At 50.7% G+C, this 70927-nt stretch overlaps 3 protein-coding genes, 1 long non-coding RNA gene and 1 pseudogene across 5 annotated transcripts; 2 read left to right on the plus strand and 3 right to left on the minus strand.

Annotated features, from left to right (window-relative positions):
- Nucleotides 1–2115: 2115 nt before the first annotated feature.
- On the minus strand, nt 2116–2883 carry LOC308052562 (olfactory receptor 14J1-like; the record flags this gene model as incomplete). Its single annotated transcript, XM_080364634.1, has 1 exon — nt 2116–2883. The coding sequence occupies one exon, from the start codon at nt 2881–2883 to the stop codon at nt 2116–2118; it is 768 nt and encodes a 255-aa protein (XP_080220760.1).
- Nucleotides 2884–18869: 15986 nt separating this feature from the next.
- On the plus strand, nt 18870–19826 carry LOC308052563 (olfactory receptor 14J1-like; the record flags this gene model as incomplete). Its single annotated transcript, XM_080364635.1, has 1 exon — nt 18870–19826. The coding sequence occupies one exon, from the start codon at nt 18870–18872 to the stop codon at nt 19824–19826; it is 957 nt and encodes a 318-aa protein (XP_080220761.1).
- A 5827-nt stretch (nt 19827–25653) lies between these two features.
- Nucleotides 25654–26622, minus strand: LOC308052588. The gene is made up of 2 exons (XR_013923566.1): nt 25739–26622; nt 25654–25699 (listed from the first exon to the last, which is right to left on the minus strand). It is a non-coding gene; the product is annotated as an uncharacterized lncRNA (long non-coding RNA).
- A 21824-nt stretch (nt 26623–48446) lies between these two features.
- Nucleotides 48447–60837, plus strand: LOC308052564 (olfactory receptor 14A16-like; annotated as a pseudogene). Its single transcript has 2 exons — nt 48447–48679; nt 60116–60837. The product of its transcript is annotated as an olfactory receptor 14A16-like (transcript).
- An 8028-nt stretch (nt 60838–68865) lies between these two features.
- On the minus strand, nt 68866–69798 carry LOC308052565 (olfactory receptor 14A16-like; the record flags this gene model as incomplete). Its single annotated transcript, XM_080364636.1, has 1 exon — nt 68866–69798. One exon carries the CDS (start codon nt 69796–69798, stop codon nt 68866–68868), a length of 933 nt encoding a protein of 310 aa, XP_080220762.1.
- Between the last annotated feature and the right edge of the window lie 1129 nt (nt 69799–70927).

Below are 70927 nucleotides of genomic sequence, written 5' to 3' on the forward strand. Positions count from 1 at the left end.
CACGGCCTGTATGAGGTGGAGGAGATGGGGTCTGAAATGAGGGTCAAGGGGCAGTTTCTCCTGGTTGTTCATGCAGCAACAAGCTGGGCTGGAAATTTGGAGAGAGGAACTCTTCCCAAGGGCCTCCAATGGGCTTGGGGATTTTCTAGATGCATTCAAGGACCTTTACGTCCTTGTTGTAAAAATATGTGGGGCCCAGAACTGCACACAGCACTCAAGGTGAGGCCACACTAATGCTGAATACAGCAGCATAGTCACCTCTTTTGACCACATGGCCATAGTGTGTTTGATGAACCCCAGGATGCCATTTACTGTCTTGACTGCTGGGGGACAGTGTTTCCTCCTATTGACCCTCTGTCCAAGCATCACGCCAGTTCCCTTTCTGCAGGGCTGCTCTCCAGCCGCTCTCTCCCAATCTACACTTGCACTCAGTGTTACTCTATCCCAGGTGAACAATCCAACTCTTGGACTTGTTCAATTTCATGCCCAGTGCTGGGTCCTGAACTTGGGTCACAACAACCCCAGGCAGCACTATGGGCTCAGGGAAGAGCGGCTGGAAATCTGCCCAATGGAAAAGGCCCTGGGGGTATTGATGGACAGTGACTGAACATGAGCCAGCGTGTGCCTGGGTGGCCAAGAAGGCCACCAGCATCTCAGCATGCATCAGGAATAGTGTGGCCAGCAGGACCAGGCAAGTGATCATCCCTCTGTTCTTGGCACTGGTGAGGCAGCACCTCAAATCCTGTGTTCAGTTTTGGGCTCCTCACTACAAGAAAGACCTTGGGGTGCTGGAGTGAGTTCAGAGAAGGGCAACAAAGCTGGTGAGGGGTCTGGAGAACAAGTCAGACGGGAAGCAGTGGAGGTAACTGGGGCTGTTTAGCCTGGAGAAAAGAAGGCTGAGGGGAGACCTTATTGCTGTCTACAGCTACCTGAAAGAAGGTTGGAACATGGAAGGTGTTGGTCTGTTCTCCAGTGTAGCAAGTAGTAGAAGGAGAGGAAACGGCCTCAAGTTGCACCTAGGAATATTCAGTTTGGATATTAGGAAAAATTTCTTCATGGAAGAGTTTGTGAGGCATTGGAACAGCCTGCCCAAGGAGTGGTTGAGTGACCATCCCTGAAGGTGTTTAAAAGACATATAGATGAGGTTCTTAGGGACATGGTTTAGTGCCAGAGTTAGGTTAATAATTGGACTCAATGATCTTGAGAGTCTCTCCCAACTTACATTTTTCTAAGATCTCCTTGGGATGAGAAACTTGATGGGGCAGCTCACCCAGATGGAGTACTGGGATGGATGGATGGACAGATGGGTAGAGAGATAGATGGATTGGGACAGAGAGGGGGATCAGCCTATCAGCCTAAGGGCTGGGGCCAGCCATGGCATGATGGAAGCAAGGCCAGCCCCCCTTTGTCCCCTGCTCTTATTTCCTCCTGTGCCAGCCCCTCTCACCAGCACACGACTGCTGGACAGGAGCTCTTCATGCTGCTCCTGCTACCGCAGTGACAGAACAGCCTGCCCTGAGCTGGGGAATGCAGAAACAGGGTTCCATGGGTCATTCATTTTCCTGTTGAAGCACAGAGCACAGGGAGCAGGCTGTGGTGCCTGGAAACCACAGCGAGACAGTCCAAGGCAGATCAGGGAAGGTCCTTCACCATCTCCAGGAACACTGGGCACCCACAGATGGACACTCAAACGAGCACCATGATGTAACATGGTGCCCCATGCCCTCCCCTGAGCCATGAAAAACACAACTACAGCAGCATGGACTTACGGGGGAAATTTATTTAGGCTGACCACAGCCTTGGAAGAAGAGCCCAAGCTCCAAATACTGAGACTGAGGAAATCCCCTGTTGTGGGGTGTTTCAAAAAGATGGCTGCAATTTCAGAAATACAGTGATTTCAAAATGAGTCCACACCTGTATTACAGAGATGTGACACAGGACACGAGCTGTACCAGGGCCCCAGAAACAGGTAGACAGGCCTCTGAGTCACTGCTCTGGAGAAGGGCCGTGGGTGAAGAAAATCCTTGTCAAACATGGTTATCACAGATGAAATGCTCAATGCACAGGAGGTTCCTGAGATGAACTGGAAATCACTTCTAAAGAGACATGAGTAACTTATTGTTGCTGAAAGAAAAATGACTGAATCAGCTTCTTCAGTGCCACTTTCAGCTCCTGGTTCCTAATGCTGTAGATGAGGGGGTTCACTGCTGGAGGCACCACCGAGTAAAGAACAGACACCACCAGGTCCAGGAATGGGGAGGAGTTGGAAGGGGGTTTCATGTGGGCAAATATGACAGTGCTGATGAACAGGGAGAGCACGGCCAGGTGAGGGAGGCAGGTGGAAAAGGCTTTGTGCCGTCCCTGCTCAGAGGGGATCCTCAGCACGGCCCTCAAGATCTGCACATACAACATCATAATGAACACAAAACATCCCTCAAAAAAAGAAGTGCTAAACATGATAAGCCCAAGATTCCTGAGGTAGGAGTGTGAGCAGGAGAGCTTGAGGATGTGGGGGATTTCACAGAAGAACTGGCCCAGGGCATTGCCCTTGCACAGGGGCAGTGAAAATGTATTGGCTGTGTGCAGCAGAGCATGGAGAAACCCAGTGGCCCAGGGAGCTGCTGCCATGTGGACAAAAGCTCTGCTGCCCAGGAGGGTCCCGTAGTGCAGGGGTTTGCAGATGGCAACATAGCGGTCGTACGACATGATGGTGAGAAGATAAATCTCTGCTGAAAGTAAAAAGGCAAACAGAAAGATCTGTGCAACACACCCTGCATAGGAAATGGCCCTGGTGTCCCACAGAGCGTTGGCCATAGATTTGGGGACAATGGTGGAGATGCAGTCCAGGTCGAGGAGGGCGAGGTTGAGCAGTAAGAAATACATGGGGGTGTGGAGGTGCTGGTCCCAGGCTATGGTGGTGATGATGAGGCCGTTGCCCAGGAGGGCAGCCAGGTAGATGCCCAGGAAGAGCCAGAAGTGCAAGAGCTGCAGCTCCCGTGTGTCTGTGAACAGGAGGAGGAGGAACTGGGTGATGGAGCTGCTGTTGGACATTTGCTTTTCCTGAGCACGGAGTGCTGTCATGAGGAAAAAAAAAAAAAGACAGTGAGAATCCAGGGCAGAGTTCTCTGACAAAAATCAAACGAACTCCCTTAGACCCTTTCCTGTCACACACAGACACTCTTGTTTTTTTCTAGGAGTACCTTTTTCAGCACTATGACTGCAGCCCTGCTTGGAGCTGGAAAATGTGCAACCAAGAGCAGGGCCCCTGCCCATGGGCCGTCCATAAGTCAGCCCAGCTCTGCAGAAGTGGGGCCAGGGAATGGTGGGGACTGTCCTGGTTCTGCTAACACAGAAGGGCTGTCAGCACTTGCTTTCCCAGTGATAGGGAACAGAGATGGTGAAGGCAGTTTAGGAGTTCCAGGTTTTTTTACATATCCCCCCATATTCACTGCAGAGTGTTGTTGGGTGTCAGAAACCCTCAGCATTTCTGCAGCACTCAGGGAGAACAGAGCGAGTCCTACGAGACCAGAGGGTGCCTGTGGGTCAGTGCAGAGTGAGGGCAGCTGCTCTGTCCCTCTGCCCTGCTCCAGCTGCCCTGGGCTGGCACCTTTCTGAGATGGGGGCTGATCACACTCCCACGTTACACTGAAAACGCATTAGGCACTGCTGATAGCAGAGGGACCCACCTCAGACCATGACAGGTCTCATCCTTTCCTAAGGTCTCAGCACCCAACGTTTAGCCCAGGACACACACAGCTCATTCCCCAGCCCCACAGACTGCATTGCCCACAGCCCACAGGTCAGAGCAAAGCTGGGACACGTGTGCCCATGGACACACCTGCAGGAAGGGACCCACAAGATCAGGCTGTGACTCTGCAGCTGAAACTGCCATCCCCAGAGAGCCTGACAACAAGAACAAGATCCCAAGAGCAGTGACCCAGAGCAGGGGAGCAAGAAGGAAAATGCGGTGAGGGTGGGGGTGAGAGAGGCCAGGGCAGAGGCAGCCGGGCACTCAGACAGCGTCCCCCTTCCCCAGCTGTGCAGCCACCTCCCAGACACCAACAGTGCCGGGCAGCTGCTCTCAGCCCCTGTGCTCTGCAGAGGAACTGGAGCTCTGGCTGCACAGGAGCTGCTTCATGTCTTGGAGCCCCTGGCCCTGAGGGCAGAGGCTTTGCTGGGTGGGACAGGAGGCCAGGGGGCTGCTCACAGGAGGGATCTGACCTGCAGGGGGTCACAGGGACTTTTCTCTCTTCTCCCTCCCATAACCATTCCAGGTTTGGTTTTCTCTCATTTCTGATCATTTCCCTGCTGCCTGGAGATTCTGCCCCTGGGAGGTGTTTCCCTGTCCATGTCTGTTCCCTGTCAGTGCTCACAGACCATCCCACCCTCTGTGCCCTCCCTCTGGCCCTGCAGATCCTGCCTGTTCACAGGCACTGCCTGGGGGCATCTTCCTGTCTGCAGACTGGAAAACAGGACAGGTCAGATTAAGTGTAATGTGTCCAGCAAAGGTGATGCTGTTTCTGCAGAGGCAGAGGAGAGGCAAGGCATGCCAGGATTCTCTTGAAGACCTACTGCAGTTCATGTGTTTCAAGTATTTCTTTAATTAGCAATTAAGAACAGCCTTAATCACCACCCATTCCCCAGAGTAGGAGACTGAAAACACAGACTCAGGGAGGTTCCTTATCTTTGTAGTACTCTTTGTCTTCTTCTTCTTCTTGAAACCTCCTCTTGTCAATATTCTGGAATGAGCTGGAGCTGTGAGCAGCCCCGACCCACGGAGAACCCAGCAGCAAAAGGACCCTGCCCTGCTGGGGTCGCTCCTTCCCCCCACAGCTTCTCCCCTCAGTGCAGAAGGCAATCCCTGCTCTGCAGCACATCCTCCCCTCTGATCAGAGAACCTCTGAGAGCTGTACTTACATCTCTCGCAGGCTCTGCAACGTGACAGCTTTCTGAGATCCTACCATGATTTGCAGATGGAATGCCCTGCAGCCACAGGCTTCATATCTGAGAGGATTTCATTTCCAGTGAACTCTCAGCATCCTCCCAGCCCAGACTGCGTTTCTCTCTCTGTACCTGGCTCCTGTGCCCTCGGTGCTGCAGGCAGAGCCCTCAGCCCTGCTGCGTGTGCAGAGGAGCTGCTCCTGGGCAGAGCTGTCTCTCTGCAGTGCTGCCGCTGCCATGACCTCCCTGTGTCCCAGCAGCCCAGCTCAGCAGCACAGTAGCAGCCCTTGATGTCCCTTTCTCTGTCCCCTCTGGGCTCTTCCAGATGTCCCTGAGGCTCCAGGGGCACATCCTTTGAGACAACCTCAAGCAATCAGTAATGTTAATTGTGTCTTCTCTGCAGAGATACTTCTTGCCACCATTGTATTCTTGCTAGTAAACAATAAAGTGGTATGAGAATATTCCAGGTGTGGTCTCCCCAGGACAGAGCAGAGGGGCAGGAGAACCTCTCTGACCTACTGACCATCCCCTTCTAAGCCACCCCAGGTACCATTGGCTTCCTGGCCAGAAGGGCCCAGTGCTGGCTCATGGTCATCCTGCCGTACCCAGGACCCCCAGGTCCCTTTCCCCTACACTGCTCTCCAACAGGTCATTCCCCAACTTACACTGGAACCTGCGTTTCTTCCTACCCAGATTCAAGACTCTACACTTGCCCTTTCTATATTTAATTACACTTTCCCACCCAGCTCTCCAGCTTGTCCAGGTCTCTGATGGCAGCAGAGCTTCCAGTGTCACCCACTCCTCCCAGCTTGGTGTCACCAGCAAACTTGCTGACAGTCACTCTATTCCCTCATCCAAGTCACTGATGAATTTATTGAATAGTACTGGCCCCAGCACTGCCCCCTGAAGCACTGCACTAGATCCAGGCCTCAACTGGGCTCTGCCTCACTGACCATGACTCTCTGGCTTCTTCCCTTCAGCCAGTTCAAGGTCCACCTCACTACCCGCTCATCCAGACCCACTCCCCCAGTTTAGCTGTGAGGATGCTGTGGGACACTGTGTCAAAGGCTTTACTGAAGTCAAGGTAGACTACATCCACTGTTTTGTCATCATGTATCCACCTCGTTATGTCTTTGTAACAGTCAATGAGGTTGGTCAAGCACGACTTCCCCTTGGTAAAGCCAAGTTGACTATCCCTAATGACCCTCTGATCCCTGATATGCCTTGAGATGACACCAAGGAGAAGTCGTTCCATCAGTTTCCCAGGGATGGAGGTGATGCTGACCGGTCTAGAGTTCCCCGGGTCCTCCTTCTTGCCCTTTTTGAAGACTGCAGTGACATTTGCTTCCCTCCAGTCCTCAGGCACCTCTCCCATTTGCCACAACTTAGCAAAGATGATGGAGAGCGGCCCAGCCATGACCTCAGCCAGCTCCCTCAGCACCCGCGGGTGCATCCCATCCAAATCCATGGATTTATGGATTTACCTTCAAGCAGCCTTGCCCATGGGATTTTCCCCAGCAATTGCCTGAACAGGCCAAAGTTGGCCCTGCTGAAATCCAGGGGTGCAATTCTGCTTGCTATCCTGCTCCTGCCACACGAGATCCTGAACTCCACCATCTCATGGTCGCTGCAGCCAAGGCAGCCCTCAACCTTTACCGCCTCAACCAGCCCCTCCTTGTCAGTGAGGATGAGGTCCAGCAGCTCCTCTCCTGGTCGGCTCCTCCACCCTTTCATCAGGAAGTTCCCATGGATGCACTTGCTGAACCTCCTGGGCTGTGTCTGGCTGAGTCGTCCTTCCAGAAACATCAGGGGAGTTCAAACCGCCATGATAACCAGGGCCCGTGACTGAGGCCGCTCTCAGCTGCTGGAGAGGCCTCGGCAACGTCCTCCCCCTGAGCTGGTGGGTTGTGATGGACACCCACAGCAGTACCACCCTAATGCTCCCAGTGCTCCCAGTAACCCTGCACTGACCCCTCCAGTGCTCCCAGTAACCCTCCCACTGACACTTCCAGTACTCCCAGTAACCCTCCCACTGAGCCCTCCAGTGCCCCCAGTAACCCTCCCACTAAACCCTCCAGTGCTCCCAGTAATGCTCTCACTCACCCCTCCAGTGTCCCCAGTAACCCCCAATAACCCCTCCATTGCTCCCAGTAACCTCCAATAACCCCTCCAGTGTTCCCAGTACCCCTCCAGTGCTCTCAGTAATGCTCTCACTCACCCCTCCAGTGTCCCCAGTAACCCTCACTAACCCATTCAGGGCTCCCTGTAATGCTCCCACTAACCCCTTTAGTGCTCCCAGTACCCCTCAAGCTCTCCCAGTAACCCCCACTAACCCCTCCAGTGCTCCCAGTAACCCTCCCACTAACTGCTCCAGTGCCCCCACTAACCCCCACTAACCCCTCCACTGTTCCCAGTAACCCCCCCACTAACGCCACCAGTGCTCTCAATAACCCTCCCATTAACCCCTCCAGTACTCCCAGTAACCCCCACTAACCCCTCCAGTGTTCCCAGTAACCCCCCCACTAACCCCATCAGTGCTCTCAATAACCCTCCCATTAACCCCTCCAGTACTCCCAGTAACCCCCACTAACCCCTCCAGTGTTCCCAGTAACCCCCCCACTAACCCCACCAGTGCTCTCAATAACCCTCCCATTAACCCCTCCAGTACTCCCAGTAACCCCCACTCACCACTCCAGTGTTCCAGTAACCCCCCCACTAACCCCACCAGTGCTCTCAATAACCCTCCCATTAACCCCTCCAGTGCTCCCAGTAACCCCCACTAACCACTCCAGTGTTCACAGTAACCCCCCCACTAACCCCACCAGTGCTCTCAATAACCCTCCCACTAACCCCTCCAGTGCTCCCAGTAACCCTCCCATTAACCCCTCCAGTGCTCACAGTAGCCCCCAACTAACCCCTCCAGTGCTCCTAGTAGCCCCTATTGTTCCTAGTAATCCTCCAAGAACTCCCAGTTAACCCCCAGTGCTCCCACTGTCCTTGTGCTCCCAGCAGCCCCCACAGTGCTCCCAGTAACCATGTTGTTTTCCCATTAACCCCCCACTAATCGTCCTACTGTTTCCAGTAATCCTCCCAGTAAACCTCCCAGTGCTCCCAGCAGCCCCCCCAGTACTCACAGTGAGCCCCAGCAACCCCCTCATTGCTCCTAGTAATCCCCCGCTAGCCCTCCTAGTGATCCCAGTAACCACCTAGTGCTTTCATGTGAGCCCTCAACAACCCCCACTGTTCCCAGTAACCGCTCCCAGTGCTCCCAGTAACCCCCCACTAACCCCTCCAGTGCTGTCAGCAACTCCCATTGTTCCCAGTAATCCTCCAAAAATTCCCAATAAACCCTCAGTGCTCCCAATAACCCTCCCAGTGCTCCCAGCAGCCACCTAGTGCTCCCAGTAAACCCCCACCAACTGGAATGTTCCCAGTAACCTCCACAATGTTCCCAATAACCCTGCACTAATCCTTCTAAGGTTCCAAGTTACACTCCCAATAACTCTCCCAGTAAAGCCCCAGCAACCCCAATGTTCCCAGTAATCCTGCAAGAACTCCCAGTAAACCCCCAGTGCTCCCAGTAACCCTCCCAGTGTTCCCAGAAACCCCCCACTAATAAACCTACTGTTCCCAGTAACCTTCCCAGTGCTCCCAGTAACCACCTAGTGCTCCCAGTAACTCCCCAGCAACCCCTAGTGTTCTCCGACACCTCCCCAGAGCACCCAGTGGCCCCCACTAACTAACCCTTCCAGTGCTCACAGCAACCCCCATTGTTCCCAGTAATCCTGCAAGGACTCCCAGTAAACCCCCAGTATTCCCAGTAGCCCTCCCAGTAAGCACTTAGTACTCCCAGTAACACTCAGGCAACCCCACATGCTCCCAGTAACCCTCCCAGTATTCCCAGTACTCCCCCACTAATCTTTCTAGTGTACTTAGTAAACCCCACTATCCTCTCCAGTGATCCCAGCAACCCCCATTGTTCCCAGTAAACCTCCCAGTGCTCCCAGTAAACCTCCCAGTGCTCCCAATACCCCCCACCAATGTCCATCGTGGCATCCTGGGCAGCATCCTCTGGGCACTGTGGGGCAGGGGCAGGGTGGGTTGTACACAAGTGGGTCAGCTCTCCACTCGGGTGGGCAGAGCTGCTGGTTGAAGCTGCCGGCCTGGCTCGCACAAGCCAGACAAGACCTTTTCAGCATCGATGCATCCAGTCTTTCCTGGCACTGAATCCTGGAATCACAAAGTAGTTTGGGTTGGAAGTGACATTAACAGCCCGTCTGGTCCTACTCCCCTCGGCCATCAGGGACATCTTCAGCAGCTCAGGGTGCTCAGAGCCCCGTCCAGCCTGGCCTGGGGTGTCTCCGGGATGGTTCATCCAGCCCCTCTCTGGGAAGCCTGTTCTATATCAGGGTGTTTTACCACCGTCAGTGTAAACAATCTCTTCCTCATTTCATTCCTTGACTCTCCCCTCTTCTAGTTTAAACCATCACCCTTTGTCCTGTCACAACAGCCCCTGCTCAAAAGTCTGTCCCCATTGTTCTTATCGGCCCCTTTTCGGTCCAGAAAGGCTGCAATAAGGTCTCCCAGGAGCCTCTCTTCTCCAGCTGAACACCCCAACTCTTCAACAGGCAAACTCATGACATTTTAATTTTTCAATACAATAGTGTCACAAAAGCATGAGCGCATCTTTTTATATAGCATTTTATATAGCATCTATAGTCCCCCGTAGAGCCCAAATGTCACCAGTGGTACAAAGTGCCCAAAGAGCCAGTTACCGGTGGGATCCCTCAGGGACCAGCACTTGGGCCAACACTGTTGAACGTCTCTATTCTCCCCCTGTATGATGTGACGCAGTGAACCTTCAGCTCCTTAGTGCATGGTGCAAAGCTGGGCAGAGACCTTGGACAACCTCACCTGGGTCACCCTGCCCTGAGCAGGACAGTGAGACAAGATGATGTTCAAACTGGAGTTGCTCTGTGGTTCAAGGAATCTTTCCCTTGGAAACGTTTTGGAAGAAGGAAGAGGTGGAGGAATAAGAAAATAAAAAAATACAGGCGGAGAAGGAGACATAGAAGATGTCAACATAAACAGAGCAGTTCTGTGAAGAACATTTCTCTACTCAAATTTCTAGCAGAAAATCTATAACCAGCTCCCCAAACTCCTTGTTTCACTCATTGGCCCCTGGGATTTCCAGCACATTTCTTTACATCAGATTCTGCACTGAAGTTCGCACTGATTGTTACAGCTTCTTTGCAGGAATTGCTTCATGTTTCCTTAGAGAACTGGATGTAAACAGGCACCGGGAAACTTTTAATTAGAGGAAACAAAACAAAAAACACAATAGAACTTAATGATGTTTCTCAGTTCTGTGGTTAAATTAAGTAGTTTCCAGCGAGGTCCATTGCCATAATTGAAGAGTTGCCTGTAGGGAGTATGAGAGCAACTGCTGAAAGACTTGACCTGCCTGAAGCTCAAAGCAGAGTGAGAGCTGAGAGGCTCTGAATGAGCCAAGAGATAGAGGTGAAGAACCTCTGGGGAGCGATGGAAAGTGCAAATGTGCAGACAGGCTTCTGAAGAGATGAGTTCAGACACGGTGAGCTGGGTAAGGACAGCCTGGGTAAAAAGCCAAGTGACCAAGATGTGTTTGGATAAAGCCCTGAGTAATCTGGTCTGACCTTGCTGTAAGCAGGAGGTTGGTCAAGACACCTCCCGAGGTCCCATCCAGCCTGAATGACGCTGTCCTTCCTTCCCCTTCATGTTTTCAATTTAGACAAAGCTCTCAGGTTCTCTGTGACCACAAGAATAATTCACATGAAGTGCAGGGCTGCTTTACAAGTGCCCCCAAGCAGTCCTGACCACAACTTTTCCATACTTTCTCTTTCACCCAGACCCAAGGTCTTTTTTTGCTGTTCTAGTGCCTCTCCAGAAAGAACAGCCCATGTTGTTAAACCTTTAAGAGCAGGTTGTTCAAGAGGTGTCAGCATCCATGCACAGAGTCTGCACATCAGCCAGACACAAATCCATCATTATAGAAATGAAAACGAGGCACCAGCTCCTTGCACCCAGATATCAGTGTGACATGTCTGCTGAGATGCCAGGGAACACCTAAAATCTACGTGAAGGGTATGTGAGTCCTGGTTGGGTATCCTGGCTTGCCTCCTGACCCATGTGCTGCTTCAGGCTGTGAAGAGAATCAAAACCAGCCATTGGACTGGGGTAGTTTCATTTTACACGTGTCACACAGGGCAGATGAGGGAGCTCAGAACTCCAGACTCTGCAGCACGGTTGGGAGTGCAGAGGCTGGAAATGCAGGTGACAGTGTGTGTCAGTGCACACACATAAAGATTCTGGCTTCCTTTGGGCCTTTGCACTGACCTGGGATCTGTTCCTTGGCCACCTTTGTCTCAAAAAGAAACTGTTCTCCTATGCAACCTCCACATCACACCACATAAGAAATAATTAAAAGCTAGAAAAGTAATGAAAGAAGCACAATTTGGGGGTAATTCTGTCCAAGAGGTGTACTCTTTAAATGATTAAAACAAAGAAGAAGCGAGAAAAAAAGCATTGTTCTAAGAAATTATTTCAAGACACAACTACTGATGTGTAGTAGATGCTTGGAAAAGCAAGAATGACTGTTAGGACTAAAATTAAAGCGATTTAAATCATTATCCTCATCAGTGAGAATGAGGAGTTCCCTGTTACTGTTACCAGTGACAGCACCACTGTTCACAAACATCCTTCAGAGCATCTCCATTTTTCCTGGGCTCCAAAGCTCATCCTGCTCAGAGTTTGACAGGATTGCTGCAAACCCCTGTGACCAAATCTCTACAACTGTCTCTGCTCAACAGCCTTTTACCCCAGGAAGAGGAAAACTGCCAATGCAGACACCAACCCAGTGCCCAACCTGCCTGGAGAGCCAGGACAGTTGTGTCACACAACAGCCGCCTCTGAGGGAACCTGGAGGTGATGGAACTGAAATGGTTTCAAACCAAATCATAGAATCATAGAATCATAGAATCATTTAGGCTGGAAAAGACCCTTAAAAACGCAGAGTTCAACTGTAAATCAAATACCGACAAGTCCACCACTAAACCATGTCCCAAAATGCCACGTCTCCACGTCTTTTAAACACCTCCAGCAATGGAAGCTGCAATCCTGAGCTGGCAGGACACCATTGGCTGCAGTTGGACATAAGATACTGGTCATGGCTGTGAGTTCAGCCCTGGCTGGCAGAATGTCTCACACCCTCACTGAGGAGGGCAGGGGGCTGGGAGATGGGAGCATGTTTCAATTTCCAGATCCCAGCACAGAGTCCAAATCATCCTGCCCTTGGACTCTGGATCCCATTTCCTGAGATGCAAAGCTGGTGGCCTTCTGAGGATAATCATGTTAAAGGCATGAATAATCCTTCAATGTTTGTGTAGTTTCTCTAGGAATGTCAGTCACATATGCTTATATTTACATCTTTTTAAAATAATACACTGCATCAGTGGTAGCCCCTCTGGCAATGACAGTTAAATAGGCATTTGCACTATAAGGCTCCATACCCCATCCACAAGCACACATCTAAGTGGTTCAGATGAAGGGTGGTCTGGCAAACGTCACCTTTTGTGTCCCCAGGTGATGGACACTGCTCATGTGCCTCTGCAGAGAGTGGCAGGAGCTGGATCCCCTTCTCGGGACAGACTCCTTCCAGCAGAGACACAGACACAGGGGGAACTCATTGGGGCTTTACGGCATTTCACTGGGCATCAGTGTTGACATATTGGGTGCTGTCCTGTGACTGCCCTTTCTGCACAAATGATCATACAAACACAACCATTTAGTGAGATATGGTCATAAAGGGGCTGTTATGGACAAGAAAGCTTACCATGAACTCTGGAGAGAGCGAGGAAGTTCATAATAAGCACCAGGAAGAACCAAGGAGCTCGAGGCCTCTTCTGAAGAGTGGGAGGCCTGAGCAGCCATGATTGGCCATTGTAGGTGTGGGAGAGGGTCAGGGCATGTCAGGGAGAAGCAATGAGATGGCTGATGGCTTCAGTGAACCCTTCCAGCCATGTCTGAGCCCAGCAATGGAAAGCAGTTGATGTCTGCAGGTGGAGGAGGAACAGGAGGAAGATTTTCCTGGGAATACGGAAGGAAGAAAGGCCTCTCTTGGGCTAATCATGTATGGCAGTGCCATTTGCATGCTGTGGGCATGGCTGTGCCTGGGAGATGGGAAACGGCTGCTGCTAGGGTGGCTGTGCTCAGTCATGGCCCATGAGCTGACCCTGCTCTGCTCCTCTCTTACACTGCTCACATCTGGATGGTCCTCAGGAATCATCCATGAACCTGGTGGATCCATGAATCCCCTGGAGAGATGAGGTGTGGATCCAAATAGAGGATTTGAGGAAGTTTTGGAGTGGAACACTGAGGTGACTGGTGACCATTGCCAGGTGAATGAAAGAAGCTGGATGAGTTGTGAGGAGCTCACAGGCATTTCCAGCTCCACAGAAAACCAGAGCCTTGCAGTTAAAGCAACAGCACTTGACATAAATCCCACCCCCAAAACACAAAACACTCACACTGACCACAGGAAAAGCCTTGAAAAACATTGGAGAAAGATCTACCGGGTCCCAGGGGTCAGGACTCAGCCATTCCGGTGATGAACAAGCATCAAGGGCTGACATGGCATTAGAGCCACCTCCACATGGCCCTCACCACCTGGAATCAGTTTCTCCAGGTCTTTCCTTCACCAGCCTCCAGGGACAGGGACCTGCACTGGTTGTTTCCTTCACAGCTGTGTCAGTGGTGGCCCTTCATGGGATCCAAACACCCTCAGAAACTTGGGGTTTGCTTCTGCCTTTCACTTCATTAGAGGTTTGTTCGTTGTTTCAGTAGCTGCAGTTCAGGATCATGGCAGCAGAGGGCTCACTTACATCTAAAATGCTCGTACAAGCCAAAGCTGTGCGCATCATTATCCTAAAGTCTGGTGTGAATGATTAGAGAGATTTCAGGAATAGCCAAACAGAGAGCATTTCCATCATAAATAGCAATAAAACCAAATTTCTTCAATTCCCTTCCCTGCTCGCCCTTCCCTCCCTTTCCAGAACAGGTGGTATCAGCAAACTCCAGTTCATATCGATACGGAGCGTCTTCTGATAAAGACTGAATATGCAGAAAAGTGGGTGCCTAAATCACCATGTGAATGAGGAGACAGGCCAGGACACCTCAAGAGGAGTCACACTCCTCTGGACCAAGAGGTGGGCGTTCCTGGCAATCTCAGGTGCCACAGCACAGCGATACTTGTGTTCAGGGAGCTGTTCAAGTGACCCATCTCCTGTTCTGTAATTGTGTCTGAGTTTACTCAGGTCACCCCTGACTTGAGCCCCATCCACTGCTGGGTGTTCTCCAAACTCCTGCCTTCAGGAACAAAGTCCCAGGAGACCTTGCTGGTGAAGATGGAGGCAAAGACGCCATGAAGAACCTCAGTCCTCTCTGATTCTATTCTTACAAAGTTCAGCAGCAGGTCTGTGTTACCCTGGTCTTTTTCTGTAAGGAACTGCGTCAGCTCATCTTGCTGCCCTCAGCCTCCCCTCCAGGGCAGCTTTGGCATATTCTCTGCATCCATGGACAAGGTTTCTAAATTCCTCCTTTGCAGCTTCCCCTGCTTCCACCTACTGTGTGCTGCCTTTGTGCCCTGCAACTCCATTGGTTCAGACCAACACCCTCATGAGATAAATGCCTCATTTCACTGGTTCTCAGATAGATCATTCTTGTGCTTGGAGTAGCCTGTCCTGTAAGGCTGATCAGATTTCCTGAGCTCCTTTGACCTTCAGTGCTGCTTCCCATGGCGCCACATGTATCAACCCCATGGCACTACCTGAATCAGCCCCCCCAGATATGTCCAAATCTTCTCCTCTGGAGCCCACCAGCCTGTGCTCTGCTGCTGGCCTTCCTCCCTCCCCTCTGGTGCCTGGGACCCCACTGTGTTCTGGTCACAACAGCCAAGGTGGACATTGATGTTCACATCCCTCACCAGCTCTTCCTTGTTTCCCAGTTCCAGATCCAGGTGAGCATCACTCTCATTGGCCCACGATGCAGACATGTTAAGCAGTTGGCCCAAGATCCTCTGGACTGTTGGCACTTGCCACTTTGTCAGGCCAGTGAATATCAGAGCAATTACAGTTCCCCATAGGAACCTGCCCATTGACTGGAGACTTCCGCCGTGAGTTGCTGATGGGAGATCTTGTCCATTTCTTCTACATGATCATGTAGTTTGTAACACCCAACACGTTGTCACTCTCTATTGGTTTACATAACAAAGTCTTGGAACTGGGGGTAGGTGTTGATGTGCTACAGTTGTTACCTCTCTAATAAGACAATAGGAGTTTGAACAATGTCAGACAGAGCTGATTTCAGCTGCTCCAAGATGGACCCACTCCTTGCCAAATCTGAGCCACCCAGTGATGCTGGCAGCACCTCTGGGATATTGTATTTGAGTAAAGGTAAAAATTGTTGCACAACAGCAGGTGGGAGAGAGGAGGGAGGAGATGGGAGAGAAAAGCTATGCAGACACCAAGGTCATATCCCATAGGACCCAAGCAGGTCCCTCAGCAGCCCAAATCTTGCTCTCCTGAAATTCTGCTCTTGGCCTTGTTCTCATCTCCCAGGAGCCTCAGCTCCACTTTCCCATCCCTGACTGTTCCATCCTGACCAACTCTTTCTGGTTTGTAAGTGTGAAGTCCCACAGGGCACCTCACCCCACTGACTCCTCAGTCACCCGTGTCAGGAAGATGTTGTCAATGGGTTCCAAACCCTCCTGGATGGACGATTCCTTGCACATATTGGGATATCTCGGGTCTGCCACGAGGACACGGACCTGGAAACATGAGGCTTCTTTCATTTATCTGAAGGAGACCTCATCTCATTCCTCTTCCTCAGCAGTGAGTCTGTAGCCGATGTTCAGTGACCACAACACTGCCCATGTTGTTCTGCCCTCTCATGCTGACTCCTCAACGTTCAGCTGACATTGTCTGTTCCCAGGCAGAGCTCCACACGTTCCTGCTGCTCTCCCACATGAACAGAAACTCTCTCTTTGACTCCAGACCTCTGGCATTATGAGCACTAGACGCACAAGACCCCACAGTTTCTGCAGGAGATGATATTTATAGTGTCCTATAACTCCTCATGCTGTTACGTTGGGAGATACACCTCCATCAGGATAAACAATCTGCATGCAAACTTTAACAGCTTAGTAAATGGAGATTCAGTCCAGAGAGAGTCCAGACCTTGAGAAAATCTGGGATTTACCCAACAGAAAACTCTTAATTTGTTGAAGGAGAAATGGGCAGTGATGTATTAGGGGGGACAATAACCCCATTGATCAGGACAGAGCAGGACCTGACACGCTGAGCAGTGACCCTGAGGAGAAGGGCCTGGACACTACAAGGTCTCCACAGCAGCCCGTGGTGCACGCTCACCATGAACAAGGCAGCTGCACACGGGGCTGCATGAGGAGGAGCGTGAGGACCCAGACACCTGCAATTTTCATCCCATTCTGTTCAGCACTGGTGTGACCCACACACACGGGTGTGTGCCAGTGTGCGGCTTCCCAGTTTGGAGAAGCAGGGAGGAACTGCAGAGTGCAGGGCTGTGCCAAGGCAGGTTCAGCACCTTGTGCACATGGTGTGGGGTGCTGAGGAACCTGGGCTGCTTTGGCCCAGCAGCGCTGGGGAGGCTGCAGCAGTGCAGGAGTAGCCTGAGAGTGCTTGAAGGGCGGTTTCAGAGGTGGTAGAGGTTTCTTCATAGTGGGAAAGAGCTTGAGAAAGAAATAATGGCCCAAAGTGCAGCTGGGGAGGTCCAGGCTGGACATGAGTAGAAAGGAATGTGAAGGAAGGGCAGTGCTGTGGTGGAGCAGGTCAGCAGAGGGAGTCTGCATCAGCCCAAGGCTTTGTGCTTCAAGGAGCAGCTGGGGAGGATGGAGAGATCTCAGCAAAGGAAGGAAGATGCTCAGACAGGAGCAAGGTGGGGCAGCAGGGGGGATGTCTCCCGCCTGCAGGGACAGAGGTGCAGGGGATGCCTCAGCACAGGACAGGCTGTCGTGGAGATGATCATGGGATGGAAAGAGGCTGAAAGCCCCACCAGACATGAGCTCCTTCTCCCCTTGGCTATGGCTGTTGTCTGCACCTCTGATGCCTGTGAGGAGACACCTTGTCCTTGCAGCACAGGGGCCTCATGGCCTCCTTGTCCCCAGCCAGGAACCTGGGAGGTGTGGGACCATAGTCCTGCCCTTGGCGTTGCACAGCCCCACATCACACTGTCCCAGGAAGGGCCCTGGGCAACGTGGGAGGGACAGCATCTGCCTTCCCATGCTATGAGGTCAGGACTTGGCTTTTGGCTAAAGAAACACAACCAGGTTTGCTCAGCATCAGAGAAATCTTTAATTTGATTTTCCTGACCTCCACTTTTCTTCTCTAACAGAACCTGGATGTTTTTTCTCAGTAGGTTCCCTCAGTGGGACCCATTAACAGTACAAGAAACTTTGGAGTTTGAATCTAACTTTGACTTCTTGAGAAGTTTCATCACCTTCCTCCAGGGTCTGAGGTCCATGGACTCAGCACCAAACCCACCAGAGGGGTCATTAAAGCGCCTTGGGCTGCTCCTGTGCTGCTGAGCTGGGCTGAGCTCCTGGGACACAGGGAGCTCATGGCAGCGGCAGCGCTGCAGAGAGACAGCTCTGCCCAGGAGCAGCTCCTCTGCACACGCAGCAGGGCTGAGGGCTCTGCCTGCAGCACCGAGGGCACAGGAGCCAGGCAGAGAGAGGGAAACGCAGTCTGGGCTGGGAAGATGCTGAGAGGTCAGCGGAAACAAAATCTTCTCAGTTATGAAGCCTGTGGCTGCAGGGCATTGAATCTGCAAATCTTGGTAGGATCTCAGAAAGGTGTCACACTGCAGAGCCTTAGAGAGATGTAAGTACAGCTCTCAGAGGTTCTCTGATCAGAGGGGAGGATGTGCTGCAGAGCAGGGGTTGTCTTCTGCACTGTCAGTGACAAGATGTGGATGCTGTGTTCTCCCCAGGATGGCTGTGGGGTCTAAATGTCAATGTGCAGGCAGGGGTGCCCAGGGCTGTCCTGCAGAGCAGGGTCCCTGCACCCCAGGGCTGTGCTGGGCAGGGACTCTGCCACCTGCCAGGGTCAGCGCTCAGCCTGCCCGGGAGAGCCCAGCAACACTGAGCCCGGAGTGTCCTTGGCTGGGAGGGCAGAGCTAAGATCCTGTTCATGTACAATGAGGGCGGTCAGTGGTTTGCAGATCAGCCCTTGGAAACCGTACTGCTCTGCTCTCAGCGGTGTCCAGTTTCTGCTCAGGGGAACATCTGGGGCTGATCGTCCTCCAGCTCAAAGAGGTGCTGGCACAGGGCAGCCGACACCAGGACTGATGGACAGACCAGCTGTCCCCACTCTGCACTAAGGGACAGTCCCTTTGTCTGTCAGCACCCACAAAGTTTCACTTGCAGTGAAAGACATTGTTAAGGCATTTTTGCCTTAACAAACAAACAAACAATACCTTCTCAGCCATGGTGGGGCAGTTAGAATAAAATAAACAGAACAAGATCTCTACAGCTCTGCTCTGCCATTAAGTGAAATGGGAGAGACTGTGTTCAAATGGACTTTGATATCACGAGTTGATATAATCTGAGACCATCCCATTTCTCTATTTTCCTGTTGCTGTAGGGCAGGACTGAATTCAGTATAGTCCACAACAAAGATGCCTCTTGCCAATGACACCACCAGCCAACAGCAACCACAGCACGTGAAAGGGACCTGAACAGGGTAAGTCAGTCTAGGGGATTTCCATGAGAACTGGAACACATTTTGCTCAGAGAACTCTGCCCTAATTTCTCACTGCCTTTTCCTCATTGGACAGGTCCCCGTGACCAGAAACGGCCAATGTCCAACAGCAGCTCCATCACCCAGTTCTTCCTCCTGCCCTTCACAGACACACGGGAGCTGCAGCTCTTGCACTTCTGGCTCTTCCTGGGCATCTACCTGGCTGCCCTCCTGGGCAACGGCCTCATCATCACCACTATAGCCTGGGACCAGCACCTGCACACCCCCATGTACTTCTTCCTGCTCAACCTCGCCCTCCTTGACCTGGGCTCCATCTCTACCATTGTCCCCACCTCCATGGCCAACTCCCTCTGGGACACCAGGGCCATTTCATACTCAGGATGTGCTGTACAGCTCTTTTCATTTGTCTTCTTGATCACAGCAGAGTATTCTATGCTCACAGTCATGTCGTACGACCGCTACGTTGCCATCTGCAAACCCCTGCACTACGGGACACTCCTGGGCAGCAGAGCTTGTGTCCACATGGCAGCAGCTGCCTGGGCAGCTGGGTTTCTCCATGCTCTGCTGCACACAGCCAATACATTTTCACTGCCCCTGTGCAAGGGCAATGCCCTGGGCCAGTTCTTCTGTGAAATCCCCCACATCCTCAAGCTCTCCTGCTCGGGCACCTACCTCAGGGAACTTGGGCTTCTCATGTTTAATGGATCTTTAGTTTTTATGTGTTTCATTTTCATTGTGGTGTCCTATGTGCAGATCTTGAGGGCCGTGCTGAGGATCCCCTCTGAGCAGGGATGGCACAAAGCCTTTTCCACCTGCCTCCCTCACCTGGCCGTGGTCTCCCTGTTTGTCAGCACTGTCATGTTTGCCTACCTGAAGCCCCCCTACATCTCTTCCCCATCCCTGGACCTGGTGGTATCAGTTCTGTACTCGGTGGTGCTTCCTGCAGTGAACCCCCTCATCTACAGCATGAGGAACCAGGAGCTCAAGGATTCCCTGTGGAAACGGATGTCTGGATTATTTTCTGAAGCAATAAACTGCCCATCATCTTCTGCATAACAATTACAGTGTAAACTGTTGCAGGCCCACCCTGTCTTCTGTTTTTTTTGTTACCGCTTGTAGTTTTCTACATGTGATAATATAGTCATCCCCTTTCTAATTCTCTGTCTTCTTTCCTCATTGAGGAGATGTGTAAATGAGGAGCTGTGCTCTATGTGTGTTTCAACACATTAAAAGTCCCTGCAGCATGTATTTTTTCCTGAGATCCTTTCAGCAAGGCCTGTTTGGAGCTGCAGAGACAGTTCCTGTGTCCATGGGTGGAGGGGAAAAGAGTCCACCCTGTCAGCCCTGCCAGGGAGCAGCAGCGCTTGTTCTTCCAGAGCTGTTCTGCTTCCACTCCACACTCTCCTTCTCATCCCTGGTGTTGGTGCAAGGCCTGAGTGCTCTGGCAGCTTGGTCACGGTCCTGCTGTGTGTCAGTGCTGTGGGCGCAGGCAGGGACAGGCAATAGGCACTGCTGTGACAGAGCTGGCCTCATAACAGCCTTTCCACAGAGAAAGGTGATCTACTCAGGGCAATACACGATGGTTTTTATATTCAAGCATATGCTTACAATAGTGTCCCACAAATTCAAACCCCAGTGTGCAGCTGAACAACGTGTGTGTGCAGTGCTGGCACACAGCAGTGTCCTCTCACAGCCAGGCTCCTGCCAGAGACCTGCAGGACCAGCAGAGCAGGGCTGGGCTGTGCCCCTGTGCACTGGACACCCCGTGGAAGGAGCCCCAAGTCAATCACCATGGACTGGCCCCTCACAACCACCATTTCCAGCACTGGCCTCTCACCCACAGAGGTTTTTCTTCCCTCTATGAATGGACACTCAATGAATAGTTCAGCAATCCATGTTTACTTTGTACAGATGAGATGTGAGCATGCACATCATGTACGTGAGGTGACATGGACCTGAGTGAGCACAAACACCATCAACTATTCCTTTCCATTCCATTAAGGCCTGTAGCACAGGCGAGGTCCTGAGGTCACTTCATATTGGGAGGAACAACCTATGGGAAATCACCTGAATTCTGCACTGGGTTGTGCTTCCTTGAACTGAGCTCCCCGTGTCCATTCCTCATGACGTGGGACATCTCAGATGAGTGCAGAGCAGGTGACACAGCACAGGGCTGAGGTGTCTCCCGTCCTTTGGGAGTGGCCACAGAAGGCAAGAGGGACACTGTAATTCCTGCCTCTGTGTGTAATAGGGACAGACTCTGTCTCTGAGCATCCCTGGGTGAACAAGGAGTCCTGAGACCAACTCAGATATGGATGCCTGACAGAACCTGAAATTTCTGTGTGTGACTCCATTAACAAACCCCACTGGATCAGTGAGATTCATCTCAGCTGCCTTGGACAGGATTATTTCAAGTGCTCCAGTCTGCTCTGTCACCCTTTCTTGTGATTCCAGATTGTGATCTCAAAAGTGCCATAGAAACCAGAATGGTTCTGGGGTCCTTAGAAATCTCAGACCTCAAACCCATCTTCAAGAAGAGCAGGAATAGGAACTGGGATAACTACAGGCTGGCCACCCTTCCTCCCTCCCTGGGAAGGGGATGGGATACGTCCTCCTGCAGCCATTTCCAGGAATGTGAAGGACAAGGAAGGGATTGCTGAACCCAAAGGGACAGGGGAAAGAACGGCATGTTGTGCACAGGGCGTTTGCAAGGCTCAGACATGGTCTCCTTCTGGCCAGAGTGGTGCTGATGGGGCTCAAGAAGTGGATGCTGGGTGGGAAGTTGGCTGAACCATCAAGCACAAATATCACCAGTGGTACAAAGTCCTGTGTGCAGCCAGTTACTGGTGTCATCCCTCAGTGACCAGCACTTGGACAACACTGTTGAGCATCTTTATTCTCCCCTTCTATGATGCAACAGAGTGAATCTTTAGTGCCTTTGAGGATGATGCAAACCTGGGTGGAGGCCTTGAGCAGCCTCACCTGGTTGAACCTGCCCTGAGCAGGAGAGTGAGACAAGATGAGTGAGACAAGGGCTCTCTGCAAACTTGAGTTATTCTGTGATTTGACAGAATTTTTGCCTTGGACAGGTTTCTGGAGAGAGAATAGGTGGAAGAATAGGAAAAAAAAAAAAAAAAAAGGTAAAAGAGGACATATGTGCTGTGTTAACAGAAGTACAGCAGTTCCAGTGAGGAGTGCTTTTCACTATCATTGTTAGTAGGAAATATATTTGAATAATTTGAACAAGGTGAGGAAGCGAGATGGGTGTCTACAGCCTGTGGGAAAGAGGGGCAGGGGTAGGACTGTGTAGAGCACGGTTCAGTCTTGGTCAGGTCCTGGGTGCTAAGGAGGGTGATGGATGGGTTGGGTATTATGAGGTCAGCTGAGTCTCAGACACTCATAATCCAGTCAGAATCATGTGGCTCTGAAGGGACAGTGGGGTCAGTTCTGTGTCTGGAGGTGACAGCCCAGCAGCAGGGACATGGCTGGGAAAGAACCTCTGCCCAAGGGCCCACAGGTCTTACCCAGGAAGAGAGACAGGTTGTCATGTCCATCCCACCAGAGAACATGACGGGACATGGGCAGGGACATGGTTGTGTCTGTCAGAGAAGCTGAAAGGCCAGCAGCACTCATGGGATTTAGAAGATCATGGCAAGGTGACTTCTCTCTGGTCAGGTAAAAGACCACAAGAAGCCTAACGGGTTGGGTTCCCTGCATGAAGGGCAGTTTATGAGATGGTCGAGCTTTCCTTGATAGTGGGAAGAAGCAGGAAAGAGAAAAAAGAAGTCTACTTGGAAGGTGAGGACTGGATATGAGGAGGAAGAAATGTCACTGGAAGGGCAGTGCTGCGGGGCAAGAGGTGACCCAGAGGGAGCTGGATCAGCCCATGGTTTGTGTGCCAAAGAGCAGCCGGTGAGGGTGCAGACACAGCAGTGAAGGTGCAGAGATGCTGGGGTGAGAGCAGGTGGGGTAGCGAGATGGGTGTCTGCAGCCTACAGGGAAAGAGGCTGGAGGTCATGACTTCTCCTTTCTGCTTCAGAAAGCAAACCAAGGGGTGTCTGAGCATCAGAGCTGAAGAAAAATCTCAAAGGAGAACTCATGGTGGCTAAAAATTCCTCACAAGGGGAGATGGAAGGGAAGGCACTGATCTCTCTGGTGACTAGTGAGGAGCCCAAGGTAATGGCAGGAAGATGTGCCAGGGGAGGTTTAGGTTGGGCATGAGGAAAAGGTTATTGACCCAGAGGTGATGGACACTGAACAGGCTCCCCAGGAAGGTGTCACGGCCCCAACCTGACAGTGTTCAAGAAGAGACTGGACAACGTCCTCAGACACACGGGGTGACCTGTGGGGTGTCCTGTGCAGGGACAGCAGTTGGATTTCATGATTCTTGTGGGTCCTTCCAACTCAGGACATTCTATGATTCTATGAAACACTAGGTCAATAGTCAATATTTTCATTGTGCAGTTGAGTTGCAAACATACACATCATGTGCATGTCCAGTGTGTGCATGTGGTAAGATGAACCTAAGGGAGCACAAATTCCATCAGCTGTTCCTTGGGGTGCCATAAAGGTCAGTGGGACAGAGATGGTGTTCAGGGGGCTCTTCCAACCTGTGTTATTGTAGGATTCCATGAATCTTTTACTTGGAGATCTAAAATGCCCCAGAGTAAATACAGCAGCTCCTCTGAGGAACGTTTCTCCACTCAAAACCTTGATAGGAAATCTATCAGATACATTTGATGTAAGCAGCTTAGTTTGATCTGCTCACACACTGGACCACAAGGAGGGTGATGGTGGGTACGATGTCGTGTGTTCACTTGTGTCTCAGGAACTCATAGTCCAAAAGGAAGGCAATGGCTGTGGAGAGCACTGTGAGGACGCTTCTGCCTTGGCAGGGGATTGGCCAACAACAAGAACATGGCTGGGAAAGGACTGTGAGGTCACACACACAGACGAGCAATGCGGTCCAATCAGCATGGCTTGATGAAAGGCAGGTCCTGCTTGACCACCCTGATCTCCTTCTGTGACAAGGTGACCGCTGAGCAGATGAGGGAAAGTCTGTCGTGGGGAGTGAATGCGCCACACGGGCTGTGGGTGTTGTGTCCTTAGACTGCAGTGAAGCCTTTGACACCGTGTCCCACAGCATCTCCTGGAGAAGCTGCAGCTCGTGGCCTGGATGGTGTATGTGCGATGGGTAAAGAACTGGCTGGAAGGCATTTTAGAGCCATTTGTCCCCTTCCTGTTCACATGGGCATCCCATGAATGCATCACTGCTCTACCCCAGTGTAGACAGGCACAAGGCTTCTCCACCTGGACCTCTTATCAATGCCACTAGTTTCTCCAGCAGCCTCATCCTGGACTGTGGGATGCCCAGAACAGCCCTCCCAAGACAGTTTGACAAAGTCTTTTTTCTACTCCATCCCCACATCCCTGTTCAATCCCCTCATGTACAGTTCAAGGACCAGAAAGGTTGGGTACAAGTGGGGCATTGAGAAAAATGGTCAGGAAAGCTTTGAGGTGCACAGAGAGCCCATCAACATGTTGGCAAGCTGCTCTCTCTGAATAGGCCCAGAGGACCAGCACAGCATTTGCTGTGTCCCAGAAACTCGCCTGGAAGGTTGGGATATGGAGAAAAGGTTTGGTCTGGGAAGGGACAGACACCAAAGAAGTCCTGGCTCTCAGGGAGGCTGCATGGTCCTCTGAGAAAGAAAATAGCAAAAATGACTTATCATAGAATCGTGGAATAATTGTGGTTGGAAGAGACCCTCAAGATCATCAAGTCCAACCATAACCTAAATCTGGCACTAAGACATGTCCCTAAGAGCCTCATCTATATGTCTTTAAAACACCTTCAGTGATGGGGACTCCACAACCTCACTGGGCAATCTGTTCCATTGCTTCAAAACCCTTTCCTCTGAACTTATTCCTCCTATCGAATTTAAACCCTCTCATGTGCAGCTTGAGGCTATTTTCTCTTGTCCTATCACTTGCTACTTGGGAGAAGAGACACACAACCACCATGATAAAACCTCTTTTCAGGTAGTTGTAGACAGCGACAAGGTCTCTCCTCAGCCTCCTGTTCTCAAGGCTGAACAGCCCCAGCTCCCTCAACCGCTCCTCGTGAGACTGGTGCTCCAGACCCTTCACCAGCCTTGTCACCCTCCTCTGAACTCTCTCCAGCACCTCAATGTCTTCCTTGCCATGAGGGGCCTCAAACTGACCCCAGGATTCAAGGTGCAGCCTCACCAGTGCCCAGTACAAAGGGATGATCACTTCTCCAGTCCTGCTAAAGCTCTGAATCAAGGCTTAAACACCTTGGTGTGACCCAGTTGGTGACAGCCTGGACTGTAGACTCCTGAGGTCCCTTCAGCCTCAGTTCTCTCATGATCCCAATGTGATGTTGGGCTCTGTTTCAGACTGGAGCAGAGCAGGCGATGATGGGGCAGGATCCACCTGTGCTGTAGGTGATCATCTAAACCAACATCTCAGCCAGGGAACCAGCCAACACCTCAGTGTGACTCGCTCTGGGCAACGTGTGAGGAGTCCTGGGCAGGGCAGGTTCAGAGGGCATGGGGTGCTGTGCAAGACACAACATGATCTTGGCTTCATGCCTGCAGGCCCATCAGATGTCAGTTAATGTCAATGACAATTAAAATAAGAGGAACTGAAGACAAAGATCCAAAGCAAAGGAAGGTGTCAACTGTCTTTCTTTTCCTTTTTCTTTCTTTCTTTCTTTCTTTCTTTCTTTCTTTCTTTCTTTCTTTCTTTCTTTCTTTCTTTGTTTCTTTCTTTCTCTCTCTCTCTCTCTTTCTCTCTTTCTTTCTCTCTTTCTCTCTTTGTCTCTCTCTTTCTCTCTCTTTTTCTCTCTATCTCTTAATGTATGTATTTATATATTTATGTATGTATTTATTTATTTACTTATTTATTTACTTGTTTATTTATTTACTTATTACTTATTTACTTATTACTTATTTACTTATTTACTTGTTGATTTACTTATTTACTTATTAAATTCTTTGCAGGGGAGTCTCTTTTCTTTGGAAAGAAAAGAGTTCTTCAGAAATGGGGATGGATTTAGCACACAAATGTCTTCAGCTCCAGGGACACAAACACCTGGTGCCAGTGTAGATGCCCCGGGAACCCCTGCCCAGGCTCCACCTGCACTGCACGGTGCTCTGGTCTCCCCAGGTCCTGTGTGATAGATGCCAATCCCAGGCTAGCACGTCAGGTACACTGGGCCCTAAAGTGGCCCTGGCTGTTTATGGTGAGACAATTGATGACTGATGTCTGTTTGGAAACCTCCACTTTATTGTTGTTGTTTTATTTATGGGGTTTTTTGTTGGTTTTCTTGCTGTTTTGTTTTTGGTTTTGGTTGTTGTTATTGTTTAATTGGTTTGAGGGTTTTTTTGCTTTGGTTTTGTGGGGATTTTGTTTCTTTTGTTTGGTTGGTTTGTTTGTTTGATTGGAGATCTTTGTTTACTTTTTTTTTTTTGCATATTAAAATTTAAAAGAAAAAAGCCAAAAAGGGAATTATGTGGAAGTGCACTAAGGGTAGGAGAAGAAATATTGGTCTTCCCCTGTACTTCTATTACCAACACTCTATAATTTCATCTCCCTCATCACTCAGGAGTTCCCACCTCTCCTGATTCAATGTCCCTGTCCAAGGACAACTTTCCAGCACTGTCTGGATGTTTGCCCTTCCCAGTGCTCTCAGGTTTCTCCTCCACTTGTTCTTTGGTCATTCAGTGGCCTCTCAACTGTCTGGTTTTTCTGCTTTGAGCTTCAGGGAGTTACAAACTTGCCCCGTTCTTCAGAGCTCTAATTGACATGGCAGTCAACACGTTCATTGTGTTTATTTCTATCCTCTCTTGTCTCTCTGTCTAAAGCAGTTCTTGTGTGGGTGTCCCTTGTGGATGCTGGACCTCATCAGATCCACTTACACACACAGCTGAGGAAAGTGTTTTGCTGTTCATTGAACTGTGCAGTGTTTGCACAGGAGAGCAGGGGGAGCTGGTGCACAGGAGCTGCAGCATCTCCTGCAGAGCTCAGTGGAGAAATCTGATGGAGGAAAAGGGATGCAATCTCTGGTGGCCAATGAGGGAACCAGCAGACTGGGGGTGGGGGTGAGGAGCCAGGTTGTCCATACAGTGTCCAGCCTCAAGGACTGTTCTCCTGCCTGTCCAGATGTCTTCAGGAGACCCTCGGGATCAATATCCAGTGTAGAATGCTGCTGTCACTTCTTCTACACACTGAGAAATGAGAGAAAATACCCTGGAAAGAAAAAACTTCCTTCATTAAGTCTTCTTTGAAAACTTGATCAGCAAGTGTCCAATTGAAACCTCTACAGTTAGTTCTACAATTCTGGAAGATGTGAAGAAAATTAGGGAAAGAAACATCACTCGTTAGGGATTTCTGTGTTTTAATGAGCCCCATGGTGTATTTGATGCTGAGTTCATGAAACTCAGATATCAAGCACAGACTGAAGAATCTGCTCAAGAAGTCCAAGCCAGAACAAACTCCAAAGTGCCTTAAAGCATTAATGAGCCCCACTGAGGGCTGTTACTGACAAAGCCTCCCAGGGACTCGTTAGAGCAGATAATTGGAGGCAGTGATTGCATCAGGCACAGGCAAAGTGCAGCAGCTCTGATGCTGAGAAAGCCCTTGGTTTGTCTGATGAAGGACAATGGCCAAGCCTTGAGCCCCTGCCCCTGGAATGGAGATCCTGTCCCTCACGTGTGGCTCAGGGCTCTTCCTGGGGCTGTGGGGAGTGCAATCCCCAGTGCAGGACAATGGTGTGACACTCCCTGGGGGTGCAAGGAGGCAATGGGGTGCCATGGCCATGACAACCATGTGTCTCCTCTTAGGCCTCGCTGGCAGGGACATCAGCCATAGCCATTGGGACAAAAACCTTGGCTCTTGCAGGGACATCCAGCCTTGCCAGTGCCCTTGGCTATGTCCACCACAGTCCATCCTGCACTGTCCCAGGCCTGTGGCTGTTTCCCCACAGGCTGCAGACACCCCATGTGCTTCCACACCTTGTTCTCAGCCCAGTGTGTCCCCACCTGTGCTGCTGTCTCTCCATCCTCACCAGCTGTTCCTGGAAACACAGAGTCATGACTGATCCAGAGTCCCTCTGAATGACCACAGCACTGTGCTCAGAATGACATTTCTTCATCCTGAGCTCCACTCTGGACCTTCAGAGCTGCAGTTTCTGATGGTTTTCCTTTCTCATGCTGTTTCCCAACAACAACAAAAAAATTAAATATTGACACCATCTGGGAAAGTGATTTTCAAGATTTCTGAAGCTACTACTGCCCTTTCTTGTCATGGTTTTACCACAGCCACCAACTAAGTCCTTGATAGCTGCTCACATCCTGCTCTCAGTCCCCAGGTAGGATAAGGGAGAGAACTGAATGGGAAGGGAGAAACTTGTGGGTTTAGACAAAAAATTAATAAGACAATAAAAATAATACACTACTACTAATAATATACTTATACTAAGATACACATAAAGTAAAATATATGACACTCAGTGCAATCCCCCACAGAACTCCAGTTGTGCTGAACAGGCAGCCCAAAAGAAGAGAGCACCCTGGTCCTGAACAGCTGATCCAGGCAAGAGACAGTAGAAGTGCAAAAGGCAGAGAGGTCCAAGGGCCAACTGAAAAACCACAAAACATCGTAAAACTGAACTAACACTGGACTCTCAATAGAATGGAACTCCCAAAGAGAGCTAAGCAATGTGGCCGGAAAACCAAAACTAACGGGCTGGAAAAGGCACCTCCAGCTTTATACTGAGCATGATGCTAATGGTAGAGAATAGCTCCTTGATTGACCTGGATGTCAATCAAGGTGCTGTCCATTCTGTGCCACCTCCTACCAATTTGCACCTGCAGCTGCACTCCAGAGATGTCCTTGGTTTCACTGACAATAGTCCAGCTAAATTAAATAGAAATAGATAAATTAAATTAAGAAAATATACTCAGTGCCATCCCCCGTGTAACTCCAGTCACACGGAGCAGCCAGTCCTGCAGAAGGGAGCACCTTGGTCCTGAACAGCCCATCCCAGCCAGAGAGAGCAAAAGGGCAACAGGCAGAAAGGCCCAAAGGCCAACGGCAAAATGGCAGAACGGCAAAAGGCCGAACTGGCATCGAACTCCTGACAGGATGAAACTTCTGAATGGAACTGACCAAACCAGCTGCAAAACCCAAAGTAACAGATGTAACAAGCCCTAAAAGCCGACTCCAGCTTTAGACTGAGCATGGCGCTAATCATAGGGAATATGTCATTGATCAGCCTGCATGTCAATCCAGGTGCTGTCCTGTCTGTGTCCTCTCCTGCCAATCTGCATCCACAGCTGGATGGCCAAAGAAGTCCTTGGTTTCCCTGACAATAACCAAGATATGAGTGAGTTCTGAAATTCCTTTCATAGTAAATGGCAAACACTCTAAAGCTACTGGAAGAAAAAATGAACTCTATCCCAGGGAAGAAACAGCGTTATCTCATTATTCTCATAGTAAATCTAAACAAAAGACTGTACTGACCACATGGCCATGCTGTGTTTGATACACCCCAGGATGGGGGTTACTGTCTTGACTGCTGGGGCACAGTGTTGCCTCCTGTTGACCCTGTGGCCAACCATCACGCCAGATCCCTTTCTGCAGGGCTGCTCTCCAGCCGCTCTCTCCCAGTCTACACTTGCACTCAGTGTTACTCTCTCCCAGGTGAACAATCCAACACTTGGACTTGTTCAATTTCATGGCAAGTGCTGGGTCCTGAACTTGGGTCACAACAACCCCAGGCAGCACTATGGGCTCAGGGAAGAGCGGCTGGAAATCTGCCCAATGGAAAAGGCCCTGGGGGTGTTGATGGACAGTGACAGAACATGAGCCAGCGTGTGCCCGGGTGGCCAAGAAGGCCACCAGCATCCCAGCATGCATCAGGAATTGTGTCGCCAGCAGGACCAGGCAAGTGATCATCCCTCTGTTCTTGGCAATGGTGAGGATGCACCTCAAATCCTGTGTTCAGTTTTGGGCCCATCACTACAAGAAAGACCTTGGGGTGCTGGAGTGAGTTCAGAGAAGGGCAACAAAGCTGGTGAGGGGTCTGGAGAACAAGTCAGATGGGGAGCAGTGGAGGTAACTGGGGCTGTTCAGCCTAGAGAACAGGAGGCTGAGGTAAGACCTTATTACTCTCTACAGCTGCCTGAAAGGAGGTTTTATCATGGTGGGTGTTGGTCTCTTCTCCCAAGTAGCAAGTCATAGGACAAGAGGAAATGGCCTCAAGTTGCACACGGGGACGTTTAGATTGGTTATTAGGTAGAATTGCTTCAGGGAAAGGGTTTTGAAGCAATGGAGCAGACTGCCCAGTGAGGTTGTGGAGTCCCCATCACTGAAGGTGTTTAAAACACAGATAGATGGGGCTCTTAGGGACATGGTTTAGTGCCAGATTTAGATTATGGTTGGACTCGATGATCTTGAGTGTCTCATCCAGTCCCAATTATTCTATGATTCCATGATAAGTCATGTTTGCTCTTTTCTTTCTCAGAGGACCATGCAGCCTCCCTGAGAGCCAGGATTTTTCTGAGGTGTTGGAGAGACGTCTCACGGTCACACCAGCCAGTTCCACCAGCCCCTGTCTGTCCCTTCCCAGACCAAACCTCTTCTCCATATCCCAACCTTCCAGGCGAGTTTCTGGGACACAGCAAATGCTGTCCAGGTCCTTTGGGCTTGTTCAGAGAGAGCAGCTTGTCAATATGGTGATGGGCTCTCTGTGCACCTCAAAGCTTTCCTGACCATTTTTCTCAATGCCCCACTTGTACCCAACCTTTCTGGTCCTTGAGCTGTACATGAGGGGATTGAGCAAGGATGTGGGGATGGAGTAGAAAAAAGACTTTGTCAAACTGTCTTGGGAGGGCTGTTCTGGGCATCCCACAGTCCAGGATGAGGCTGCTGGAGAAACCAGTGGCAGTGGTGAGAGGCCTTGTGCCTGTCTACCCTGGGGTAGAGCAGTGATGCATTCATGGGACGCCCATGTGAACAGGAAGGGAACAAATGGCTCTAAAATGCCTTCCAGCCAGTTCTTTACCCATCGCACATACACCATCCAGGCCACGAGCTGCAGCTTCTCCAGCAGATGCTGTGGGATACAGTGTAAAAGGCTTTACTGAAGTCTGCCCTTGAAGGCCAAAGTACCAGTTCAGATTTATCTCCTTTTATCCTGTGTCCCCAGCCCTATACGCAGTGAATGCTGCAGGTGAGGCCGCCCCAGCACAGAGCAGAGCGGGACAATCCCCTCCCTGCCCGGCTGGCCGTGCTGTGCTGGGTGCACCCAGGACGTGGTCCCTCTAGGCTCCAGGGACACTGGTGGCTCATGTTCAACTTGCTGTTGACCAGACCCTCAGATCCCTCTCTGCAGAGCTGCTCTTCAGCATCTCATCTCCCACTCTGTATGTACAGACAGGGTTGACGTGTCCCAGGTGCAAAATGGCACCCCAGAATATCTGACAGCATTGGCGCTCACTTCGGTTCATCTCACCTCACATACATGATGTTCACGCTCACATCTCATCTGTACAATGCAAACATGGACATCTGACCTACTCATTCAGGGTCTATTCAGGTAAGGACAAAGAACCACTCTGAACTGGGGCGAGAGGTCCGGGCTGGAAATGAAGGTTGTGAGGGATTAGAGCATGATGATTGTGGCAGATTTGATGGGGTGTCCAGTGCACAGGGGCACAGCCCAGCCCCTGCTCTGCTGGTCCTGCAGGTCTCTGGCAGGAGCCTGGATGTGAGAGGACACTGCTGTGTGCCAGCCCTGCACACACACACTGTTCAGCTGTACACTGGGGTTTCATCTCTGGGTCACTTTCTTGGACATGTTCTTGGGAGAATCTCTGTAAGGAGACTTAAACCTTCATGCCCTGCCCATAGGAGATCACCTTTCTATCTGGAAAGGCTGTTCTGGGACCAGCTCTGTCACAGCAGTGCCCATTGCCTGTCCCTGCCTGCGCTCACAGCACTGACACACAGCAGGACGGTGACCAAGTGCCAGAGAACTCAGGCCTTGCACCAACACCAGGGATGAGAAGGAGAGTGTGGAGTTTAACAGAACAGCTCTGGAAGAACAAGCGCTGCTGCTCCCTGGCAGGGCTGCCAGGATGAACTCTCTTACCCTCCTCCCATGAACACAGGAACTGTCTCTGCAGCTCCAAACAGGCCTTGCTGAAAGGATCTCAGGAAAAAATACATGCTGCAGGGACTTTTAATTTGTTGAAACACACACAGAGCACCGCTCCTCATTTACACAGCTCCTCAATAAGCAAAGAAGACAGTGAATTAGAAAGGGGATGACAATATTATCACATGTAGAAAACCACAAGCGGCAACAAAAAATATGCAAGACAGGTTGGGCCTGCAAGAATTTACACTGTAACTGTTATGCAGAAGTAAGGACAGTTTACTGCTTCAGAAAATAATCCAGACACCAGTTTCCAGAGGGAATCCTTGAGCTCCTGATTTCTCATGCTGTAGATGAGGGGGTTCACTGCTGGAGGCACCACTGAGTACAGAACTGACACCACCAGGTCCATCGATGGAGAAGAGATGGAGGGGGCTTCAGGTTGGCAAACACGACAGTGCTGAGAAACAGAAAGACCACAGCCAGGTGAGGGAGGCAGGTGGAAAAGGCTTTGTGCCGTCCCTGCTCAGAGGGGATCCTCAGCACGGCCCTCAAGATCTGCACATAGGACACCACAATGAACACAAAACACACAAATGATAAACAGACACTGACCACAATAAGGCTAAGTTCCCTGAGGTAGGAGCGTGAGCAGGAGAGCTTGAGGATCTGAGGCATTTCACAGAAGAACTGGCTCAGGGCATTGCCCTTGCACAGGGGCAGTGAAAATGTATTGGCCATGAGCAGCAGAGCATTGCGAAACCCAGTGGCCCAGGCAGCTGTTGCCATGTGGACACAAGCCCTGCTGCCCAGGAGGGTCCCGTAGTGCAGGGGTTTGCAGATGGCAACGTAGCGGTCGTAGGACATGACGGTGAGCATATAATACTCTGCCACTATCAAGAAGACAAACGAAAAGACCTGTGCAGCACATCCCAAGTATGAGATGGTCTTGGTGTCCCAGAGGGAATTGGACATGGACTTGGGGAGAGTGGTGGAGATGCAGCCCAAGTCAAGGAGAGCGAGGTTGAGCAGGAAGAAGTACATGGGGGTGTGGAGGTGCTGGTCTCAGGCTATGGTGGTGATGATGAGGCCGTTGTCCAGGAGGGCAGCCATGTAGATACCCAGGAAGAGCCAGAAGTGCAAGAGCTGCAGCTCTCGTGTGTCTGTGAACGGCAGGAGGAGGAACTGGGTGATGGAGCTGCTGTTGGACATTGGCTGTTTCTGGTCATGGGGACCTGTGCAAGGAGGAAAGGACAGTGACAAGTTAGGGGAGACTTCTCTGGGGAAAATAAACATGCTGTTTCTCATGGAAAACCTCATTTCTGATGATGGGATGTATCCGCTCATTCTCTCTTTCTACCAAGTGAAAAGAACAGTTCATCACAGTCTAAAATGCAGCTTGGGCATCTGGTTTCCATAAACACACCTCTGGGGCAAGACCCTCTGAGCTGGTGTCAGAACAAAAATTGGCCCACACTCGCACCTCAACCCCAGAGACCAAGAGCACCAGGGACAAGTGGAGAAACAGGGAAGAACACTGCAGTGCTACCAGAAAATAAAGCAAGGACAGAAAGGCAGGCGGGCATGCTGTGGAACCTTCTCCTGACCCAGCTGTGCTGCTGCCACTCATATAATGACACTGGAGAGCAAGTACTTTTAGCACTTACTTTTGTGTACCCCGTTGCAGGAACCCTTCAGCTGGAGGTCAGGCTGCTGAGGTGGAGACTTGTGACCTGGACCCCATGGCTTTGGGGCAGAGGGTGTGATGGGGAGGAGAGGAGACCAGGGGTTGCACTGGGAAATGTGTCTGCACTGCAGGGAATGGCAGGGGGACCTGAATCCCCTCCCCAGCATTTCTGGTCCACCTCCCTCTCCCTGCCCATGTCTGTGCTGCCTGCAGCTGTGTGTCTGTCCCTGGTCTGCTCCCTGTCAGTGTCACAGACCTCGTCCCACACGCTGTGTTCTCAGCTCTGTCCTATTCACACCTCCTGGCACTGCCCAGGGGCAGCTCTGTGTGTGCAGGGGCTAAGGAGCAGCTCAGACACGTCCTAAGGAGAACTGGGGTCTCAGTGTCTTCTCCAAAGAGAGAAATAAATCCCCATCTCCCACTGCACTCAGCCAATCAAGAGTGGAAAACTGAAAGCACAGACTCCTTCCCTGGCATCTGTTCCTGTATTGATGTCCTTGTTCAGAAGGACCCTGTGCCATGTCTGTGGGGGGATCTGGAGCTCTGAGCAGCCCTGACCACACAGCCCCCTTCAACCCCACAAGCTCCCTGCCTGCCCTGCCGGGGGTCGCTCCTTCCCCCCACAGCTGCTGCCATGGGATCTCCCGGGCAGGCTGAGCGCTGACCCTGGCAGGCGGCAGAGTCCCTGCCCGGCACAGCCCTGGGGTGCAGGGACCCTGCTCTGCAGGACAGCCCTGGGAGCCCCTGGGGGCTCCCCCTTCAGTCACCCTCAGCAGAAGCTGCCATCATGCCCTGTCCCTCTGACAGTGCAGCAGGGATGCACTGCTCTGGACCATGTTCTTGTCCTCTACATGAGAAATACTGTGAGAGAGACATGACAGATCCTGTAAATTGTGGGATGTATCATCTTTAGGAGATCCCTCCAGGAAATGCAGCTGCATTGTCCTACAGCCAGAGACTTACCGTGTTAGAACTGTGAAGATTTTTCTCTCAATAAGCCCCCAGCAACCAACCCCCTAAATTGCCTTTCCCCTCTCTGTGTGTGGCTCCTGTGCCCTCGGTGCTGCAGGCAGAGCCCTCAGCCCTTCTGCGTGTGCAGAGGAGCTGCTCCTGGGCAGAGCTGTCTCTCTGCAGCGCTGCCGCTGCCATGAGCTCCCTGTGTCCCAGGAGCCCAGCCCAGCTCAGCAGCACAGGAGCAGCACAAGGCGCTTTAATGACCCCTCTGGTGGGTTTGGTGCTGAGTCCATGAAGCTCAGACCCTGAGGGTAAGCTGAAGAAACTTCTCAAGAAGTCCAAGTCAGATGTAAACTCCAAAGTTTCTTGTAATATTAATGGGTCCCACTGAGGGACACAACTAAGGAACTGATCCATGGGTCTGTTTAGAGCAGAAAACTGGAGGCAGTTATGACAGGTCAGGAAAAACAAAGTAAAGGTGTCTCTGATGCTCAGTAAACCTGGATGTGTTTCATTAACCAACGGACCAGACCTTGACTCCCCTTTGGAAATCAGATCCTGTCCCTCCCACGTTGCCCAGGGCCCTTCCTGGGACAGTGTGATGTGGGGCTGTGCAAGGCCAAGGGCAGGACTATGGTCCCACACCTCCCAGATTCCTGGCTGGGGACAAGGAGGCCATGAGGCCCCTGTGCTGCAAGGACAAGGTGTCTCCTCACAGGCATCAGAGGTGCAGACAACAGCCATAGCCAAGGGGAGAAGGAGCTCATGTCTGGTGGGGCTTTCAGCCTCTTCCCATCCCGTGATCATCTCCACGACAGCCTGTCCTGTGCTGTGGCATCCCCTGCACCTCTGTCCCTGCAGGCTGCAGACATCCCCCCTGCTGCCCCACCTTGCTCTTCTCTGAGCATCTTCCTTCCTTTGCTGAGATCTCTCCATCCTCCCCAGGTGCTCCTTGAAGCACAAAGCCTTGGGCTGATGCAGACTCCCTCTGCTGACCTGCTCCACCACAGCACTGCCCTTCCATCACATTCCTTTCTGCTCATGGCCAGCCTGGACCTCCCCAGCTGCACTTTGGGCCATTATTTCTTTCTCATGCTCTTTCCCACTATGAAGAAACCTCCACCACCTCTGAAACCGCCCTTCAAGCACTCTCAGGCTACTCCTGCACTGCTGCAGCCTCCCCAGCGCTGCTGGGCCAAAGCAGCCCAGGTCCCTCAGCACCCCACACCATGTGCACAAAGTGCTGAACCTGCCTTGGCGCAGCCCTGCACTCTGCAGTTCCTCCCTGCTTCTCCAAACTGGGAAGCCGCACACTGGCACACACCCGTGTGTGTGGGTCACACCAGTACTGAACCGAATGGGATGAGAACTGCAGGTGTCTGGGTCCCCATGCTGCTCCTCATGCAGCCCCGTGTGCAGCTGCCTTGTTCATGGTGAGCGTGCACCACGGGCTGCTGTGGGGACCTTGTAGTGTCCAGGCCCTTCTCCTCAGGGTCACTGCTCAGCGTGTCAGGTCCTGCTCTGTCCTGATCAATGGAGTTATTGTCACCCCCAATTCATCACTGCCCATTTCTCCTTCTACATATTAAGAGTTTTCTGTTGGTTAAATCCCAGATTTTCTCAAGGTCTGGACTCTCCCTGGACTGAATCTCCATTTGCCGAGCTGTTAAAGTTTGCATGCAGATTGTTTATCTTGATGGAGGTGTATCTCCCAATATAACAGCATGAGGAGTTACAGGACACTATAAATACCATCTCCTGCAGAAACTGTGGGGTCTCGTGCGTCTGGTGCTCATAATGCCAGAGGTCTGGAGTCAAAGAGAGAATTTCTGTTCATGTGGGAGAGCAGAAGGAATGTGTGGAGCTCTGTCTGGGAACAGACAATGTCAGCTGAACTTGGAGGAGTCAGCATGAAAGGGCAGAACAACATGGGCAGTGTTGTGGTCACTGAACATCGGCTACAGACTCACTGGTGAGGAAAAGGAATGAGATGAGGCCTCCTTCAGACAAATGAAAGAAGCCTCATGTTTCCAGGGCCGTGTCCTCATGGCAGACCTGAGATATCCCAATATCTGCAAGGTACCAGCCATCCAGGAGGGTGTTGGAGCTCATTGACAACATCTTCCTGAGATGGGTGACTGAGGAGTCAGTGGGGTGAGGTGCCCTGTGGGACTTCACACTTACAAACCAGAAAGAGTTGGTCAGGATGGAACAGTCAGGGATGGGAAAGTGGAGCTGAGGCTGCTGGGAGATGAGAACAAGGCCAAGAGCAGGATTTCAGGAGAGCAGGATTTGGCCTGCTGAGGGACCTGCTTGGGTCCTGTGGGATATGACCTTGGTGTCTGCAGAGCTTTTCTCTCCCATCTCCTCCCTCCTCTCTCCCACCTGCTGTTGTGCAGCGTTTTGTACCCTTTCTCAAATACAATATCCTAGAGGTGCTGCCAGCACCACTGAGTGGCTCAGATTAGGCAAGGAGTGAGTCCATCTTGGAACAGCTAAATCAGCTCTGTCTGACATTGGTCAAACTCCTATTGTCTTCTCAGAGAGGTGACAACTGTAGCACACCCACACTCAGCCCCAGTTCCAAGTCTTTGCCATGTAAGCCCAGTACAGGGTGACAACACGTTGAGTGTTACAAATTACTTGATCATGGAGAAGAAATGGAAAAGATCTTCTGTCAGTAACCTGAAGAAGTCACTAGTGAATGAGTACTTTCCTATGGGGAACTGTAATTGCCCTGACATTCACTGGCCAGGCAAAGCTGGAGGTGCCAATAGTCCAGAGGATCTTGGGAAAACTTCTTAATGTGGCTGCCTGGTGAGCCAACAAGGGTGATGCTCACCTGGATCTGGAACTGGAAAAGAAGGAGTAACTGGTGAGGGATGTGAACATCAGTGTCCACCTTGGCTGTTGTGAGCAGGTTACAGTGGGGTCCCAGTCACCAGAGGGGAGGGAGGAAGGCCAGCAACAGAGCACAGGCTGATGGAATCCAGAGGAGAAGACTTTGACATACTGGGGGATGGTGGGCAAAGTGGTGACCTGAAAGTTGATCTGAAGGTTGTAGGAGCTCAGGAAATCTGATAATCCTTACAGGACAGGCTGCTCCAAGAACAAGAATGATCTCTCCAAGTACCCATGAACAGAAGCATTTATCTCATGAGGCTGCTCCTCTGCACTGATGGAGCTCCAAGGCAAAAGGCAGCACACAGGAGGTGGTAGCAGGGGAAGCTGCAAAGGAGGAATTTAGAAACCTTGTCCATGGATGTGGGGATGATGACAAAGCTGCCCTGCACTTGATACCTGCACGAGAAGGGCAGCAAGATGAGCTGACAGAGCTTCACTTGAAGTAGAATAGACAGGGTAAACATGGGCCTGCTGCTGAACTTCATAAGAGTAGTATCAGACGGGACTGAGGTTCTTTATGGCTTCTATGCCTCTATCTTCACCAGCAAGGTCTCCTGGGACTTTGTTCCTGAAGGCAGGAGTCTGGAGAACACCCAGCAGTGGATGGGGCTCAAGACAGGGGTGACCTGAGCAAACTCAGACACCGTTACAGAACAGGAGATGGGTCACTTGACCAGCTCCTGAACACAAGTATCGCTGTGCTGTGGCACCTGAGATTGCCAGGAACACCCACCTCTTGGTCCAGAGGAGTGTGACTCCTCTTGAGGTCTCCTGGCCTGTCTCCTCACTCACATGGTGATTTAGGCACCCACTTTTCTCACATATTCAATGTCTGTCAGAAGCCATACCGCATCAATATGAAGCGGACATTGCTGATGCCACCTGATCTGGAAAGAGAGGGAAGGGCGAGCAGGGAAGGAAATAGAAGAAATTTGGATTAATTGCTATTTATGATGGAAATGCTCTCTGTTTGTCTGTTCCTGAAATTTCTCTAATCATCCACACCGGACTTGAAGCCTTTAGGAAAATGATGCACAGAGCCTTGGCTTGTAATAGCATTTTCGATGTTAATGAGCCCTCTGGTGTCGTAATCCTGAACTGCAGATACTGAAAGAATGAACAAACCTCTAAGGAAGTGAAAGGCAGAAACAAACCCCAAGTTTCTGAGGGTGTTTGGACCCAACGAAGGGCCGTCACTGACACAGCTGTGAAGGAAACAACCAGAGCAGGTCCCTGTCCCTGGGGGCTGCTGAAGGAAAGACTTGGAGACACTGGTTCCAGGTGGTGAGGGCCATGTGGAGGTGGCTCTGGTGCAATGTCAGCCCTTGATGCTTGTTCATCACCAGAATGGCTGAGCCCTGACCCCTGGGACCTGATACCTTTCTCTCCAATGTTTTTCAAGGCTTTTCCTGTGGCCAGTGTGATTTTTTTGTGTTTTGGGGGTGCTGTTTATGTCAAGTGCTGTTGCTTTAACTGCAAGGCTCTGGTGTTCTGTGGAGCTCGAAATTCCTGTGTGCTCCTCACAACTCATCCAACTTCTTTCATACATCTGGCAAGGGTCACCAGTCACCTCAAAGTCCCAGTCCCAAACTTGCTTGAATCCCATATTTGGATCCATACCTATCACTCCAGGAGGTTCATGCATCCACCAGGGTCATGGATGATTCCTGAGGTCCACCCAAGTGTGGGCAGTGTAAGAGAGGAGCAGAGCAGGGTCAGCTCATGGGCCATGACTGAGCACAGCCACCCCAGCAGCAGCCGTTCCCCATCTCCCAGGCACAGCCATGCCCACAGCATGCAAGTGGCACTGCCATACATGATTAGCCCAAGAGAGGCCTTTCTTCCTTCCGTATTCCCAGGAAAATCTTCCTCCTGTTCCTCCTCCACCTGCAGACATCAACTGCTTTCCATTGCTGGGCTCAGACATGGCTGGAAGGGTTCACTGAAGCCATCAGCCATCTCATTGCTTCTCCCTGGCATGCCCTGACCCTCTCCCACACCTACAATGGCCAATCACGGCTGCTCAGGCCTCCTGCTCTTCAGAAGAGGCCTCGAGCTTCTTGGTTCTTCCTGGTGCTTATTATCACAGTATCACAGTATGTTTGGAATTGGAAGGGACCTCAAAAGATCATCTAGTCCAATCCCCCTGCTGGAGCAGGAACACCCAGGTGAGGTGGCACAGGAACATGTCCAGGTGGGTCTTGAATGTCTCCAGAGAAGGAGACTCCACAACCCCCCTGGGCAGCCTGTTCCAGTGTCTGTCACCCTTACTGAGAAGAAGTTTTTTCTCAAATTTACGTGGAACCTCTTGTGTTCCAGCTTGATCCCATTACCCCTTGTCCTATCATTGTTTGTCACCGAGAAGAGCCTGGCTCCATCCTCATGGCACTCACCCTTTATATATTTATAAACATTAATAAGGTCACCCCTCAGTCTCCTCTTCTCCAAACTAAAGAGCCCCAGCTCCCTCAGCCTTTCCTCATAAGGGAGATGCTCCACTCCCTTAATCATCTTTGTTGCCCTACGCTAGACCCTTTCCAGCAGTTCCCTGTCCTTCTTGAACTGAGGGGCCCAGAACTGGACACAATATTCCAGATGGGGTCTCACCAGGGCAGAACAGAGGGGCAGGAGAACCTCTCTGACCTACTGACCAGCCCCCTTGTAATACACCCCAGGATGCCATTGGCCTTCCTGGCCACAAGGGCACAGTGCTGGCTCATGGTCATCCTGTTGTCCACCAGGACTCCCAGGTCCCTTTCCCCTACACTGCTCTCTAATATGTAATTTCCCAACCGATACTGGAACCTGGGGTTGTTCCTGCCCAGATGCAGGACTCTACACTTTTCCTTGTTAAATTTCATCAGGTTATTCCCCGCCCAACTCTCCAGCCTGTCCAGGTCTTGCTGGATGGCAGCACAGCCTTCTGACGTGTCAGCCACTCCTCCCAGCTTAGTGTCATCAGCAAACTTGCTGATAGTACACTCTATTCCCTCGTCTAAATCGTTAATGAATATATTGAATAATATTGGCCCCAGTACAGACCCCTGAGGCACTCCACTAGTTACTGGCCTCCAACTAGACTCCGCACCATTGACCACCACTCTCTGGCTTCTCTCCTTAAGCCAGTTCTTAACCCACCTCACTACTCTATTGTCTAGACCACACCTCCTCAACTTAGCAACCAGGATGCTGTGGGAGACTGTGTCAAAGGCTTTACTGAAGTCAAGGTAGACCACATCCACGGCTCTGCCATCATCCATCCACCTTGTTACATTCTCATAAAAGGCTATGAGATTGGTCAAGCATGACTTACCCTTGGTAAAGCCATGCTGACTGCCCCTAATAACCCTCTTATCTCTGATATGCCTTGAGATGTCACCAAAGATAAGCTGTTACATTACTTTCCCAGGGACAGAGGTGAGGCTGACCGGTCTATAATTACCCGGGTCCTCCTTCTTGCCCTTTTATGAAGACTGCAGTGACATTTGCTTTCCTCCAATCCTCGGGCACCTCTCCTGTTTCCCAAGACTTGGCAAAGATAATGGAGAGCGGTCCAGCAATGACCTCAGCCAGCTCCCTCAGCACCCGTGGATGCATCCCATCTGGACCCATGGATTTATGGATGTCCAGACTACTTAATTGCTCCTTAACCCAGTCCTCATCAACTAAAGCAAACTCCTCCATTGACCTGGCTTCATCTGGGGTCTCAGGGGTACAGGGCTCCCCAGGACAGCCTCCGGCAGAGTAGACAGAGACAAAGAAGGCATTCAGTAACTCTGCCTTCTTTGTATCTTCTGCCACCAGGGCACCCACCCCATTCATCAGTGGGCCTACATTGCCTCTGGTATTAGTTTTATCCGCTATGTATTTGAAAAAGTTTTTTTGTTGTCCTTGACCCCTCTCGCCAGCTGTAATTCTAAGGAGGCCTTGGCTATCCAACTGCCTTCCTACATCCTCTAACAGCAGCCTTATATTCTTCCCAAGTGGCCAGCCCCTGCTTCCATGACCTGTAAACTCTTCTCTTTTGCTTGAGCATACCCAATAGATTCCTATTCAACCACGCAGGCCTTCTGACTCCCTTCCTTGACTTCCTACGTGTGGGGATGCTCTGATCCTGAGCGTGGAAGAAGCAATCTCTGAATGCAATCCAGCTCTCTTGGGCCCCTTTTCCTTCAAGCAGTCTTGCCCATGGGATTTCCCCCAGCAATTGCTTGAAAAGGCCAAAGTTAGCCCTGCTAAAGTCCAGGGTTGCAATTCTACTTGCTATTCTGTTGCTGCCACACAAGATGCTGAACTCCACCATCTCGTGGTCACTGCAACCCAGGCAGCCCTCAACCTTTACTGCTTCAACCAGACCCTCCTTGTTAGTGAGGATGAGATCCAGCAGTGCACCTCTCCTAGTCGGCTCCTCCACCATCTGCATGAGGAAGTTCTCATCAATGCACTGGAGGAACCTCCTGGACTGTGGCTGGCTGGCTGAATGGTCCTTCCAGCAAACATCATGGGACTGAGTTTCTTCATGGCTTCTTTGTCTCCATCTTCACCAGCAAGGTCTCCTGGGACTTTGTTCCTGAAGGCAGGAGTCTGGAGAACACCCAGCAGTGGATGGGGCTCAAGTCAGGGGTGACCTGAGCAAACTCAGACACCGTTACAGAACAGGAGATGGATCACTTGACCAGCTCCTGAACACAAGTATCACTGTGCTGTGGCACCTGAGATTGCCAGGAACACCCACCTCTTGGTCCAGAGGAGTGTGACTCCTCTTGAGCTGTCCTGGCCTGTCTCCTCCCTCACATGGTATGTCAGGTACCCACTTTTCTGACATATTGTTTTGTCTACATGAGGAAATACTCCAGATCAATCATAATTGGACATTGCTGATACCACCTCTTCTGGAAATGTGGAGGAGGGACACGGGGAAGGAAATAGAAGATATTTAGGTCTATTGCTCTTTATTATGGAAATGCTCTCTGTTTGGCTATTCCTGAAATCTCTCCAATCATCCACACCAGACTCCAAGCCTCTAGGAAAATGCTGCACAGAGACTTGGCTTATAAGAGCATTTTCGATGTCAATGAGCCCTCTGGTGCCATGATCCTGAAGTGCAGCTACTGAAAGAAAGAACAAACCTCTAATGAAGTGAAAGGCAGAAGGAAACCCCAAGTTTCTGAGGGTGTATGTACCCCATGAAGGGCCATCACTGACAACCTGTGAAGGAAACAACCAGTGCAGGTACGTGTCCCTGGAGGCTGGTGAAGGAAAGACTTGGAGACACTGGTTCCAGGTGGTGAGGGCCATTTGGAGGTGGCTCTGATGCCATGTCAGCCCTTGATGCTTGTTCATCACCCGAATGGCTGAGCCCTGACCCCTGGGACATGGTAGATTTTTCTCCAATGCTTTTCAAGGCTTTTCCTGTGGTCAGTGTGAGTGTTTTGTGTTTTGGGGGTGGGTTTTATGTCAAGTGCTGTTGCTTTAACTGCAAGGCTCTGGTTTCTGTGGAGTTGGAAATGCCTGCGAGTTCCTCATAACTCATCCAGCTTCTTTCATACATCTGGCAATGGTCACCAGTCACCTCAGTGTCCCAGTCCCAAACTTTATCGAATCCTCTATTTGGATCTATACCCATCACTCCAGGAGGTTCATGGATCCACCAGGTTCATGGATGATGCCTGAGGTCCATCGAAGTGTGGGCAGTGTAAGAGAGGAGCAGAGCAGGGTCAGCTCATGGGCCATGACTGAGCACAGCCACCCCAGCAGCAGCCGTTCCCCATCTCCCAGGCATAGCCATGCCCACAGCATGCAAGTGGCACTGCCATACATGATTAGCCCAAGACAGGCCTTTCTTCCTTCCGTATTCCCAGGAAAATCTTCCTCCTGTTCCTCCTCCACCTGCAGACATCAACTGCTTTCCATTTCTGGGCTCAGACATGGCTGGAAGGGTTCACTGAAGCCATCAGCCATCTCATTGCTTCTCCCTGACATGCCCTGACCCTCTCCCACACCTACAATGGCCAATCACGGCTGCTCAGGCCTCCCGCTCTTCAGAAGAGGCCTCGAGCTTCTTGGTTCTTTCTGGTGCTTGTTATAAACATCGTCGCTCTCTGCAGAGTTCATGGTGAGCTTTCTTGTCCATGACAACCCCTTTATGACCATGTCTCACTAAATGGTTGTGTTTGTATGATCATTTGTGCAGAAAGGGCAGTCACAGGACAGCACCCAATATGTCAACACTGATGCCCAGTGAAATGCCGTAAAGCCCCAATGAGCTCCCCTGTGTCTGTGTCTCTGCTGGAAGGAGTCTGTCCCGAGAAGGGGATCCAGCTCCTGCCACTCTCTGTAGAGGCACATGAGCAGTGTCCATCACCTGGGGACACAAAGGGTGACGTTTGCCAGACCACCCGTCATCTGAACCACTTAGATCTGTGCTTGTGAATGGGGTATGGAGCCTTATAGTGCAAACACCTGTTTAATTGTCATTGCCAGAGGGGCTGCCACAGATGCAAAATACAATTTTACATATTTGTAAATATAAATATATAATACTGACATTTCTAGACAAATTACACAAACATTTGAAGGACTTTTGATGCCTTTTAACATGATTATCCTCAGAAGGCCACCAGCTTTACATCTCATGAAATGGGATCCTGAGTCCAAGGGCAGGATGGTTTGGGCTCTGTGCTGGGATCTGGAAACTGAAACGTGCTCCCATCTCCCAGCCCCCTGCCCTCCTCAGTGAGGGTGTGAGACATTCTGCCAGCCAGGGCTGAACTCACAGCCATGACCAGTATCTCATGTCCAACTGCAGCCAATGGTGTCCTGCCAGCTCAGGATTGCAGCTTCCATTGCTGGAGGTGTTTAAAAGATGTGCAGATGTGGCACTTAGAAATATGGTTTATTGTTGGAGTTCTTATGTGGAGTTCTTATGTTGGAGTTTCATGTTCTTGTGTGTCTTTTCCCAACTAAATGATTCTATAATGCTGTGATTCTATGATTGGAGTTTAAATATTTCAATTCTCACTAACTGTAGCTTCTTTCCAGGGTGACTTTTGTGTGGCACAACTGTCCTGGCTCTCCAGGCAGGTTGGACACTGGTTTGGTGCCTGCACTGGAAGTTTTTCCCTTCCTTGGATAAAAGACTTGGGTCACAGATGTTTGAAGCAGTCCTGTCAAATACTGAGTGGGCTTAGCTTTGGAGCCAAGGGATTACAGCGACGTTTTCAAGGATGTTTTTGAACAGTGGTACTATCACTAATAAGAGCAACAGAAAACTCCATATTCTTGGTTATGTTGATGAACTAAAGCTCTTTAATTTCCCTCCCAGCAGTCATTCTCACTTCTCAAAATACATATTGTGTTTCAGTAGTTGGCCTCTTGTATGAAGTTCTTAGAACAGTGCTTTCTCTCACTTCTACCTTTTTTAATATTGAAAGAATGCACTTCTTGGTCAGAATTTCTCCCAGTTCATCCCTCTTCCATACATTTTCTCCTTTCTTTTTCTGGTGTCAGGGGCAGGTGCCATAGGGGAGTTGTTTCCTTTTTAGCCAATGAAAGCCAAGGAACAGATCCCAGCTTAGTGAAAAAGCACAAAGGAAGCCAGAATCTTTATGTGGTGTGCACTGACACAACATCATTCCCTATATTTCTAATCTCTGAAGTCCCAACTGTGCAGCAGAGATTGGAGTTATAAGCCCCATTTGTCTGCCCTGTTTGGCACCATGTAAAATGGAACTACCCCAGTCAAGAGGTTGGTTTTGATTCTCTTCACAGCCTGAAGCACCACATGGGTCAGGAGATGAACCAGGATACTCACTGAGGACTAAAACTTCTCGGTTCTTAAAGTTCAGGTGTTCCCTGGAATCTCAGCAGACAAGTTGTGCCAATTGCTCGGTGCAAGGAGCTGGTCAAGAGCCTCGTCTCCATTTCTGTAATGATGGATTTGATGTCTGGCTGTTGTGTAGACTCTGTACATGGATGCTGACACCTATTGAACAGCCTGCTCTGAAAGGGTTAACAAGATGGGCTATTCTTTCTGGAAAGGCATTAGGACAAGAAAAAAGAAGATCTTGGGTCAGGGCAAAAGAAAAAGGATGCAAAAGTTGTGGTCAGGGCTGTTTGGGGGCACTTGTAATGCAGCCCTAGACCTTCTCTGAATTATTCCTGTGCTCAGGGAGAACCTGAGAGCTGTCCCTAAATGGAAAACATGAAGAAGAAGGAAGGACAGCATAATTCGGGCTCAAAGGGACCTCAGGAGGTGTGTTGACCAACCTCCTGCTCACAGCAGGGTCAGACCAGATTGATCAGGGCTTTATTCAAACACATCTTGGTCACTTTCTGGGACAGAGTGGGTGCACACTCCTGGGAAACAGCTTCCAGTGCTGGACTGTCCTCAGAACTGGAAAGTTTCTCCTTTTACCTACTGTCCTTCTAAGCCCAACCATCCAGCTTGCTTTATAGCCATTTACTTGAACATCAAAGCAGACCATAATATCCTGCCTTGGACACATGAATATAGCAGGGGATGATGATGGATGCCTTGCTGACTTGCAAGTAAAACACCATAACTATTTTCCCCACATTCAGCAACCCCGTCGTTTCCTCACAGAAAGCAAAGAAGATGGACAGGCACAATCCACCCTGCGTAAACCTCTTTACATGTTTAGACTGGGTTTTGATATGTACTGTTGCTGCTGTCCTTGAGACCAGATGAACTCACTCCTGCCACCCTGCCTGGCAGTTCATTCCATCCGTGTCACAGCTCTGTCTGCAGCACTGACAGCTCCAGCTTCCCAGTCAGGTCCCTGGCTGAGGACATGGCCTCACATCTGGGCTGAGCCACCCCAGCTGTGGCACCATCCCAGCTCTGACCTGCACAAGAAACCTGGTACCAAGTGTCCAAGAGCCCATGTGTGCAAAGGCTTTGAATCAGAGCACAGACATGACATGGCCAAAGACTGATGAATGTCTCTCTAGACCTAGGAGTGTAAAACCAGGACAGAATGCCTGAAGTCATTCAACTGAAGATATTCCTCCCCTATCCTGGAGAAATTAGACCCTTTGTTGTAACATTCCTGGTGTCCTGTCTAATGATGGGACAAGAAAGATGATTGTCATATCAGTTTATTTTTTAAAATGCAAAATACAATGCTGGAAAGAAGTGTCTCTTCAGAGGAGAGAGAATCAACATCACTGATGACTTCAAGTTCAAAGTTGTGCCCCTGGAGCCGCAGGGACACCTGGAGGAGCCCAGAGGGGACAGAGAAAGGGACATCATGGGCTGCTCCTGTGCTGCTGAGCTGGGCTGGGCTCCTGGGACACAGGGAGCTCATGGCAGTGGCAGCGCTGCAGAGAGACAGCTCTGCCCAGGAGCAGCTCCTCTGCACACGCAGCAGGGCTGAGGGCTCTGCCTGCAGCACCGAGGGCACAGGAGCCAGGCACAGAGAGGGGAAAGGCAATGTGGGGGGTTGGTTGCTGAGGGCTCATTGAGAGACATATCTTGACAGTTCTAATACGGTAAGTCTCTGGCTATAGGACAATGCAGCTGCATTTCCTGGAGGAATCTAAAGATGATACATCCCACAGTTTACAGGATCTGTCATGTCTCTCTCACAGTATTTCTCATGTAGAGGACGAGAACATGGTCCAGAGCAGCGCTTCCCTGCTGCACTGTAAGAGGGACAGGGCATGACGGCAGCTTCTGCTGAGGGTGATTGCAGGGGGAGCACCCAGGGGTGCCCAGGGCTGTCCTGCAGAGCAGGGTCCCTGCACTCCAGGGCTGTGCCGGGCAGGGACTCTGCCGCCTGCCAGGGTCAGCGCTCAGCCTGCCCGGGAGATCCCATGGCAGCAGCTGTGGGGGGAAGGAGCGACCCCCGGCAGGGCAGGCAGGGAGCTTGTGGGGTTGAAGGGGGCTGTGCGGGTCAGGGCTGCTCAGAGCTCCACATCTCCCCACAGACATGGCAGAGAGTCCTTCTGAACAACGACATCAATACAGAAACAGCCACAAGGGAAGGAATCTGTGCTTTCAGTTTTCCACTCTTGGTTGGCTGGGTGTGCACTGGGAGATGGGGATTTATTTCTCTCTTTGGAGCAGACACTGAGACTTCAGTTCTCGTTAGGACGTGTCTGAGCTGCTCCTGAGCCCCTGCACACACAGAGCTGCCCCTGGGCAGTGCCAGGAGGTGTGAATAGGACAGAGCTGAGCACACAGCAGGTGGGATGGGGTCTGTGACACTGACAGGGAGCAGACCAGGGACAGATACACAGCTGCAGGCAACACAGACATGGGCAGGGAGAGGGAGGTGGACCAGAAATGCTGGGGAGAGGATTCAGGACCCCCTGCCATCCCCTGCAGTGCAGACACATTTCCCAGTGCAACCCCTGGTCTCCTCTCCTCCCGAGCAGACCCTCTGCCCCAAAGCCATGGGCTCCAGGTCAGGAGTCTCCACCTTAGCAGCTGGACCTCCAGGTGAAGGGTTCCTGGAAAGTGGTACACAAAAAAGGTGCTAAAAGTCCTTGCTCTACAGTGTCATTATGTGGGTGGCAGCAGCACAGCCGGGTCAGGAGAAGGTTCCACAGCATACCCGTCTGCCTTTCTGTCCTTGCTTTATTTTCTGGTAGCACTGCAGTGTCCTTCCCTGCTTCTCCGCCTGTCCCTGGTGCTCTTGCTCTCTGGGGTTGGGATGGGAGTGTGGGTCAGTTTTTGTTCTGATACCAATTTAGGGTTTTTGCCCCAGAGCTGTGTTCATTGGAAACTAAATGCCCAACCTCCATTTTAAACTGTGATGAACTCTATTTTTCAGTTGGTAGAAACAGAATGAGCTGAAACATCCCTCCATCAGGGAGGGGGTTTTCTGTGAGAAACAGCATGTTTATTTTTCCCAGAGAAGTCTTCCCTAACTTGTCACTGTTCTTTCCTCCTTGCACAGGTCCTCATGCCCACAGGCAGCCAATGTCCAACAGCAGCTCCATCACTCAGTTCCTCCTCCTGCCATTCACAGGCACACAGGAGCTGCAGCTCTTGCACTTCTGGCTCTTCCTGGGCATCTACCTGGCTGCCCTCCTGGGCAATGGCCTCATCATCACCTCCATAGCCTGGGACCAGCACCTGCACACCCCCATGTACTTCTTCCTGCTCAACCTCGCCCTCCTTGACTTGGGCTCCATCTCCACCATTGTCCCCAAATCCATGGCCAACTCCCTCTGGGACACCAGGGCCATCTCATACTCAGGATGTGCTGCACAGATCTTTTCATTTGCCTTCTTGACAGCAGCAGAGTATTCTCTTCTCACCATCATGTCGTACGACCGCTACGTTGCCATCTGCAAACCCCTGCACTACGGGACCCTCCTGGGCAGCAGGGCTTGTGTCCACATGGCAGCAGCTGCCTGGGCCGCTGGGTTTCTCCATGCTCTGCTGCACACAACCAATACATTTTCACTGCCACTCTGCCAAGGTAATACCATTGAACAGTTCTTCTGTGAAGTTTCCCAGATCCTTAAGCTCTCCTGCTCAGATGCCTATCTCAGGGAATTTAAACTTCTTGTTTTCAGTACTTGTGGTTTTCTACGTGTGATAATATTGTCATGCCCTTTCTAATTCACTGTCTTCTTTCCTCATTGAGGAGCTGTGTAAATGAGGAGCTGTGCTCTATGTGTGTTTCAACACATTAAAAGTCCCTGCGGCATGCATTTTTTCCTGAGACCCTTTCACCAAGGCCTGTTTGGAGCTGCAGGGATGGTTCCTGTGTCCATGGGAGGAGGGGAACAGAGTCCACCCTGGCAGCACTGCCAGGGAGCAGCAGCGCTTGTTCTTCCAGAGCTGTTCTGCTTCCACTCCACACTCTCCTTCTCATCCCTGGTGTTGGTGCAAGGCCTGAGTGCTCTGGCAGCCTGGTCACCGTCCTGCTGTGTGTCAGTGCTGTGAGCGCAGACAGGGACAGGCAATGGGCACTGCTGTGACAGAGCTGGCCCCACAACAGCCGTTCCAGACAGAAAGGTGATCTCCTATGGGCAGAGCTGGAAGGTTCAAGTCTTCATCTTCTTACAAAGTTTTTCTCAATAACGTGTCCAAGAAAGTAACCCTCAGATTAAACACCATTGTACAGCTCAACAGTGTGTGCAAGGCTGGCACACAGCAGTGTCCTCTCACAGCCAGGCTCCTGCCAGAGACCTGCAGGACCAGCAGAGCAGGGCTGAGCTGTGCCCCTGTGCACTGGACACCTCATAAAAGGAGCCTCAGGTCAATCACCATGGACTGGCCCCTCACAACCACCATTTCCAGCACTGGGTTCTCACCCACAGAGGCTGTTTTCTCTCCATGGATGGACACTCAATGAATAGTTCAGCAGTCCATGTTTGCCTTGTACAGATGAGATGTGAGCACGCACATCGTGAGGTGACATGAACCTGAGTGAGCACAAACACCATCAACTATTCCTTTCCTTTCCGTGAAGACCTGTGAGACAGATGAGGTCTTGAGGTCACTTCATACTGCGAGGAACAACCTATGGGAAATCACCTGAATGCTGCACTGGGTTGTGCTTCCTTGAACTGAGGTCCCTGTGTCCATTCGTCATGACGTGGGACATGTCAGATGAGTGAAGAGCAGGTGACACACCACAGGGCTGAGGTGTCTCCCGTCCTTTGGTAGTGGCAACAGGAGGCCAGAGGGACACTGTTAGTCCTGCCGCTGTGTGTAAAAGGGACAGACTCTGTGTCTGAACATCCCTGGGTGCATACGGAGCCCATAAGGTCAGCTCACACATGGATGCCTGATATTGTCTGTGTGTGACTCCAAGAACAACCCCACTGGATCAGTGAGATTCATTTCAGCTGCCTTGGAAAGGACCATTGCAAGTGCTCTTGTCTGCTACATCACCCTTGCCCTTGATTCCGCATTGTGCTCTCAAAAGTGCCATAGAAACCAGAGAGGTTCTGGGTCCTTAAAAAATTCAGAACTCAGTCCCATCTTCAAGAAGAGCACAAACAGGAACATGGAGAATAACAGTCTGGCCACCCTCCCTCCCTCCCTGAGAAGGAGATGGGACACATCCTCCTGCAGCCATTTCCAGGAATGTGAAGGACAAGGAAGGGATTGCTGAACCCAAAGGGACAGGGGAAAGAACGGCATGTTGTGCACAGGGCGTTTGCAAGGCTCAGCCATGGTCACCTTCTGGCCAGAGTGGTGCTGATGGGGCTCAAGAAGTGGATGCTGGGTGGGAAGTTGGCTGAACCATCCAGCACAAATATCACCAGTGGTACAAAGTCCTGTGTGCAGCCAGTTACTGGTGTCATCCCTCAGTGACTAGCACTTGGACAACACTGTTGAGCATCTTTATTCTCCCCTTCTATGATGCAACAGAGTGAATCTTTAGTGCCTTTGAGGATGATGCAAACCTGGGTGGAGGCCTTGAGCAGCCTCACCTGGTTCACTCTGCCCTGAGCAGGAGTGAGACAAGATGAGTGAGACAAGGGCTCTCTGCAAACCTGAGTTATCCTATGATTTGACAGAATTTTTGCCTTGGAGAGGTTTCTGGAGAGAGAATAGGTGGAAGAATTGGGAAAAAAAAAAAAAAAAAAAAAAAGGCAAAAGAGGACATATGTGCTGTGTTAACAGAAGTACAGCAGTTCCAGTGAGGAGTGCTTTTCACTCTCATTGTTAGTAGGAAATATATTTGAATAATTTGAACAAGGTGAGGAAGCAAGATGGGTGTCTACAGCCTGTGGGAAAGAGGGGCAGGGGTAGGACTGTGTAGAGCACGGTTCAGTCTTGGTCAGGTCCTGGGTGCTAAGGAGGGGGATGGATGGGTGTGGTATTATGAGGTCAGTTGTGTCTCAGACACTCATAATCCAGTCAGAAGCGTGTGGCTGTGAAGGGACAGTGAGGTCAGTTCTGTGTCTGGAGGTGACAGCCCAGCAGCAGGGACATGGCTGGGAAAGAACCTCTGCCCAAGGGCCCACAGGTCTTACCCAGGAAGAGAGATGGGTTGTCATGTCCATCCCACCTGAGAACATGACGGGACAGCAGCAGGAACATGGTCGTGTCTGTCAGAGAAGCTGAAAGGCCAGCAGCACTCATGGGATTTAGAAGATCGTGGCGAGGTGACTTCTCTCTGGTCAGGTAAAAGACCACAAGAAGCCTAAAGGGTTGGGTTCCCTGCATGAAGGGCAGTTTATGAGATGGTCAAGCTTTTCTTGATAGTGGGAATAAGAAGGAAATAGAAAAAAAAATATGAGAAAGTACAGTTTGGAAGGTGAAGGACTGGATATGAGGAGTAAGAAATGTCACTGGAAGGGCAGTGCTGTGGTACAAGAGGTGACCCAGAGGGAGCTGGATCATCCCATGGTTTGTGTTCCAAAGAGCAGCCTGTGAGGGTGCAGACACAGCAGTGAAGGTGCAGAAATGCTGGGTGAGAGCAGGTGGGAAGCGAGATGGGTGTCTGCAGCCTGCAGGGAAAGAGGGGCAGGGGCAGCACCGTGTAGAACAGCCTGTGGTGGAGATGGCAAAGGGCGCTGTAAGGCTGGAAGGGACCCACAGAACCCAGATCTGTGTCCCCTTGGCCAGGGCAGTTGTCTCTGCCACTGAGGCCCAGGAGCAGACATGTTGTCCTCATGGCACTGGAGCCTCGCTGCCTCCTTGCAGCCCCATGGGGAAGCTGGAGGTTGTTGTCCCAGTGTTGTCCTTCCCTGGGCCTTGCACACCCACATCCCACGGTCCCAGGAAGAGCCCTGAGCCGTGTGTGAGGGACAGGATCCCCCTTCCCATTGCCTGGAGGTCATGGCTCCTCCTTTCTGCTGCAGAAAGCAAACCAAGGGGTTTCTGAGCATCAGAGCTGAAGAAAAGACTCAAAGAAAACATCATGGTGGCTACAGCTTCCTCACAAGGGGAGAGAGAGGGGAAGGTACTGATCTCTTCTCTCTGATGACCTATGACAGTCCCTGAGGGAATGGAAGAAGAGTGTGCAAGGGGAGGTTCAGGTTGGACATTCAGAAAAGGTTCTTCCCCCAGAGGTGCTGGACACTGAACAGGCTCCCCAGGGAGGTGTCACGGCCCCAACCTGACAGTGTTCAAGAAGAGACTGGACAACATCCTCAGACACACGGGGTGACCTGTGGGGTGTCCTGTGCAGGGACAGGACTTGGACTCCATGATCCTGTGGGTCCTTCCAACTCAGGACATTCTATGATTCTATGAAACACTAGGTCAAAAATCCCTGTTTTCATTGTGCAGATGAGATGTAAACACACACATCATGTGCATGTCCACTGTGTGCATGTGGTGAGACGAACCCAAGGGAGCACAAACGCCATCAGCTGTTCCTTGGGGTGCCATAAAGGTCAGTGGGACAGAGATGGTGTTCAGGGGTCTCTTCCAACCTGCGTTATTGTAGGATTCCATTAATCTTTTCCTTGGAGGTATAAAATGCCCCAGAGTAAATACAGCAGCTCCTCTGAGGAACGTTTCTCCACTCAAACCCTTGATAGGAAATCTATCAGATACATTTGATGAGAGCAGCTCAGTTTGATCTGCTCACACACTGGACCACAAGGAGGGTGATGGTGGGTACGATGTCGTGTGGTCACTGAGTCTTAGGAACTCGTAGTCCAGTAGGAACCAATGGGTGTGGAGGGCACTGTGAGGTCACTTCTGCCTCTGCAGGGGATTGGCCAACAGCAAGAACATGGCTGGGAAAGGACTGTGAGGTCACACACACAGACGAGCAATGGGGCCCAATCAGCATGGCTTGATGAAAGGCAGGTCCTGCTTGACCAGCCTGATCTCCTTCTGTGACAAGGTGACCGCTGAGCAGATGAGGGAAAGTCTGTCGTGGGCAGTGAATGCGCCACACGGGCTGTGGGTGTTGTGTCCTTAGACTGCAGTGAAGCCTTTGACACCATGTCCCACAGCATCTCCTGGAGAAGCTGCAGCTCGTGGCCTGGATGGTGTATGTGCGATGGGTAAAGAACTGGCTGGAAGGCATTTTAGAGCCATTTGTCCCTTTCCTGTTCACATGGGCGTCCCATGAATGCATCACTGCTCTACCCCAGTGTAGACAGGCACAAGGCCTTCTCCTCCTGGACCTCTCACCAATGCCACTGGTTTCTCCAGTACCCTCATCCTGGACTGTGGGATGCCCAGAAAATCCCTCCCAAGACAGTTTGACAAAGTCTTTTTTCTACTCCTTCCCCACATCCCTGCTCAATCCCCTCATGTACAGCTCAAGGATCAGAAAGGTTGGGTACAAGCAGGACATTGAGAAAAATGGTCGGGAAAGCTTTGAGGTGCACAGAGACCCCATCGACATGTTGGCAAGCTGCTCGCTCTGAACAGGCCCAGAGGACCTGGACAGCATTTGCTGTGTCGCAGAAACTCACCTGGAAGGTTGGGCTATGGAGAAAAGCTTTGGTCTGGGAAGAGACAGACAGGGGCTAGTGGAACTGGCTGGTGTGACCATGAGACGTGTCTCCAATACCTCAGAAAAGTCCTGGCTCTCAGAGAGGCTGCATGGTCCTCTGAGAAAGAAAATAGCAAACATGACTTATCATGGAATCATAGAATAATTGTGGTTGGAAGAGACCCTTAAGATCATCGAGTCCAACCATAATCTAAATCTGGCACTAAACCATGTCCCTAAGAGCCCCATCTATCTGTGTTTTAAACAACTTCAGTGATGGGGACTCCACAACCTCATTGGGCAGTCTGCTCCATTGCTTCAAAACCCTTTCCCTGAAGAATTTCTTCCTAATATCCAATCTAAGCCTCCCCATGTGCAACTTGAGGCCATTTCCTCTTGTCCTATCACTTGTTACTTGGGAGAAGAGCCCAATACCCTCCATGATAAAACCTCCTTTCAGGTAGTTGTAGACAGCTATAAGGTCTCCCCTCAGCCTCCTGTTCTCCAGGCTAAACAGCCCCAGTTACCTCCACTGCTCCCCATCTGACTTGTTCTCCAGACCCCTCACCAGCTTTGTTGCCCTTCTCTGAACTCACTCCAGCACCCCAAGGTCTTTCTTCTAGTCAGGGGCCCAAAACTGAACACAGGATTTGAGGTCCTCACCATTGCCAAGAACAGAGGGATGATCACTTGCCTGGTCCTGCTGGCGACACAATTCCTGATGCATGCTGGGATGCTGGTGGCCTTCTTGGCCACCCGGGCACACGCTGGCTCATGTTCTGTCACTGTCCATCAACACCCCCAGGGCCTTTTCCATTGGACAGATTTCCAGCCACTCTTCCCTGAGCCTGTAGTGCTGCCTGGGGTTGTTGTGACCCAAGTGCAGGACCCAGCACTTGGCATGAAATTGAACAAGTCCAAGAGTTGGAATTGTTCACCTGGGATAGAGTAACACTGAGTGCAAGTGTAGATTGGGAGAGAGCGGCTGGAGAGCAGCCCTGCAGAAAGGGATCTGGCGTGATGCTTGGCCACAGGGTCAATAGGAGCCAATACTGTCCCCCAGCAGTCAAGACGGTAAACGGCATCCTGGGGTGTATCAAACACAGCATGGCCATGTGGTCAAAAGAGGTGACTATGCTGCTGTATTCAGCATTAGTGCGGCCTCACCTTGAGTGCTGTGTGCAGTTCTGGGACCCACATATTTTTACAACAAGGATGTAAAGGTCCTTGAATGCATCTATACCATCTCCATGCCCATTGAAGGCCCTTAGGAAGAGTTCCTCTCTCCAAATATCCAGCCCAGCTTGTTGCTGCATGAACAACCAGGAGAAACTGCCCCTGGACCCTCATTCCAGACCCCATCTCCTCCACCCTATACAGGCCGTGCTCTCCCCCTTGGCACTGAGGTGGTTCCAGGGACCCAAGAGACACCTGTAGGAGGAGATGTTGGGTGGGGATATGGTGTCCTTCAGTGCTCCTCATGGTGCCTCCTGCTGGGCTTTGTGCCACTGGTCACAACCCTCTGAGCCTGGATGTTCAGCCAGTTCTCAGTGGTGCTGAACAGGAACATGCCCACGAGCACATTGGGCTGCACTGGGAGGAGCGTGGCCACCCAGACAAGGGCAGTTATTGTCCATCGTGACTCAGCATTGGTGCGGTCACATCTGGAGCCGTGTGTCCCAGTGTGAGGTTCCCCATTCTGGAGGAATGGGAGGAGCTGTCGTGTGGCCAGAGAAAGTCTGGGTCATGTGTGGAGATATTGAGAGACCCAAACTTCTTTAGGCTGGTGAAGGGGGGCCTGAGGAAACGTGCTGGTTTTACTGAAATTGACTTGATTTTCTTCATGCATTTTGAACCTCTCCCCTTCACAGCCAGTGCAGTCTTTTGTTTAGATTTACTATGAGAATCATGAGATAAAGCTGTTTCTTCCCTGGGATAGAGTTCATTTTGTCTTTTAGCAGCTTTACAGTGTTTGCCATTTGCTATGAAAGGAATGTCAGAACTCACTGGTATCTTGGCTGTTGTCAGGAAAACCAAGGACTTCTTTGGCCATCCAGCTGTGGATGCAGATGGGGATGCAGAGGGAACACAGACAGGACAGCACCTGGATTGACATGCAGGCTGATCAATGACATATTCCCTATGATTAGCGCCATGCTCAGTCTAAAGCTGGAGCAGGCTTCTAGGGCTTGTTACATCTGTTACTTTGGGTTTTGCAGCTGGTTTGGTCAGTTCCATTCAGAAGTTTCATCCTGTCAGGAGTTCGATGTCAGTTCGGCCTTTTGCCGTTCTGCCATTTTGCCGTTGGCCTTTGGGCCTTTCTGCCTGTTGCCCTTTTGCTCTCTCTTGCTGGGATGGGCTGTTCAGGACCAAGGTGCTCCCTTCTGCAGGACTGGCTGCTCCGTGTGACTGGAGTTACACGGGGGATTGCACTGAGAATATTTTCTTAATTTAATTTATCTATTTCTATTTAATTTAGCTGGACTATTGTCAGTGAAACCAAGGACTTCTCTGGAGTGCAGCTGCAGGTGCAAACTGGTAAGAGGAGGCACAGACAGGACAGCACCTTGGTTGACATCCAGGTCAATCAACAAGGTATTCGCTACTGTTAGTGTCATGCTCGGTATAAAGCTGGAGGTGCCTTTTCCAGCCCATTAGTTTTGGTTTTCCGGCTACATTGCTTAGCTCTGTTCAGAAGTTCCATTCTATTGGGAGTTCACTTGTAGTTCAGTTTTACGATGTTTTGCTGTTTTCCAGTTGGGCCTCTCTGCCTTTTGCACTTGTACTTTCTCTTACTGGATCAGCTGTTCAGGACCAGGGTGTTCACTACTTTTGGGCTGCCTGTTCAGCACAACTGGAGTTCTGTGGGGGATTGCACTTAGTGTCATATATTTTACTTTATCTGTATTTAACGTTAAGCATATTAGTAGTAGCATTGTATTATTTTCATTGTCTTATTATATTTTTTCTAAACCCACAAGTTTCTCCCTTCCCATTCAGTTCTCTCCCTTATCCCACCTGGGAACTGGGAGCAGGATGTGAGCAGCTCTCATGGTCTTGGTTGGTGGCTGTGGTAAAACCATGACAAGAAAGGACAGTAGTAGTTTCAGAAAACTTGAAAATAGCTTTCCAAGATGACGCCTTTTATTTTATTTTATTTTACTATTTTTGGTAGAGGGAACAGCAAGAGAAAGGAAAATCATCAGAAACTGCAGCTCTGGAGGTCCAGAGTGGAGTCAGGATCAAGAAATGTCATTCTGAGCACAGTGCTGTGGTCACTCAGAAAGACTCTGGATCACCCATGACTTTGTGTTTGCAGGAACAGCTGGTGAGGATGGAGAGACAGCAGCACAGGTGGGGACACACTGGGCTGAGAACAAGTCGAGGAAGCGCATGGGGTGTCTGCAGCCTGTGGGGAAACAGCCACAGGCCTGGGACAGTGCAGGATGGACCATGGTGGACATGGCGAAGGGCACTGGCATGGCTGGATGTCCCTGCAAGAGCCAAGGTCTTTGTCGCCTTGGCTATGGCTGATGTCCCTGCCAACGAGGCCTAAGAAGACACACATGGTTGTCATGGCCATGGCACCTCATTGCCTCCTTGCACGCCCAGGGAGTGTCACAGCATTGTCCTGCACTGGGGATTGCACTCCCCACAGCCCCAGGAAGAGCCCTGAGCCACACGTGAGGGACAGGATCTCCATTCCAGGGGCAGGGGCTCAAGGCTTGGCCATTGTCCTTCATCAGACAAACCAAGGGCTTTCTCAGCATCAGAGCTGCTGCACTTTGCCTGTCCCTGATGCAATCACTGCCTCCAGTTATCTGCTCTAACGAGTCCCTGGGAGGCTTTGTCAGTAACAGCCCTCAGTGGGGCCCATTAATGCTTCAAGGTTCTTTGGAGTTTATTCTTACTTGGACTTCTTGAGCAGATTCTTCAGTCTGTGCTTGGTATCTGAGGTTCATGGATTCAGCACCAAATACGCCACGGGGCTCATTAAAACACAGAAAGCCCTAACGAGCAATGTTTCTTTCTGTATTTTTTTTTAAACCTTCAAGACTTATAGAACTAACTGTAGAGGTTTCAATGGGACACTTGCTGATGAAGGTTTCAAAGAAGATTTAATGAAGGTGGGTTTTTTTCTTTCAAGGGTATTTTCTGTCATTTTTCAGTGTGTAGAAGAAGTGACAGCAGCATTCTACACCGGACATTGATCCTGAGGGTCTCCTGGAGACATCTGGACAGGCAGGAGAACAGTCCTTGAGGCAGGACACTGTATGGACAACCTGGCTCCTCACCCCCACCCCCAGTCTGCCGGGTCCCTCATTGGTCACCAGAGATTGCATCACTTTTCCTCCATCAGACTTCTCCACTGAGCTCTGCAGGAGATGCTGCAGCTCCTGTGCACCAGCTCCACCTGCTCTCCTGTGCAAACACTGCACAGTTCAATCAACAGCAAAACACTTTCCTCAGCTGTGTGTGTAAGCTGGATCTGATGAGGTCCAGCATCCACAAGGGACACCCACACAAGAACTGCTTTAGACAGAGAGACAGGAGAGGATAGAAATGAACACAATGAACGTGTTGACTGCCATGTCAATTAGAGCTCTGAAGAACGGGGCAAGTTTGTAACTCCCTGAAGCTCAAAGCAGAAATCCCATCGTCAGGCTTCTTGTGCTTTTTTACCTGACCACAGAGAAGTCACCTCCCCATGATTTTCTAAATCTCAGGACTGCCACTGGCCTTTCAGCTTCTCTGACAGACACGACCATGTTCCTGCTGCTGTCCCGTCATGTTCTCAGGTGGGATGGACATGACAACCCGTCTCTCTTCCTGAGTAGGGCCTGTGGGCACTTTGGCAGAGGTTCTTTCCGAGCCATGTCCCTGCTGCTGGGCTGTCACCTCCAGAGACAGAACTGACCCCACTGTCCCCTTCACAGCCACATGAATCCACCTGGATTATGAGTGTCTGAGACTCAGCTGACCTCATAATACCACACACACCCATCACCCTCCTTAGCACCCAGGACCTCACCAGACTGAAGCATGTTCTATACATTCCTACCCCTGCCCCTCTTTCCCACAAGCTGCAGACACCCATCTCGCTTCCTCACCTTGTTCAAATTATTCAAATATATTTTCTACTAACACTGTGAGTGAAAAGCACTCCTCTCTGGAACTCCTGTACTTCTGATAACAACTTTCATATCTCTCCTGCCTTATTTTTTTTTTTTTTTTTTTCTCCTATTCTTCCACCTATTCTCTCTCCAGTAACCTGTCCAAGGCAAAAATTCTATCAAATCACAGAATAACTCAGGTTTGCAGAGAGCTCTTGTCTCACTCATCTTGGCTCACTCTCCTGCTCAGGGTGAACCAGGTGAGGCTCCTCAAGGCCTCCACCCAGGTTTGTATCATCCTCAAGGCACTTAAAGTGCTGTCTCTTACATCTTGGAAAGGGAGAATAAAGACATTCAACAGTGTTGTCCAAGTGCTGGTCACTGAGGGATGACACCAGTAACTGGCTACATGGTGCGACGGCGAAGAATCATGGACTCCACACTCCAATATGAATTCAAGCGAAGCCATTTATTACTTGTTATAACTCTCCTTAAATATCTTTTTGACTTGTTCATGCATCAGAAGGCTGCTTGTAATTGGTCAATAGCTGCTGTTCACGCACCGCAAACTAATAGGTGATTGGATTATACAATTCTTACATAAGCTCTAATATTAACCAAAATGTATCTATATTTTAGCTGACTTGCTGACTCTTTTCTTCACTAGACAGTCTTTCTTTTGTTTTACCCAAGGTTGTATAAAGCCACGTAAGACACGTAGGCTGCTCAACTCTTGCTCTCTTGCTGAATACATAGGCCTCAGAGGCCTGTTCAGTTCCATTCCATACAATGTCCATTAACTTCAAGAAAATCACTCAAATGTCCCACAATTCCCCCTTATTGTTTATGAGCCAACCATAGACCTTTCATGGATTTTTCTACTGTACATTGTACACATTGTAATATACAAGGAATAAGCATTAACATTACTAAGACAACTATCAATATGATTAGACCGTTTTTCAATAGATCTACCTGGCTGCCCTCCTGGGCAATGGCCTCATCATCACCACCATAGCCTGGGACCAGCACCTGCACACCCCCATGTACTTCTTCCTGCTCAACCTCGCCCTCCTCGACCTGGGCTCCATGTCGACCACTGTCCCCAGATCCATGGCCAATTCCCTCTGGGACACCAGGGCCATCTCCTTTTCGGGATGTGTTTCCCAAGTCTTTCTGTTTGTCTTTTTTGTTTCAGCAGAGTTTTACCTTCTCACCATCATGTTGTACGACCTCTACGTTGCCATCTGCAAACCCCTGCACTACGGGACCCTCCTGGGCAGCAGAGCTTGTGTCCACATGGCAGCAGCTGCCTGGGCCACTGGGTTTCTCCATGCTCTGATGCATACGGCCAATACATTTTCACTGCCCCTGTGCAAGGGCAATGCCCTGGGCCAGTTCTTCTGTGAAAACCCCCCTGATCCTCAAGCTCTCCTGCTCACACTCCTACCTCAGGGAACTTGGACTTCTTGTGGTTAGTGTCTGTTTAGCATTTGGCTGTTTTGTGTTCATTGTGGTATCCTATGTGCAGATCTTGAGGGCCGTGCTGAGGATTCCCTCTGAGCAGGGACGGCACAAAGCCTTTTCCACCTGCCTCCCTCACCTGACCGTGGTCTCCCTGTTCCTCAGCACTGCCATATTTGCTGACCTGAAACCCTCATCCATTTCCTCCCCATCCCTGGACCTGGTGGTGTCTGTTCTGTACTCGGTGGTGCCTCCAGCAGTGAACCCCCTCATCTACAGCATGAGGAACCAGGAGCTCAAGGATGCCCTCTGGAAACTCATCTTACAGTTTCCTAAAGCAATAAACTGCCCATCTGCTTCTACTTAGAAATTTTAACATAACTAATTGCAGGTCCAGCCTGTCATATGGATTTTCTGTTGTTTTTGTTTTGTTTTGTTTTGTTTTGTTTGTTGTGATTATGTCGTTATCCCCTTTGTAGTGTTCTGTCCGCTTTTCTTTTATAACCAGTGGCTGTGTAAATGACGAGCCATGTTCACCTTCTCTCTAAACAAAATAATGATTCCTAGAGTGATTTGTTTTGCACTATATCCTTGCTGCAAGGCCTTTTTAGAGCTCCAGCGATGGTTCCTGTGTGTGTGGGAGGAGAGAACAGAGTCCACCCTGGCAGCCCTGCCAGGGAGCAGCAGCGCTTGTTCTTCCAGAGCTGTTCTGGTTCCACTCCACACTCTCCTTCTCATCCCTGGTGTTGGTGCAAGGCCTGAGTGCTCTGGCAGCTTGGTCACCGTCCTGCTGTGTGTCAGTGCTGTGGGCGCAGGCAGGCACAGGCAATGGGCACTGCTGTGACAGAGCTGGCCTCAGTAACAGTACTTGCACAAGGAAAAGTGATCTTCTATGGGCAGTGCATGATGGTTTATATCTTCTTGCAAAGTTTCTCTCAAGCTTATTCCTACAGAAGTGGCCACAGATGGAACCCCAGTGTGCAGCTGAACAGTGTGTGTGTGCAGGGCTGGCACACAGCAGTGTCCTCTCACAGCCAGGCTCCTGCCAGAGACCTGCAGGACCAGCAGAGCAGGGCTGGGCTGTGCCCCTGTGCACTGGACACCCCGTGGAAGGAGCCCCAGGTCAATCACCATGGACTGGCCCCTCACAACGACCATTTCTAGCAATGGCCTCTCACCCACAGAGGTTTTCCTTCCCTCTGTGGACGGACACTCAATGAATAGTTCAGCAATCCATGTTTGCTTTGTACAGATGAGATGTGAACACGCACATCATGTATGTGAGGTGACATGAACCTGAGTGAGCACAAACACCATCAACTATTCCTTTCCATTCCCTTAAGGCTTGTGGCACAGACGAGGTCCTGAGGTCACTTCATATTGGGAGGAACAACCTATGGGAAATCACCTGAATTCTGCACTGGGTTGTGCTTCCTTGAACTGAGCTCCCGGTGTCCATTCCTCATGATGTGGGACATCTCAGATGAGTGAAGAGCAGGTGACACACCACAGGGCTGAGGTGTCTCCCGTCCTTTGGGAGTGGCAACAGGAGGCCAGAGGGACACTGTGACTCCTGCCGTTGTGTCTAAAAGGGACAGACTCTGTCTCTGAACACCCCTGGGTGCATAAGGAGCTCATGTGGCCAACTCAGATGTGGACACCTGACAGACACTGACATTTCTGTGTGTGACTCCAGAACAAACCTCACTGGCCCAGACAGATCAATCTCACATGCTCCTGTCTGCTATGTTGTCCTTACCCATGAGTCTGGATTGTGGTCTCAAATGTGTCAGAGAGGTACTGAGGTCCTTGGCAAAGGCAGTTCTCAAACCTGTCTTCAAGAAGGGCAAGCATAAGAACTGGGAGAATTATGGGCTAGTGAGCCTACCTCTGTCCCTGGGCAGGAAATAAGACAAGTCTTCCTGCAGGCATGTCCAGGCACTTGGAAAACAAGGAAGGAATTGCTGAACCCAAATGGGCAGGGAAACAAAGGCATATTGTGCACGTGGAATTTCACAAGGTGTCAGACATGGTTTCCTGTGGTGTCCTTATAGTGTGATTGGTGGTCTCTGGGTAAAGAAGTGGATGCTGGATGGGAAGTTGGTTTAATGATGAAGCCCAAACGTCACCAGTGGTACAAAGAGCCCACAGAGCCAGTTACCAGTGGGATCCCTCAGGGACCAGCACTTGGGACAACACTGTTGAACGTCTCTATTCTCCCCCTGTATGATGTGACACAGTGAACCTTCAGCTCCTCAGTGGATGGTGCAAAGCTGGGCAGAGGCCTTGGACAACTTCACCTGGGTCACCCTGCCCTGAGCAGGACAGTGAGACAAGATGATGTTCAAACCTGAGCTGCTCTGTGATTCCAGGAATCTTTCTCTTGGAAACGTTTTGCAAGAAGGAAGAGGTGGAGGAACAAGAGACTAAAAATACAGGCAGAGGAGGAGACCTAAAAGGTGTCAAATAAACAGAGCAGTTCTGTGAAGAATGTTTCTCTGCTCAGATTGTTATCAGGAAATCTATAACCAGCTCCCCAAACTCCCTGTTCTGCTCATTGGCCCCTGGGATTTCCAGCACATTTCTTTCCATCAGATTCTGCACTGAAGTTCGCACTGATTGTTACAGCTTCTTTGCAGGAATTGCTTCATGTTTCCTTAGAGAACTGGATGTAAACAGGCACCGGGGAATTTTTAATTAGAGGAAACAAAAAAGGAAAAACAAAACAAAATAAAACAAAACACAATAGAACTTAATGATGTTTCTCAGTTCTGTGGTTAAATTAAGTAGTTTCCAGCGAGGTCCATTGCCATAGTTGAAGAGTTGCCTGTAGGGAATACGAGAGCAACTGCTGAAAGACTTGACCTGCCTGAAGCTCAAAGCAGAGTGAGAGCTGAGAGGCTCTGAATGAGCCAAGAGTGAGAGGGGAAGAACCTCTGGGGAGCGATGGAAAGTGCAAATGTGCAGACAGGCTTCTGAAGAGATGAGTTCAGACACAGTGAGCTGGGTAAGGACAGCTGGAAACTCCTGCATGTCCAGGGGATTAAATACACGCAGTGATAGACAGAGTTCTGGCACTGCAAGCACAGGGAAAGGCCAACGTTTCATCTCCCACAGTCCATACACATTCTGAAAATTCATATTTTGGCAGGATAGAAATTCCGCAGACATTTTATTGGAAATATTAAATTATTTCATCTGATGAAAAAAAGAGTGTGGGTTTTTTTGTTCTTTCTGTTATTGTTGGGTTGGTTTGGTTTTCAGTTTTGAGGGGAGTTCTCAGGTTTTTGGGCTGAGCTCCATGGTCTCACTATAAGCACCCAGTGCAAACCTCGAGAGGCCCCGTGTACCTGAGGTATTTGCCTGGGACTGGCAGGTATCAGACCAGACTGACAGAGAAATGTTACTTCCATCATCTACATTTGGTATTCAAGACTTGTGTGCTTAATTAGAAAACTTTCAGGACTGTAGGTAAAGAGGCAGGTACGTGAAGACCACTTAGAAGTGATAGAAGAATTATGCAGTTGATAATAGGGAATCATAGAATTGTTTCAGGTGAAAGAGACGCTCAGGATCATCGAGTTGAACCATAACATGACTCGAGCACTAAACCATGTCCCTTAAGGACCTCGTCTAAACTCCTTTTAAACCCGTGCAGGGATGGTGATTCCACCACTGCCCTGGGCAGCCTGTTCCAATGCCTGACAACCTTTTCCAGGAAGAATTTTTTCCTAATATCCAATATAAACTTTCCTTGGCACAACTCGAGGCCATTTCCTCTTGTCCTATCACTTGCTACTCGTGAGAAGAGACCAACACCCTCCATGTTGCAACCTCCTTTCGGGCAGTTGTAGACAGTGATAAGGTCTCCCCTCAGCCTCCTCTTCTCCAGACTGAACCCACCAGTTTCCTCAACCGCTCCTCATCACACTTGTGCTGCAGCCCCTCAGAAGATTTGTCATCTCCTCTGCACTCTCTCTAGTGCCTCAGTGTCCTTATGATAAGGACCAGATTCAAGGTGCAGCCACACCAGTTCCAAGACAGTGGCACAATCACTCTTCTAGTCCCGCTGGCCACACTATTCCTGATACAAGTCAGGATACTATTGGTGGCCTTTTTGGCCACCTGGACACACGCTGGCTCCTGTTCAGCTGCTGTCACCAACACGCCCATATTCTGCTCCACCAGAAAATTTTCCAGCCACTCTTCCCCGAGCCTGTAGCGCTGCCTGGGGCTGTTGTGACACAAGTGCAGGACCTGGCACTTGGTCTGGTCAAACTTCATACAAATGGCCTCAGCCCAATGATCCAGCAGGTCCAGATCCCTCTGCATGGCCTTCCCACCCTCCAGCAGATCAACACTCCCACCCAACTTGGTGTCATCTGCAAACTTAATAAGGGTGCACCCAATCCCCTCATCCACATCACTGATAAAGCTTAAATAGAGCTGACTCAAATACTGAGCCCTGGGGACACCACTTGTGACCAGACGCCAATTGGATTTGGCTGTGCTCACCACAATTCCTTTGGTCCAGCCCTACATTGCACATACACCACCCAGGCCATGAGCTGCAGCTTCTCCAGGAGATGCTGTGGGACATGGTGTCAAAGGCTTCACTGCAGTCTAAGGACACAACACCCACAGCCCGTGTGGCGCATTCACTGCCCACGACAGACTTTCCCTCATCTGCTCAGCGGTCACCTTGTCACAGAAGGAGATCAGGCTGGTCAAGCAGGACCTGCCTTTCATCAAGCCATGCTGATTGGGCCCCATTGCTCGTCTGTGTGTGTGACCTCACAGTCCTTTCCCAGCCGTGTTCCTGCTATTGGCCAATCCCCTGCAGAGGCAGAAGTGACCTCACAGTCCCCTCCACACCCATTGGTTCCTACTGGACTATGAGTTCCTGAGACACAGTGACCACACGGCATCGTACTCACCATCACCCTCCTTGTGGTCCAGAGTGTCAGCAGATCAAACTGAGCTGCTCTCATCAAATGTATCTGATAGATTTCCTATCAAGGGTTTGAGTGGAGAAACGTTCCTCAGAGGAGCTGCTGTATTTACTCTGGGGCATTTTATATCTCCAAGGAAAAGATTCATGGAATCCTACAATAACACAGGTTGGAAGAGACCCCTGAACACCGTATCTGTCCCACTGGCCTTTATGGCACCCCAAGGAACAGCTGATGGCATTTGTGCTCCCTTGGGTTCATCTCACCACATGCACACAGTGGACATGCACATCATGTGTGTGTTTACATCTCATCTGCACAATGAAAACATGGACTTTTGACCTAGTGTTTCATAGAATCATAGAATGTCCTGAGTTGGAAGGACCCACCAGGATCATGGAGTCCAACTCCTGTCCCTGCACAGGACACCCCACAGGTAACCCCGTGTGTCTGAGGACGTTGTCCAGTCTCTTCTGAACACTGTCAGGTTGGGGCCATGACACCTCCCTGGGCAGCCTGTTCAGTATGCAGCACCTCTGGGGGAAGAACCTTCTCCTCATTTCCAACTTGACCCTCTTCTGTCTCATCTTCCTGCCATTCCCTTGCGTATTGTCATTGGTCACCACAGAGAACAGATCAGTACCTTCCCCTCCTTCTCCCCTTCTGAGGAAGCTGTAGCCACCATGAGGTCTCCTTTGAGTCTTTTCTTCAGCTCTGATGCTCAGAAACCCCTTGGTTTGCTTTCTGCAGCAGAAAGGAGGAGCCATGAGCTCCAGGCAATGGGAAGGGGGATCCTGTCCCTCACACACGGCTCAGGGCTCTTCCTGAGACCGTGGGATGTGGGTGTGCAAGGCCCAGGGAAGGACAACACTGGGACAACAACCTCCAGCTTCCCCATGGGGCTGCAAGGAGGCACCGAGGCCCCAGTGCCATGAGGACAACATGTCTGCTCCTGGGCCTCAGTTGCAAAGACAACTGCCCTGGCCAAAGGGACACAGACCTGCGTTCTGTGGGTCCCTTCCAGCCTTACAGCGTCCTTTGCCATCTCTACCACAGGCTGTTCTACACGGTGCTGCCCCTGCCCCTCTTTCCCTGCAGGCTGCAGACACCCATCTCGCTACCCCACCTGCTCTCACCCCAGCATTTCTGCACTTTGACTGCTGTGTCTGCACCCTCACCGGCTGCTCTTTGGAACACAAACCATGGGCTGATCCAGCTTCTTCTGGGTCACCTCTTGCCCCACAGCACTGCCCTTCCAGTGACATTTCTTACTCCTCATATCCAGTCCTTCACCTTCCAAGTAGACTCCTTTTTTCTCTTTCCTGCTTCTTCCCACTATCAAGAAAAGCTCGACCATCTCATAAACTACCCTTCATGCAGGGAACCCAACCCTTTAGGCTTCTTGTGGTCTTTTACCTGACCACAGAGAAGTCACCTCGCCATGATCTCCTAAATCCCATGAGTGCTGCTGGCCTTTCAGCTTCTCTGACAAACAGAACCATGTCCCTGCCCATGTCCCGTCATGTTCTCAGGTGGGATGGACATGACAACCCGTCTCTCTTCCTGGGTAGGACCTGTGGGCCCTTGGGCAGAGGTTCTTTCCCAGCCATGTCCCTGCTGCTGGGCTGTCACCTCCAGACACAGAACTGACCCCACTGTCCCTTCACAGCCAAAGTCTTTCCACTCAATTATGAGTTTCTAAGACTCAACTGCCATCATAATCCCACACCCATCCATCCCCCCGTTATGGGCCGCGACCGGACTAGACAAAACTAAACTTGTTTTATCAAACTGATCACATCTATTTCCTGCTATAGATCTGAGAGGAGAAGCATTCTTGACAGGAATGTGGAATGTTGAAACCTTTTCTATGTCCTCTCCTACCTCTTTTATTTCTTATTGTTTTCCTTCTTCCTGGTTGCTCATAATGAATCCGCTACCTGAAGTACAAAGCCAATCCCACACCCAGAGATGAGATCTTGTTTATTCCAGAGTTGTGCAAGTCTGGATGCTGGAATGAAACCAACACAAGAGATAGAGAAGGAGCATCTATTATATACAAACCTTATCCCTACATTCAGACCCTCCCGGCAGTCCTAAAGAGCCAAGTGTTCACACATTGGCATATTGGTTACATAATTATTTTACCACTACACATGCTTGTTGAGAGAGGGTCCCAGGCTGAGCCTGGGGCTCCCATCCTGGGGATGTGTGTTTTAGTATTAGAATCAGCGTAAAAGGAGCAAAGCTCAGCTAAAGGACTTTATGTAACCGTCTTGAGATAGATGTTAAAACAAGACTCAGCTAATTGTGCAGGCTCCAGAGTGTCTGCGCTGCAAGGACAGTATTCTTTGCAGGTTCTGATTAGGTGTTTTAAACGTCACGTTTATCTTTGTTAGTGGAGCAGATTGACCAAAACAAGAGGATTCACATATTTTAGGTTAGGCTAGCAGAGGATTTACATATTTTAGGTGGGATGGTGTTTTTGCTGACTCAGATTCATGTCACTTCACGTACATGATGTGCATGCTCACCTCTCATCAGTACAAAGCAAACATGAACCTCTCACCTACTCATTCAGTGTAATTCCATGGAGGGACAAAGACCTCTGAGCTGGGGTGAGAGGCCAGTGCTGGAAATGGTGGTTGTGAGGGGCCAGTCCATGGTGATTGACCTGGGGCTCCTTCCACGGGGTGTCCAGTGCACAGGGGCACAGCCCAGCCCTGCTCTGCTGGTCCTGCAGGTCTCTGGCAGGAGCCTGGCTGTGAGAGGACACTGCTGTGTGCCAGCCCTGCACACACACACTGTTCAGCTGCACACCGATGTTTCATCTGTGGCCACTTCTGTAGGAATAAGCTTGAGAGAAACTTTGCAAGAAGATATAAACCATCATGCACTGCCCATAGAAGATCACTTTTCCTTGTGCAAGTACTGTTACTGAGGCCAGCTCTGTCACAGCAGTGCCAATTGCCTGTCCCTGCCTGCGCCCACAGCACTGACACACAGCAGGACGGTGACCAAGCTGCCAGAGCACTCAGGCCTTGCACCAACACCAGGGATGAGAAGGAGAGTGTGGAGTGGAACCAGAACAGCTCTGGAAGAACAAGCGCTGCTGCTCCCTGGCAGGGCTGCCATGCCAGAGCTGTTTTCCCCTCCAGCCATGCATAGGAACTGTCCGTGCAGCTCCAAAACCCTTTGCAGGAAGGATATAGTGAAAAACAAGTCATTAAAGAGCCCTTTATTCTTTTTAGAGACAAGGAGAGCACTGCTGCTCATCTAAGCAGCCAACAGTTATAAATGAAAAGCCAGCAGTGAATTAGAAAGGGGTTGACAACATTATCACAATAAGAAAACCACCAACCAACACCACCACAAAATGCAGTTGACAGGCTGAGCTTGTAATTAGCTACAATAAAACTCCTGTATAGAAGAAGATGGCCAGTTCATTGCTTCAGAAACCAAAGGGATATGAGTTTGAACAGGGCATCCTTGAGCTCCTGGTTCCTCATGCTGTAGATGAGGGGGTTCACTGCTGGAGGCACCACTGAGTACAGAACAGACACCACCAGGTCCAGGATTGGTGAGGAAATGGATGAGGGTTTCAGGTTAGCAAACATGACAGTGCTGAGGAACAGAGAGACCACGGCCAGGTGAGGGAGGCAGGTGGAAAAGGCTTTGTGCCGTCCCTGCTCAGAGGGGATCCTCAGCACGGCCCTCAAGATCTGCACATAGGACACCACAGTGAACACAAAACACCCAAATGCTAAACAGACACTAACCACAATAAGCCCAAGTTCCCTGAGGTGGGAGTGTGAGCAGGAGAGCTTGAGGATGTGGAGAATTTCACAGAAGAACTGGCCCAGGGCATTGCCCTTGCACAGGGGCAGTGAAAATGTATTGGCCGTGTGCAGCAGAGCATGGAGAAACCCAGTGGCCCAGGCAGCTGCTGCCATGTGGACACAAGCTCTGCTGCCCAGGAGGGTCCCGTAGTGCAGGGGTTTGCAGATGGCAACGTAGCGGTCGTACGACATGATGGTGAGAAGGTAAAACTCTGCTGAAGCTAAAAAGACAAACAGAAAGACCTGTGAGGCACACCCTGCATAGGAAATGACCTTGGTGTCCCAGAGTGAGTTGGCCATGAATTTGGGGACAATGGTGGAGATAGAGCCGAGGTCGAGGAGGGCGAGGTTGAGCAGGAAGAAGTACATGGGGGTGTGCAGGTGCTGGTCCCAGGCTATGGTGGTGATGATGAGGCCATTGCCCAGGAGGGCAGCCAGGTAGATGCCCAGGAAGAGCCAGAAGTGCAAGAGCTGCAGCTCCCGTGTGTCTGTGAACGGCAGGAGGAGGAACTGGGTAATGGAGCTGCTGTTGGACATTGGCTGCCTGTGGGCATGAGGACCTGTCATAGGAGGAAAAGACAGTGATAAGTTATCAGTGACTTCTCTGAGCAAAATTATAACCATTTCCCACACGCCCTCTCCTCCTCCACACCCCTTGTCCTTTTCCAGACCTTCCTCCAGCTTGGCGTCTGAGCCCTGAGTGGTGCTGGCTGGAGGTGCCGTGAGGAGCAGGGCCTGTGCCCGTTGGCTGCCGAGGAGTCAGCCCTGCTCTGCAGCAGGGGGCATGAGAATGGGGCGCAGGGAACAGAACTGGAGTTCAGCTTTGTCAGATGGAGCCACAAAATGTATCACCTTTCCTAAGGGCTGAGCACCCCATGTTTGGCCAATGACACCCACGACTCCTTTCAAAAACCCAACTTTATTTTCTCTGCACAGCATCTCTTTGCTTCTCTATGGGTCTTCAGATAAAACATAGATGCTATAAGACAAGTTTGCATTCTGGAGGCAATTTCACAGCTTGGAAGGAAACCTCAAGGCGATAGTAAAGACAGATGATGGCATTTGATTGAGGGTGGGGGTGAGAGAGGCCAGGGCAGAGGCAGCCGAGCACTCAGACAGCGTCCCCCTTCCCCAGCTGTGCAGCCACCTCCCAGACACCAACAGTGCCGGGCAGCTGCTCTCAGCCCCTGTGCTCTGCAGAGGAACTGCAGCTCTGGCTGCACAGGAGCTGCTTCATGCCTTGGAGCCCCCGGCCCTGAGGGCAGAGGCTTTGCTGAGTGGTAGAGGAGGCCAGGGGGCTGCTCACAGGAGGGATCTGACCTGCAGGGAGTCACAGGGACTTTTCTCTGTTCTCCCTCCCATAACCATTCCGGCTTCAGTTTCCTCTCATTTCTGCTCATTTCCCTGCTGCCTGGAGATTCTGCCCCTGGGAGGTGTTTCCCTGTCCATGTCTGTTCCCTATCAGTGCTCACAGACCATCCCACCTTCTGTGCCCTCCCCCTGGCCCTACAGATCCTGCCTGTTCACAGGCACTGCCTGGGGGCATCTTCCTGTCTGCAGGCTGGAAAACAGGACAGGTCAGACTAGGGCTGACGGGTCCAGCCAAGGTGATGCAGGTGCTGTGCACAGGCAGAGGGGTGGGGAAGGGATGTCATGTGCCTTCTGG

The sequence above is a fragment of the Nesoenas mayeri genome, assembly GCF_963082525.1.
Source record: "Nesoenas mayeri genome assembly, contig: SCAFFOLD_35, whole genome shotgun sequence".
In the NCBI taxonomy this organism is placed as follows: Eukaryota; Metazoa; Chordata; class Aves; order Columbiformes; family Columbidae; genus Nesoenas; species Nesoenas mayeri.